This window comes from Leuresthes tenuis, unplaced genomic scaffold (genome assembly GCF_036924035.1).
Source record: "Leuresthes tenuis unplaced genomic scaffold, fLeuTen1.0.hap1 SCAF_8, whole genome shotgun sequence".
NCBI lineage: Eukaryota > Metazoa > Chordata > Actinopteri > Atheriniformes > Atherinopsidae > Leuresthes > Leuresthes tenuis.
The window spans coordinates 5755834-5827091 of NW_027325362.1; the positions used below are offsets into that span (position 1 = coordinate 5755834).

The 71258-nt window shown below is 39.6% G+C and overlaps 3 protein-coding genes and 1 long non-coding RNA gene across 6 annotated transcripts; 3 read left to right on the forward strand and 1 right to left on the reverse strand.

Moving 5' to 3' along the window:
• Window positions 1–17496: 17496 nt before the first annotated feature.
• chrna1 (cholinergic receptor, nicotinic, alpha 1 (muscle)) lies at window positions 17497–27531 on the forward strand. The gene is made up of 10 exons (XM_072390583.1): window positions 17497–17772; window positions 22902–23044; window positions 24152–24196; window positions 24607–24716; window positions 24846–25041; window positions 25116–25353; window positions 25765–25988; window positions 26085–26199; window positions 26385–26509; window positions 27301–27531. Exons 1-10 carry the CDS (start codon window positions 17718–17720, stop codon window positions 27427–27429), a joined length of 1380 nt encoding a protein of 459 aa, XP_072246684.1. The 5' UTR covers window positions 17497–17717; the 3' UTR covers window positions 27430–27531.
• A 160-nt stretch (window positions 27532–27691) lies between these two features.
• On the reverse strand, window positions 27692–39866 carry lnpk (lunapark, ER junction formation factor). 3 transcript variants are annotated; one of them, XM_072390585.1, is made up of 16 exons: window positions 39751–39866; window positions 38601–38670; window positions 37834–37875; window positions 37424–37474; window positions 37206–37342; window positions 36905–36963; window positions 36511–36551; window positions 36130–36213; window positions 35984–36035; window positions 35778–35894; window positions 35447–35539; window positions 35133–35238; window positions 33965–34035; window positions 33660–33830; window positions 32975–33046; window positions 27692–31078 (listed from the first exon to the last, which is right to left on the reverse strand). In XM_072390585.1, the coding sequence occupies exons 2-16, from the start codon at window positions 38625–38627 to the stop codon at window positions 30894–30896; spliced, it is 1308 nt and encodes a 435-aa protein (XP_072246686.1). In that variant the 5' UTR covers window positions 38628–38670; window positions 39751–39866; the 3' UTR covers window positions 27692–30893. The 3 variants fall into 3 exon arrangements, with proteins under 3 accessions (XP_072246686.1, XP_072246685.1, XP_072246687.1); XM_072390584.1 differs by having other exon boundaries at window positions 35447–35557; XM_072390586.1 differs by lacking the exon at window positions 32975–33046 and having other exon boundaries at window positions 35447–35557.
• Window positions 39867–53786: 13920 nt separating this feature from the next.
• Window positions 53787–56503, forward strand: LOC140312542 (homeobox protein Hox-D9b-like). Its single transcript, XM_072390326.1, has 2 exons — window positions 53787–54471; window positions 56259–56503. The coding sequence occupies exons 1-2, from the start codon at window positions 53787–53789 to the stop codon at window positions 56501–56503; spliced, it is 930 nt and encodes a 309-aa protein (XP_072246427.1).
• Window positions 56504–65423: 8920 nt separating this feature from the next.
• On the forward strand, window positions 65424–67049 carry LOC140313524 (uncharacterized). The gene is made up of 3 exons (XR_011917046.1): window positions 65424–65473; window positions 65773–65806; window positions 67034–67049. It is a non-coding gene; the product is annotated as an uncharacterized lncRNA (long non-coding RNA).
• Window positions 67050–71258: the final 4209 nt, after the last annotated feature.

Genomic DNA, 71258 nt, shown 5'->3' on the forward strand with positions numbered 1-71258 from the left:
TAGTGTTGTGCATGTGTGCAACTGCTGGAGTATGATGTAATCCAAAGCTGATGATAAAAGAATGGATTCCAACTGACTGGGCATGCCAGGTGGATATGGCTGGGTGAAAATGACCTCTACCCCTGCTTTGAGTCAGACATGTTCTATTTTTATCCATTTGTTGTCTCAATTCAATGCCTTCAACATAAAAAAGGGAAAGCCTCCTCCTTTGTGCCTTATAATTTTTCATGAGCTATTTCAATGATGAGACAGATGGAGAGGCAAAAAGAAAACAAGGAAATTTAATGAAAGGATAAAGTTCAAAGATAAAGTTTAAACACCCCTTAACAAATAAATCGGTTGATGTAATATTTATGGGGAGGTTGGGCGGTCTCTTTCATATAACCTATTCCATGTGGTTGTGTCATCTCTCACTTGCTTTTCTCAAGTCTGTGACAATGTTAGCCTTCTAGTCTCTCTTTTTTTCCTCATTCACACTTCTGTTTCTATACACTAATATATATAGCAATACGACAGCTGGAAAAGGCTCCAGCCATGCATGGATGAATATATAAATATATAGAAACCCACCTTACCACAGACACTCTCACTATCTTTCTCCTTATCCAAGGTTAGGATCAAAAGGCCATTTTCAACCTGTCCTTTTTCTCTCAAGCCTCTTTCATGTGGAATAGCCAAAAAAGACAACATACACTCACTGTTACACACACATATTCATGCACACACAGGGCAGTCTGATCAAAGGTCTGATGTCCAGCCTGTTCTCTTTGTCTGATCCATCTTCAAACAGTCACATGTTGATGGAGCAAGACTGGGTTAGAATGTTAATCAGATATTAAAAGGACGCTAACACTAGAAATTAAGGTAGAGAACTCCTTTTTTAAGTCCGGTTTTCGATCTGATCTGCAAGCTAATTGTTATTTGTGTAAATCTGTTCTGGTGAAACTGTATCGATGACTTTCATCATACAAACTTTAGATTTTCAGAATTATCTAAAATATAATTACACTAAAAAAAGATTAATACTGGTCCTAGACAACTTCACATTGTTTTCTTTTAGTTTCAAAAGAAAACAGCAGAAACTGACTGTGATGCTAACTTAAGCATCCTCATATCAAGATGAGTGAGGTGTCGGCGAGGAGTAAGTGAAAGTGCAACAGACAGAGTGAGAGGATGCAACAGGGGGAAACTCAGATGAGGAACACAAAAAAGGTTAAAGTGTATAAGATACGCTCTGTGTGGAGTCAAGAAACTGGGCACAGTTTAGTTGAACTCAGCAAGAACACCCATGGTTCTTTTATATTTATAATGAGTGCCAAGTTATTACATAATCAAGAGAAGGTATGGAGAGAAACTATTAGTTTTCCTCAACAACCTGGGGAGGAAAGCAGATTGGCTCACCATGAGCTACTTGTACCTGATTATAACGTCAATGGCAAGAGAGAAACCTGTGTGCATGACAGCTGTGACTACTTGATGAGGATCAGTCTGACGAGCCGGGTATCAGGTGTAATGAACGATCTTGTAGTGTATGACCTCCTGTCCCAGATCAGTTGTGTATTATGATCAAACTGGGGCTTCAAAACATTTCCAAGTCACAAGTCAAGTGTGAGAAATACAACAATCCAACGATACCAAATATCAGTTTGTCAGCTTTAAAGCAGTTTGCAGGTGGACAATGGGAATTTGTTGGCCCTGCCAAGCCGTAGTCACATCCGACTTTCTCTTGTGTTTGGATGTAAATTATGGAAAGCCACAAAAATCTATTACTGTATTACTACTATGGCAAGATTACCATAACAAGATATCATGTATAACATGATGCAAAAGAAGAAGATAAACTTGTTTCTACAGGTGACATAAAAGACAAACTATCTCACCTCAGAGCAGTCTCACATCTGGAAAAGCAAGCAATCAACACGTAGCTGTAAGAGAATAGCTTTATAATCTGAGTTTCATTCCATTTCATACACACAATCTGTCCCAAAAAGGGTTTTGATTGTTTTACGAAGATAAACTAAGACATAGAAATTAGTTTTCAACTTTTTGAGAAGAATAATCTTTGCAAAAGTAAGAATCTATCTGAAAAAGGTGGCATATCCACAGGCCCAACAGCCAGCATGACTAAAAGTAAACTGTCCTGTCAAAGGTTACCTTCTGTTTTCCTTTCGATAAGTAATGGCATGCTATGTAAAAGATATACGATTAATGTAAGTCAAAAGCTCGCAATCATGTCAAATTCTCATGCTCATGGAAAAGCCCTACCTTATGGGCCCCTATGTGTGAGTTTTTGGATGGGTTCCCAGTTGTCAGGATGGCTGTGTCAACCCTATCCTGGTGTCCCCTGACTCCCAACTAATTGTCAGGGACAGCCTGGTAATTTGGCAGGTAATAGCAGAGCAGCCCTTTGCTAATGGATTCCTGCCCAGAAAATGAGAATTTGGAAACATGATGACAAGATGACTGACAGCTAGATTAGAGCACAGACTGAGGGAGGACAGGAGACAGACATAGATGGGTATGCAAACAGATTATGTAAAAAGAAATACAGCAACAGTGGAGGAGCGATAAAGGGGATGACATTAGATAGGAAATGTACAAAGGAGGAACAAAAAGGAGATAATAGGAAGTGATGCAGACCTGGAGCAAAAGAGGAAGTGTTCAGAAAACTTTTCTCCCAGAAAAATTAAACAAGTTGGTTTTCATCAGATTTATAATCCTTAACCATTTTCCATATAAGTCCAAATAAAACTATCTCCCTAATATGTTATTTGGTTACACTTGGGTGAAGAGAAAATGGAAGATAGGACAACGCTTGTCACACTGATAGAGATTACTGACAGGAGGTGTGCAGCAGAAAAACATGGAAGGGTTTAACATCTGTGATAAGAAATATCACGTATATAAGTAATAAGAATAAGAAGTAAGATAAGAAATATGAAATGATGGCAAGTTTTACTCAGGTGAGTTTTACTGCAGCTCGCATTCTTTCTGCCCAAATGAGCCACTTGTTCAGGACACCGTTTATAGGATCATAGTTTAATTCCACCATGACAGGTGAAGACTATTAACCGTCTATTATAATCTGATAAAATCAAATTGTCTGGATGGAAAAGTGACTGTTGGGAAATTTTGTCTTCAAGTGGTCAACTTCTGCTTCCTCACTCAGTTCAGACTTTAGACTAGTCCTACACCACGAGATGAAATGAAAACATTACATCCTTGTATGAGGAGCGAGAGCCAATATGGGTGAGCCAAAACGAACTCTTTCTTTCCAAGTTGTCATGCTACTGACTGTGACTTACAGTGAAGCATGGCAATGATTCTGTCATTTATTTGGACCTTGAGGTGGACTGACTTTGATGTCAGTTCTCATAATAGGGCAATGGTGTCCCTTATAGCTACGATACTTTGAGGTATTTTCCAAACACTCTATAACAAAAGGAGGCTTTTCCAGGGATTGCTTTTGTGAGCCTCAGAGGGTGAACACCATTACTGCTGGGCCATCATTTAGACAGCAACAGATGGAACATGTATTACAGCAAGTCTCACTACAAGGGTTGACTGGTGTAGGTGTGTTGTAACCATGATTGGGGCTTGATTGCTTTCTTTCCTGCAACAGAGGAAATGACAGCTAGAGGCAGCTGTACATCTTATAAAGAAATCAAACATGGTTGCTCTCAGAAGAAATCCTCCTTGCACAAAAGGTTATTTTCACATTTGGGGGCAAACATAATAATACTCAGACTGACAATCATCCTCTGGGTAAACTGGATTCGCTTTGTAGCCTTCAGTGTAGCAACAAAAGAGAGGACAACCCCTTCCTTACATGGAGCATGTATTTGAATGCTCAAAATCTTCCCTCTGACAGCGATTGTTGTTTTTAAGGACCCATTTAGGTGTTCTTTTGGCACAAACGGACAGCGTCCAGGTTGACTTAGCAAGTTTAGACAGCAAAAATTCACATGAAATGAGATTTCTGGAAACCACATTTGGAGTCTGAAATGCAAACTCAGATCAAATTTCTACAAACCCATCTCTGTCCTCACAACTAGATTAAGCACCTCCATGCAGATCCATTCACACATAAATCCAGTGTGACAACTTGCAATAAACTGCATGGACAGTCAATCCTAAAAATCTGATTTGAGAAACAAATGTGATTTGCGTGTAGTTTGAACAGAAACTTTCAACAGTCTCTCTCTTGTTGTCAACAGGGCCTTCATACTTTTGTCTTACTCTCTTTTTTTCTCCCTGTCTTTTAGTGAGTTTTTCTATCAACGTTCCTTGGTTAATCTCTGAATTCTCCCTTGTGCCTTCCTTTCTCTGTGTAAAGATGAAAAGATCACTCATGTCTGCCAATTTTTTTCCCTCCCTGATATGAGCTTTTCCTCTGATTCTTTGCCACATGCTGTTAGTCTGACGGTTTGGGTCAGACGCACTGACCCACCACGCATTGCTAATATGCTCCACGGGATTCAGTTAAATTATGCTCACTGCGGGGGTGGAGATATACATAACACTGGTAAATTCCTCAAGGTTACTCAGTTTTTAAGCCTACAGCATCCAGCTGTTGACAAAGGATGTTTGGTCAAACTGACAGTCTCACGGAAAACACAGACAAACCATGGGACATGTGAATGAGGTCAAGCATTATGGTTGTTGGCCTACACTGGCCACAGTGCTCTCAGGAAAGATTTAAGATGACAGATTGTTGGCCAGCACCCAGCACTCCACACCTCACCGCCTCAGACATTAAGAGGTTTTATTCTGAAGATTGAGCCACAGTCCAACAAACATACCAAACACGATCTCTATTATGGAGCTACACAGCCTTCTTTTAGAGCATGTTGCAATCTGCACATGTCAATAATGACTTTTCTTTTAGTATGTACCCCAGAATAGGCAAACGTTTATGATAAAAAATAAGTTGATGTGCTGAAAGAGCCCAATGATCTATTTTTGCAGTGTTTTAAAAGAAAATGGTAATTTCGTGACGACATTAATCAGTGATAATGAATCGTTTATTATCCCGGCCACATGCTGACTTCTCACTGATGTCTGAGTCTCACCTTCCAGACACAAAAACACACAAGCAAGCACACAGGCAGCTGAACAAAAATAGATCAACAGGCCGACAGAGAGGAGTAGACATGTGAAGTCCCGGGGAGATGTGTGTCGGTGAGGTTTTACAACGAGGAACATCACAACACATCCATATCAAACATCAAGAAGACTTCTGCAACTCTCCTAAGTGATTTCTCTCAGTTTCTATTTTTCTCTACTACTCTTCAGCATATCTTTTTGCAGCCCATCCCAATCTGCCACCTTTTGCTTCTTTATCACATTTGTCCCCTGTTATCAAAGCAAAGCAGGAAAATGTTTTTCTATGTATTCTGAAGTGCAAGAGCTGTTTTCCTGAAACTTTATAAACCTCATTCATATAGAGGACTGAACACTGTGTAAGCTGTACAATCTAAATGAAACAGAATTAAAAAAAATTTATGAATCATTTAAACCTGATTTCTAATTGGGAGAAAGAGCAAATGTTGCCATGTGGCTGATGTTTACTAATTAATTAGCCATGTTATTTGCCTTGGTACTAAAGCGTAAAGAAGGCTGGTTATTTCACCAATGCTTTAAACGATGATGCTTATTTTAATTTCAATTCATTTCAGCACAGTCCATCTGTTTTCTATATCCTTCCAGCCATTTTCCATTCCTACTTATTTGTATTCAGGGTTGGAGCCTATCCAAGCTGCCTATTTTTCAAATAAAAAAAAGTCAACCTTTTCCACTTACTAAGAGTTTTACTTACTTTTTCCCATGCATTCAGCATGGAGAAAGAACCTAATCCATCCCTTCCTGTGCAACTGCGTAGAGCAATTAATTCCCAAACACACCGGTGCTGAACAACGATCTATTATCTTCCATAATAACCCACAACAGAGGCAGTGACTGGCTGCACAACAGCGTTCTATGTCTTCTCCTCAACACTGTCCTATTCTCAAGTGTTGCCACTACAGGGGGAAAGAAAAACAAAAAAAGCATGCTTTTCATTTCTACGTGTGCCATTCAGAATCATTCCATCTTTCTTCCATCGTGCTTTAGCAGTTTTTTTTTTTATGTTTTTTCTCTCACTTTTGAAACAGTGATGTAATATATTAAATGTATTTGTAAAATAGGAGAGGAGAGATTTATCATTTATGTCAAGCGATAACCTGAGCAACACATCCCAAAATCTTGTCATAAACCCCATCAGGTTTATTGCACTTGAGGTAAGTCACCAGGTTTAAGTGGTGTGTATGCACATAGAATTATACTTTAATGTCTAAATGTGACCAAAAGAGTTTTTGTTTTTTTTTCTTGATAAACCGTTTATTGTATAATACAGATAGTTTTGGTAATGTAAAAGTAATTGTGCTTCATTGTTGTAGTTCGTCTTAAATCCCACTAAATGATACAGCTATGCCACACTAATAATGACATAAGTGTGCTAGTAGGCTACCTGCAATGTCTGTTGACTATACGTATAGAATAGTAATATAGTAATATTAGGCTCTTTGTAGTCAGAAAAAAACAACAAATATAAGCTCCTACTGTTAATAACACTAACTGAAACATACATTTTTCAAGTTATCAATAAAAAACTGAATTAAATTGAATGATACATGCTCTCTGTAGAATGACGGCATCACAACGCCTCCTATTAGTGCTGTCTATAATCATATCTTAATGACTACAGATGGGTAGAAATGTAACCACTTGTGGTGTACTTTACTGGGACAACAGGGAAGTCCAAATGAAATATCTGGAATAGTACCAATATCATTGAATAGTTTCCCTTTTTGATAAATAAGGTAGTTTTTTCATTTTCATCTCATAAAAAAAAGATAGCTTTAAGAGTCAGTCTGACATTTTAATAACAGAAATAACTGCCACAGATACCTTACAGAGTTGTTAATGGTGTTGTTTTTTTAATTTAACAGAACCAAGGTGGTGTTAAAAAGATGGTTGAGTTCTCTCAGAAACTGAAGAAAATGAAAAACTGATTATACCAAAGAACACTTGCCCCCATGTGTCTGTCACCACAGAATGAAACTCAGTCGTTACAGTCCAACATGTCATTTTATGGGAACAAGAACAGGTTCTTTTAAATGTCAAAGCCATATCTAAATATCATTAAGTGTGACTCTTGAGATCCTAAGCACTACAATGATAATGATAATGCTTCAGGCAGGTGGTCCCAGTACTCTCCATAACTCTATAGAAGACATTTTTAGATCAATTTAAGTAAAGAGAAAATGAAGACATTGTTGTGTGCAATAAATATCAACTTAAGTTCAGAATCTGAGGGAGTCATTGACTGCCCTGTTCTTTAAATAATCAGCATCAGCTTTTTAAAAAACACATCAGTCTGCCAGAGTGGCTGCATGTGGCTGAGGTGCACATGTAACCTAAACTTCTCTGTCATTCAATATGTAAAACAGCCAAAACCATCAAGCGACGTAGTTCAGTTGTTACCACAACTTTAAAGTGTAAACTAACATCTAAAAATAAGGGACTTCGTGGTATGTTTGAGGTACACCTTGCAAATTTGGAAATCTACAGAGCCAGTGAGACTTTGCATTCAAGTAAAAGTCATAAATCTAAAAATCTACATATTAAACGGCCATGACAGTTCATTAAAACTGTCTTTAATGACCATTTTTCTTCATTAAAATATATCTGTAATGTCATATTTATTCCTTCTCTCCTGCAGGCGTCACATATCGAAGCTGTGTTGAAATTCTTTTTTACCATTAAGATTACATTTTTGTTGCTACATATAGAGAAAGTCCTATTCCATAGTAAATACAAGTAGCTATATATATATATATATATATATATATATATATATATATATGTATGTTAAAGTCTGAATTAGATCATTTGCTTTCAACTCATCAACAAATTGAAGCATATTCTTGGTGATCTAGTACAACCTCTCTTCATTCTTATAACTTTTACAGCAAGTAAGAGTTCTGGTCATTTTTCATTTAGCTTTGTTAAGATATATGGAGACCAATGTGAAAAGAAACTAAAGCTCAGGTCAGGAGAGGAGAGGAAAAAAAGGGAACAGATAATGTACACTCCGGGTTGTAAATGAACTTCAAAGAGCATTTCTTTCTGATCTGAGTAACACATTTCCCTATCATTCCCCTAAGTGCATATTCTCAGGTATCTCACTTAGCATATCCACTGTGCATTATAAAAAGGCTTGTACTTTGATGTATTTTAGAAATATTTGCTGATGGTTTATGATACGTAAGAAAAAATTGGCACCTTTTTTTTTTTTTGATATGGCAATAATGAAAGTGCTTGCTTTCATAATGTCAAAACAGCACATTGGCAAAGGATGTAAACCCACCCAGTTCCACAACACGACACAAGAACTAGGAAACTGCCTTGTTTTTGTCACAATTTACGTTCTGTTTCATGTCTTGTCTCGTCATTTCCTGTTTTATTTTGAAAAATCACAAATTTTCCCCTCTCGTTTCAGGTATCTTGCCCTTCCTCCCGTGTCAGGCGTCTCTTTGTCTTCCCTGATTCCCAAAGTGTTTCCACCTGTTCCCCTTGGTCCCTCATGTGTTCAAATAGTCTGCGTTTCCCTTGTTTTGTGTCAGTATGTTCTCTCCTCTCATGAGCATCATTACCAGCCTTGCCTTGAGCCATAGTTTGTCACAGTCATAGTTCAGCGAGCCTGCAGTGAGCGATCCTCCTGCAGAGCTATCTTGATTTGTAATTTATTCATAGTTTATTTATTAATAACGGTAAGGCCTTGTTGACTACAAAGAGCCTAATATTACTATATTACTATTCTATACGTATTGTCAACGGACATTGCAGGTAGCCTACTAGCACACTTATGTCATTATTAGTGTGGCATAGCTGTACCATTTAGTGGGATAGCCTTGTTTTATTCCTCCGTTTTTGTTCTTGAGATCCTGTTCACCGCCGTTAAAGGTGTGTTTAAGTCTACAATTAAAGTTTCATAGAGCCTCTGTTTTTTAAGAGCATCTTTTGTTCAAATCCGCCTCATTAGGAGAGCGTGAGAGTTTGTTACTGTTCATAGCTTTTCTGTTTTCCTCCTGCCGTGGAGAGTTTATATGTTTGATAACTTTCATAGCTGCACTCGACCTCACCCATAGTTACTGAGGAGAGTGCTTAGGACTTTCACAGCCTTTCTTTTGCTCTGCTTGGAGATCCTATCCTTATGTTTATTTAAATAAACCCTTTTCAGTCTGAAAAGGCCCTGCGTCTGTGTCCTGAAACCCTGACAGTTTTCTTTTTTGACAAATGCAACCAAAAAAAAAATCATGTCGTCATACTGTCCAGGCCAGTGGTGAAGAAGCAACTACTGCAGATGCTAAACTTTTTTTTTTAGGGATTGACAAAAAAAAAAGAAATAGCAGATGATTTTGGAAAGATTCCAAGAGCATTGCAATACCTGTGGCTTGGCTGTGACTCGCCATGCTGGGTCATATGCTGAGACAGATAATTAGACCAGTTTTTAGAACTGTGTCCTAAGAACCTGTTAACTACATCAGTCCCAGATTTAGAAGGAATTCCTGTACTTCTTTGTATCAGGATGAGGCAAATATCAGTGGAAAGTTTGCCAGAAAGGAGGCGGCGCTTAACGTGTACTTTGCCTATGGTTGTTGGGTCCAAATCCAACTGTTACTCTGCGCATCCGTGATCCTCAGAGGCGTGACAGGATCATGGTGGGAGGGGGGACTATCTGAACAAGTTAAAGATTTGCACAAGCTGCTTCCAGTAGTATCAATAGTTGGTAGCCTGCTCAGAGCTTTGAGCAGAGTGCTGACATGGCTGAAATGAACTACGTCACCAGTGTGTCAAAACCAGGACAGGACAAGTCTGCCAAGTATAAAAGATACAAAATGAACAAACTGCATTTTGAGACAGTCTGAGTCTCTGTGAGCGGCAGTGATGCATTTTTGGGTCAAACACAAGAACCTGTGGGTGCGTGTGAATATGGAAGGAATTTAAAACTGTTCAGTGTTGTTGAAGAAAATTTCATCTATTCTGTAAGTATGAAAATTTCTTTGAACAGTCACACATTTAGGGGTTAAAATGTTAGCATGTTGAAAGGTTAAATATCGGTCAGGTGGACGGACAAAGCAGTGCAAGCGCAGTTCAAAACAGAACTATGTACTGTGTGTAGAACTGGTTTGATTGTGGGTAAATAAAAATGGATGCTATAAAATATATATATATATAATATCATATTATCAAAGTACGCAGAAGTATTTTCACTGCAGAGAAACACATGAGCTTCGTCATTTATTAACTTTACACAGAAGATACCAGTGGGGCATGGCCTACTGACTTTCTAATTAGATCACTTGTACCTTTAAACAAACCAAATGTGGTTTTCAACAATCCCTGTCAAACCCATACTCTAGGGAACAAAACTTAATAAATGTAGGTAAATTAAAAACACAATTGTGCTCTCATCATACAAGAGCAACATGCACGTAAATATAGTATCTCAAACAAGAATCCAGGCTAATTAAAATGTACCAGGACTCATAATTTAGGGAGAAAGTGATTGGATTTTACCTGGGTCCTATTCAGGCAACAATTGAATTTGAACTTCCCTCTCAGACTTTTTTTGAAACATAGAGAAGAAGAGAAAATAATAATGACCCCAGAATTGAAAAAGCAGGACAGGACAGGGAAATGCCCACAAAGTAAAACCAAATCAAACCTTGACCCCTGCTTCTTTCCATTGGATTTTTTTCAACTTTCATGCAATTGTGTGGGCGGTAAGAAGAAAAAAGGTACAAAATTCAAATTGTACTTCAGTGGACACATAGTTCTGCAACAAGCTTTCAATGGGGTTGTTCTGGCTGACACGACACTCATTTACATGAGTAAAAAGACAGCTAAAGAGGCTAACTGGACAACAGAGTTACTCACACAAGCAACCAGAGTTTGCATTTACCCATCCATCATGTTGCTCACTGTATTCTAAATCTGATTCTGGCTCGAACATATACAGCTGGATTTTAAGCTTTCTGTTATCTAAGAGTTGCGGCATCTTCCTGACCTGCAACTGGGGGAGTGCACGTTAACAAGTCACTATGATCCTCTCCTTCACCCCCTCGGCAATCAGAAGACACCTTTAGCCAAATCCTCTCATTTGGAGCTGTGACGTGTGCAGAGCTAATCTAGAGGTCACAAAAATTAAGAATTAAATGACTGGAAATGATCATGCCAGGTCCACTTTAAGACCAACAGGAGGTTGAACTAGAACAGAACTTGTGAATGGGCCTCTCCTCAACAGCACCACTAAGGTGTGAAAAAAAATTATAACAAAATCTAGGAGCTCTGACAAGCATATTTGTCTAACTAGCTTTTAAATTGGCAAAAATTGATAGGTTGGTGGTTCGATTCTCACTCTTGTCACTCAAAAAAAGACTGGAGAAACTGACAGCTGGAGGAGTGGCAGTCCACCTCCTTGTCACGGCCGAGGTGCTCTTGAACAAGTCACCACACCACCCCCCCTCCAATGTATGGCATCTGTCTCCATGAGTGTGTGATCCTGTGCATGTGTGTGTCATCAGGTGCCAAGCTGGATGGGTTAAAAATGGAGGACAAATTTTGAGTGTATGCATGTATGCATGACAATAAAATCTGATCTTAATAATCTTAATTAATAAGAATATCAAATATACATAAAATATTTTTTCTTTTTAGTGCTTTTTAAGTTCAATGATGTGATTTTATATTTAGGGGTTGGGAAGGAAGGACTTTATTTTCAAATGCATGTTTACAGTTACATTTCTAATTTCATTACTCATCATTGTGTAAGAAGCAGTAGAATCCCTTCATGTTTCAGCCTAACTCACTTTCATGACTTTTTAAGCTAACGCTAATGCTAACAAATGCTGCTCCTTGTTCTCCGCCATTCACTGCAGTCCAGTTCATTAAAACATCTACCTGGTAAAATTAGCTGCGGTAATGTTACTGTAAGTAATTTTGTTTTTTATTTTCATTTAGTTTTATTTGGCATTAGTTAATGCAAAGGGTACTGCACAGCAACACCACATGACGTAATCGCTTCCTCGCAAAGGTCAGGAACAAATAAGTCAAAAAGAGGACAAGAAAACAGGAGAAGAATATCACAAACCCTTGTTATTGAGGAGAGACTATAAAAGGAGACATTCCTTTAACTATCACAGTTCTTCATTTTCATCAATAAAAATAAAAACAAAGAGCATGGACGGCCAGGTCGTGTAAAACTGAACCAAACTGTAAAATGCAAGTCCACAAAATTCCAATCGGTTTATGCAATCAACCAGAAACCATGAACTGACCATAAGCAACAGACACCTGAGACAGCAAGTCCTAAAAACTCAAGGTCAGCAGTGTGAGAGCAGTTCTTAGCTTTATTCTTCAAGATATTTGTCTTCGTCATCTTCTTTGTTTGGTTCTGAGGAGCTCAAGTGAAAGAGTTCTTTTTTTCATGTCTAATATTAAGATTAGCTCTGGTTGTGAAGCAGAACTGAAGCACATTACCTGCAGACATTTGCAGCAGTTGTTCCTGCCTCACAGGGATCTCTGGAAACAGAGACCTTGCCATTACTGGAAAGATAACAATTAAATATCTTGATACTTTTCTTCCAATAAAATGAGTGGAGTTGTGTTACTAAGAGTATTAATAAGCAGTTCATTTCTAACGATACTCATCCCTGGTGGTATACAATCTGTGTTCCTATGGTGTTTATAGGTCTATGCTATTGTAAGACCGGGTTTTGATGTTTTAAGTATTATCTTACATAAACTATCGGAGGGCTGTGGGTAAAGCAAGAGCAAGGGGAAAATTTCGGCCATGTAACTCGATCCACTTTAATGTCCGACCAAAACCGTAGGACAACTGAACACTGACAACAAAAGTGAACTCTCACATCTTACATACCACTCCGCCAATCTTAATCATAACTCTCATTACCTGCACGTAAAGTGTGCCATAATATATAGTTCCGGATGACACTTAAGCAGCAGAATAACAAATCTATAAATGTAGTAACAATTAGTTAAATTACGTGGACTCAAAAGAATGAACAATGCAAAATAAGGCAATCTGCTGAATATGTCCTCACAAAATTAAATCTCATTTTACACTATTCTTTCTAAGGGCGAATGTGGTACCGTCAGGCTTGGAAAGAGTAAACCTGGCTCGTGGAAGTTGATATTTCTTTTTTTGTTTTGTCTGATTTTCCCCAGGAATCTGATATCTTCAAACAGAGGCACTTAGTTTGAGTGTAGGCCTTAATAAATCTCCAGTTCAAGAACAAAGATTCCCCTTATCTACCAAACAGAGGTTATGAGAATTTGTCAAGTCTCAAGTCGAAAAATATTGTTTTGAATAAAGCCATTTCAGTTTGATGAAAGAAACTACTACTAAATCACTTGCCAGGTGCAAGCAAGGTGGAGAGGCTGTGGGAGGATGGCTTTTATATTTTAGGAATCCTTTGGGCTTGCATTAAAGACCTCACCACCACATTTTACTGATACCTCTGATGCTCGGTAGATGGGATATCATGATGGTCTGAGCAGTTGTAACAACATGCTGTAAAATATTCCTGTCTTGGACTGAGACTGTGCCAGATTGTGATGATTCCAGTTAGATAGTTTCCTACAAAGTACAGCTGTTTCCCGGTTTTCTTAATCAGAGCGGACATGTGTTTTGACAATGACACACACTCTGTAATATAGCTTGACAATAGCTCAGTCCCACTGGAAAGAGGTGTCTTTCTTTCCCTGTTTTCTTAATAACAAGAGCTTCTTGGTTATGTTGATATTGAGCAGCAGCTTGTTCTCTGTGCACTGTACTGCAAGATTGTTCATTTCCTCCTGATATCAAGTCTCATTATTGTTTGTAAGTCGACCATTGACGGTACTGACAGCAAACTTCCTAAAATAGTCTCCTTTCCGTCTGCTGTAATGGGTATAAAGTGAACAGGAAGGGTCTGAGCACACAACCCTGGGGGATTACACTGTTGAACACCACAGAGGAAGACTTGTGTCTGCAAATCGGACATGACTGCGGTCTGTTTGTGAGGAAGTTCAAGATCCAGTTGCAGAGCATAGTTCTCAAGTGATAATGATAAGATAACAAGAGGCTTCTCAAGCCTTTTGTCTTCTCAGGTGTTCCCCAGGTGTTTGAAGGTATGGTCAGCTAAGAAGATACCAGTGAAATTATTGTATATTTACTTAAACATAACTAATTATAGTTATACTTAACAAAGAAATTATCTGTAAACAAGATTGCCCAAGATGTCCTTGACCATAGTTGGATTTGCTAATACATAATACGACATTTGACATTCCTCACCAGCCTGGAAACCCAATTGCTGCAAGTAAATTAATCTTAAATATATGGACATAAAGCAAATGATCTCAGTATGCAATGGACTGGACAAAAAGCAACTTTATGCCTCTGACTTTTTAACTAAATTTCTTTTAACGTCTCCTAAATTAGATAGTTAAGGATCACTTAATTAAGGCCAAAATACCTTAGCTTATAAGATATATTTACATTGAATTTGAAGAGTCCCCAACTCCTCCATCTTTGCAAAAGTGGGTTGCTGACGTAGTGTAGGTCATACACAGAAGAACTCTGATTCTTAGAGACTGGCTCTATCCCAGCATTCCTGAACATCTGGGGCCCATTCCTTGCTCACCTGGAGTACAGCACTATTGAACAATTTCTTAAAATGACAGCTATGTGTGTTTTTGTTTCTGTCAAAATAAAATTAAATAAACAAATAAATAAGAATACCAGAAAGGACAAATGTGTGTGGTCTTCATATTCTAGGGAGACAACTGGCCCACACAGCTTGGTTTAGGCAAACAGCTTGGTTTTGCAATTAAAATAACTGTAAAGTGTGACAATACTGCCACCATCTAACTGAGAGACAGACAACGATGAACAGGCCTTACCGATCAGTCAATTTCCTTTAATGTTTTCCCACCAGATGTGAGTAGGGGGAAAAGCAAAGAGTGGGGCCTCCAGCAGCCAGGCTATAAACCGGCATTATGTCCAGGCTGTGTCCACCACATTCCTGGGAAAACATGTCTGTGGCGCACGGCTCAAAAAGCCAACAAGGAAACAGGTTTTTCCTGCTCACAGAGAAAGCCGTGCACCATGTCAGACATCTCCCACAGCAGCCTCTCACAGCAACAATCAGCCCGGGAAGACCGTCGCTCTTCCCTGGGCAAACGGTTATTAAGATCCATGCAGATGTACCGGTGTGTTGCTGAAATGTCTTGCATCTAATGTAGGGCTTACTGAATCAATTCAATCCCAATTCAGAAATAATATATAATATGATAAATTATTTTTTTTGTTCATGGCAAATGGTATAAAGTAAAAAAAAGAGAGAGATGAGTTGTCATGGTATCAGAAACAACAAAAAACATTTCTGTGGTTTGAAGCCTTTGTCAGAAAGTGACAGGTGCTGGCCATTAATCATCTAAAAGGAGAAAAGAGGGGAAGAAATGGAGGTCAGTGATGATCTCCTGAAATAACACAGAAAGAAGCAGTGGCTTATGACACCACTGACATGGCAGAACGAATGAAAGACAGAGAGACAAACAAAGAGAAACAAAGTAAAATAGAAACCAATTGGTGCGTAATGTGTTAAATGGCAGAGGAGCATATCTTTGAGCGCTCAGCAGCAGCAAAAAGAGGCAAACCAATTGAGACAAACACACACAAACACTTACTGCTATAGTGAGCCTTGTGCTGCAGTTTCTTAATATTGTACTGCCATCTAGTGTATACTTAAAAAGTACCAACTGTTAACCAGCAACTGAATTAACTTTATCCAAAAAAGATCAATTCTAATAATCAAGTCAATTCAATCCACAAAAGTACATTTCCATCACCAAACCAGAAAAAAATCATCATCATTCATGTAAAGCTTTGAATAGAAATGAAAAAAGTACTCAACATGTGCTAAAATTTGACAGTATTTGAGTCATTCATGTTTGTGTATATTCACCAAATGCATTTTCATATGTTATATGTTAAATAAACAGCATCTAAAATGTCAGTCTGTGACACTTCTGTGCTCAAGCTCAACTCTAATAATGAAAAATGAGAGCTTACATTACTTATCTGTGTGTGGGGAAAGTAAATAAACCCTCTTAATGTGGAGTGACGCCCTGTGCAGCAATAACTGTTACAAATGTTCAGCCTTGCACATCCTGCTTTGTAAATGTTTTACATAAACTGCTTACCTCAAATTTCTGGATAAATGAGGGTTTGCATCATCAATGATGACAGGCTGTCCTGACAAAGAACACAGCAAAACAGACAAAAGAAAAACATTGGCCTTTAGAGAGAGGCCTTTAGATTGTCATTGTGTCACAGACTTTCAAAAGAAAAAATAGCCAAAAAGCCCAGTTTACTTACAAAATAGTAGAATAGAGGGCACACGTTACTACTCCCTTTTAAAAGCTTTGGCTACTCCAAATGAGCAGCTTCCATCTTTGAGTTTTAATGAAAGTTGGATTCAGTTAGTTTTTGACTTGATGCTACAAGCTACTGCTCCTCACCGAGCATGCTCAGTTGTGTCCTGCCATCTAGTGGATGAAAAACATAACAAACATAACATGGTGCAGCTGCCAAGATGTCAGTCAGTTATATTCTCTGTAGTCAAACAAAAAATAAACATTTAGTTATCCACTGACTTTGAATTAAACTAATTTTACTTAGTTTACTCGTGTCATCTAAAATTGTCAAGAGGATCAACCAAAAGTTCCCATTAATTTCTAGACTTTCACTTAGATGAACTTATCCCACTGATAAAAGTAACAGCTCGGAGTAACTTAAAAGAGAGAGACAACAGTGCAAAGAAAATGACTGAACAAACTGATCTCATCAGTCACTTTTAGCTGAAAGAAAAAGCCATCTTCGGATGCAGTGAAACTTTACACCTCTGTTGTCTTTGTAAGATTTATCACTGGTCAGTTGTTCAGTCTGACACTCACCCTGGTGAGTTTCCTGTCACGCCATGCCATGCAAGCTGGCAGGGTGGTGGGGATAGTGCATGTGTGTGTGTGTGCGTGTGTGTGTGCATGCTTCTGTGTGTATGTTATAAGGTAGCGGCATGTGTGGACATGCCTCCCATTTCATCAGTGATAGCTTTCAGCTGTCCTTCTGTCTGCCCCTCTGCCTCTGTCTTCTCCTGCCCCTAAAGTGTCTTAAAGCCTCAGTGTGTCTTTCCTCCTCTTTCCTACAGACTGCTGTCCACTACTGTGCCTCACTAAAAACAAGATGTCATTCTGAAAATAATGATGTTGCTGATTTGTCTATGTTCAACACACGTACTCGACACACGTGCACACACGCACATACTCCCAGCTGTCTCACTGCCTTGGAGTGTGCTGAGGGGTTGGGATGCTGTTGGGTGGGGGAGGTGGAATGACGTTTGCCATGAGAAACAGGAGCTCAGAGTTCACATACTGGCTGACCCACCTTCCCACTACGAACCCTAACTCCGAAGTGACTGCTACAGCTCCAGTGCTTCAGCCTGGTTCTGGTTGCGTTCGGGTAATAGGTAATGTTGCCACCAGCTAACTGGTAGAGAGCACCTTACTGAACGGATGCTTTGAATTTCAGTGCTGTTCCTGAGAGAGATATGAACCTCCCAAGAGTCCAGATCTTGTTGGCATGGATTCTCTGTGCATTTTCCGGTAAGTCCACCTTTGATTTCATAAGAGTCTTGATATATCAACATCATTCATTTAACTTGTAGCAGCCTAGGTCTTGAACACTTGATAGATAAGATACTGAATTATTGTTTCTTTGCTTGTACAGAAAAGCATCTATTTAGAAAATGACCCGCCAGCCATATTTTTCATAAAAAGCCTCATTGTCAAGCAAAGTCATGTTTACAACAAGGATTGTGCTTGTGATCTAAGTAAAGTACTTTATGAGTTGTTAATTATACGGTGTGTCTCATTCCCAATGTGAATTATGTACTGACCTCTTAAGAGACTGAACAGTTGTGTCCAGCAGCCATCGTCAGAAACAGGAGACAGCTTCCTCACACATGTCCTGAGAACCAATTTAAACAAAAAAAAAAATCAGTACACACTGCAGGAAATAATGTATTCTATTTCTGAATGTTGACATATACTAAAAAAGTACTTTTTCCCCCACTAAATACCTTTTGAAACAATTTATGGATAAAACAACCCCAGAGGAATATGGTTTTGTCTAATTTGGTGAGTTGAATTGAATCCAAATCAAAAATTATCATGAACACGAAAATAGGTTAAAAGAAGATGTACATAGAAACTGTTTATCCTAATTTCATACAATTGAAAGTCTCTCTGAAGGGATTCAACATGCTTTTTTCTGTGTAAAGTACTGTATATTTCTCTGGATTCATACTGATGAAATTTAGTGCAGCTGTGCCCTCTTAAAGAGTGATTTATATATCATGAAACAAATACGGAATTAGTTATTTTGTCCTAGGACACCTCGACAGGACACATGCTTGTTGATGCACACTGTGTCTCTTTGGGGGGGTTAAAATGTGACCTTTTAAGTACTGAACAGTCTAACCACCAAACTACCCAACTACCAAACCCTAGAGCACCCTATCTGATACACTGTTGTGATGCGTTATACTTTTGGTACTACTTCAAAGATTACATGCAATTTTTCAGATTAGATGTAAATAAAAATAAACATATATGTATATGTATATATATAATGTATATATATACACACACTGCAGTGTAAAAATGATCAATTAAACCTACTTAATCAACTGCATATGTACAATTCTCATCCATACAGTCCAAACTGAACCCATCATGATAAATAGATATACAATTTTTTTTTGTTCATTTGTTTAGGTCATTTTAATTTTTCATTCACATGCACTAAGTCAAATGTTTTCCTCTGCGTTCTCTCTTCTAAAGCATTCAGTGTCTGCACCACAGAGATTGCTTGTCTATTAATGTGAGTAGGACTTAGATTTATTTCCCTTTTCAGTTCAGTGACCTGAGTACTGGCTGATTTACGATACACACTGATGACAAATTGATGTGATGGCCAGAAAGAGGTAGCATGTCAGGATGAATAGATGCAGCCTGTAAGGCACCAGTTGGGCATTATCTGCATCACTGCAGATGTGTAATAAAAATTAAGCTCAGAAAATCATTTGGAGAGCTTTATTATCACATGCTGCATGTTCACTTTGAGTAATATCTGACAGACCTTATTGGTGAGAGGCAACTGGCAACACCAATTATACTTAAAGTGGAAAGTCTATGCATTTTTCTGGTGTTTTTTTTAATTTATAGAAATATGTGAATTACCCTAAACCTGTTTCCTGTAGCCTGGCTCATAGCTGGTAAAGAGAAATACTATCATAACTTTGCATCAACTAGGCTTTTATTTCCACTTATGGGTCATTAAACAAGGTATACAACAGTGAGGGATGTCTTGGAACCTGGGCCTATCTAAACATTTCTCTGCTCTTTATGTTATATTATCACCTCTGGTGTCATGCAATTCACAGCTGCGGCTTGGCTGTTTTAATGTCACACAGACAAGAGACAGAGCTCATGACTTGTCACAGTTATGTAACATCCAAGTGCCTCACAAAGTCAAATGAAAGCAGATATCTGCACGTTCAGATTTAGTAGATAATTGACAACATTTCTGGTATCAGAAGCTTTCTGGTTTCTGTTTGTACCATTTCTTCTTGGTCATATGCAGATAAACATTCATGTGGTGAATAAAAATAACACAATGCATAAACACAAACCATTGCTAATGTCTGAAAATGATGTGGTTTTCTATTAGATGTGTCAAAATTTACATGGAAAAGAACATCTCAGCTCCAATATCAAGCTACACCAGAGTCCCTGTAACATTAGTCTTTGCTCCCAGCCATAGCTTCACCATTCGTACACAAGGTCATCATCCAGGGAAAGCTTCAACCAGCAGCAGTGCAGCAGAAAAAGTAGTATCTCTTGCATTTTTTTTAGTGTGCCTAGGTACAATAAAATATTAATTTCATTTGTTTAAATCCAAAGATGAATGTAAACTCTAAATGTGATAAAGTCAATGCAAAATCTGTCAAACAGATGGGTGTCTGTTTAACATCAGAAAGCAGCCGTCCTCCCAGCAAGACCTAGCTGAGCCAAATGCAAATCCAAGGCAGAGATTAACTAGAGTTTAACAGTACACTGCAATAATAACAACAAAAAAAATCAATGGACACCTCTGCAAAGAACAGGAGATGATTATGGATCCAGTCCGTTAAGAGAGTGCATTGCCTAATGACAACATGATAAAACTGTGTAGGCCCATATCAGAACTTTAGCCTTCAGACTAAACAGTTTCAACACAACAACCTTTACAACAGTGTTTTGGTCCCTTTGAGAAAAGCAAAACACTTGAAACTAGCAGAAAAGTCTACAGGCCGTGCTGTGGCAGCAGAGCATGCGCCAGCCTATCAGGTTCGAGCCGATATGAGTGCTGGCCAGTTGGACATATCTCAAATCTTGTTGCTTTAGCAACTTAGGTCTCAGACTTAGACACAGACAGGTAACAACTTAAAGAAAACATTAGGGAAACAGAAAGAGAAAATGGACGGCAGCTACGCTGTAGATGGAACTCTAAAGTGCGACTGCTCTTCTAAGGATCATGGATTCTCTCTTGGGTTTTTTTCCACAATCTCTATCTATCATGCAAATTTAAACAAAAAAAAGGTTTAAACTCTACATTAACATTCGATTATCATATCAACAATGATTTACAAACAGTGAAATGTACATGCTGTCTAATGTTTGGCTACTAGGGAAAAGCAGCCTCTGTGGCTTACTTTTCTTTCTCAAAGAGTGGCAGACAATGGAAAGAGCTGGTTTAATTTTGCAGGGGCAGTTCAACATCAAGCGGAAGCAGCAATTAAGAGTGAGCAATGATTGACAGCTCCAAGTGTCTCATGTCCCGCTTGCCCTCTATTTTGGTATATGGCTAGATCAAAGCGTGCTAGCAAGAAAAACAGACGGGGTTCAATCAGGCTGCAGCAAGCATAGAAAGTAACATCAAAACTGAACACAAAAACAGATTTGTCCAATTATTCTTTGAGAAAAATCCACATGGATGCTCTAACAGGAAAGTAAAACTGCCTGTGTCTGTGATTTGTGTGACAGCGTATGGTGGATGTGTGTCTTTTGCTCTTGCTGGAGAAATGAAACAAGATCCTCGGCTGCTCGGTTGAGGCTGAGAGAGGCTCACCGACAGATTCCCGAAATAACATGCAAAGGATGTGACTTGGCTGACAGAACTGTCTGTTGGCCCATGTACAAAACTTCATGGCATGTTTTCTGTGATTATAAAGATACTGAAATGGTCTCCTTATTGTAAACAAGATAAAGGCACAAAGTGAAATGAATTCATGCTTAAGAACTGTGACTCCATGAACTAGTCCAGCCGCTTCACTGGTGTATTGTTAACTGACTAATACAAGATGTGTGTAACTGTAATTTTATGAATATATAAATCCATTTTGCTTTTCTTACTGCACAACTCAACAGAAAACTATGGGGGTGATAAAAGCATGGATTAACACAACTGCCAGCTTTTTTTGCTCAAAACACATTTTATATGAGGAGGTGTCAAATGTAGGTTAACCATACTGAACTCCAGCTGATCCAGACTTCATGTCAAATGGATTGGCCAGGGCTGACTTTCCCAAACACCCGCTTAGCACTGCGATTACATTCCCGTGGGAGTTACAGGGAAGGATTTGACTGCAGTGCTTAGACAGCTCATGGTACATTCAGTGCGGAGGCTTTTCACCAACACGGAATACCAGTCACTTGACTGCTGTTGCTGTTGATCCATTTGTATCCATCTGTCCCTGCCTCTCTGTCATCAGATGATTCTCCCCCGCTCTTGTCCTTCTTTTTTCACGTGCACTGGGTCTCTCGGTCTCTTCGGTGCATCGGAGGGTTTCAGGTTACTGGTTGTAAGGCAGGGAAATGTTTGGAGTGTGAATCACTGTAAACATAATCTTTTCACTTCAGCTCTGATTTCAGTTCCGGTGTGAAAACATCTGTGAGGACACGGGCGTCAGATTGATGGCAACATCTTGACGTCATAATGTACTTTTGTCAAACTGAAAGTCATAATGAATGTGTGCTCAAGTTTGTTTAGAGCAAGTTGAATGAATCTGCACCAAAACCTCTATAAAGTGCATTTTTTTTCATCTTTTCAATCATCCAGTCTGACTAAACTCTATTAGTGCAATCATTTACACGGTTACCTTCGGTATTTGATGTCCATTGTAGGTAGTACCATGTAACTGATACTATGCAGTACTTTTTTTGGTACTACCTCAGCCAAGGTTACAAGCAAGCTGAGCTGTTGCTGATTGGTCAGACGATCATCACCTGTGTCTGTGATCAAAGTGCACAGACACACCGACACACTTCTTTGCTTCATTAAGTTCATGAAAGTCTGGCTGACGATTAACAACATAAATCCCAAATATCTCCTTTCTGCACAGAGATTGCATCTTGTGTTCATAATTAATGAATACATGAACAAGTTTATCAACCACAAGGATGGATCTAAAGATCAATCTTTGTTTCTCCACTGACAGGAGTTGAGCTCAATCGCAATCAGTTGTTAACAATGAAAGTACTCTATACTCCACTGTAGTGCTAACTTGTACGTCGCTTTGGATAAAATCATCTGATGTGTCCCTATCGCAAATCTAAATGTCTGAAATATGAGACTCAACAAATAAAGACTATACAGGAAAATAAGTGTGTGTTATGTGTGTTTGCTCCAGGGCCAGTATTCTGCTCAGAAGATGAGACAAAGCTGGTAAAAACCCTGTTCACCGGTTACAACAAAGTGGTTCGTCCTGTTAACCACTTCAGTGAAGCTGTGGTAGTCACCGTGGGCCTGCAGCTAATACAGCTAATCAGCGTGGTAAGGGTGTATGTGTGGTGTATGTCATGCAAGGTAGCAAACAAACAAATATCTATTCCCATACAGATCCATTTCTATCTACATATGTATATCTAGATAGATAGGGAGCTTAAGAGAGAGAGAGATAGTCATCAAAGTCCCAATTTTTATATTCTAAGGTTTGCTGATTGACTCATGATGTCAACAACAAAGCAACATTTTAAAAAATTCCACCTTTAAAATTTAGTTTACACATTAACCACTATTAAAAAGGAAAAGACCAAAAAATATCATACAACCTTTTTGAGCAGCTGAACAAGTAAATCTCTATAACAACATATATATGTATGTATAACATATTTAAACTGAGTAGCAATAATATCTTATTTTGCACAAACTTACTTCGCCCCCTTTTCCTACAGGGAAATATGTATTATGAACTGATGAAAGCAGCCAGCCTTTCCCCAGTGTAATATTTTTTTAAGTTAAAATTGCTCAATTCTATATTTGAAATATATGTAGGTCAACTGTTGCAGTGTGAAGTTAGTTTAAAAACATATTTCATGTATTCCTGATAACAGATCATCTAAAAACATTATTACAACTTCTAGTACTGCAAGTAGACCATTGACCATAAATGACTATATGCATAAATATACACTCACCGGCCACTTTATTAGGTACACTTTGCTCGTAAAAGCTTTTGTCTTAATTCTTCGTGGCATACTTTCAACAAGGCATTGGATGTTTCCTACCTCAGAGATTTTGATCCATGTTGACATGAGAGCGTCACACAGTTGCCAGAATATTCCACGTCTTTACCCTTAAAATGTTCTGGGTTGCTTTCGCACAACATTTTAGGTCTTTGTCCCTCTGTGTAACAGGCAGCTTCTTTATGTTGTGGGATCTTTATACTAAACAGTCTTTACTTGGAAATCATTCCTTTGCTTTTGATGTGAATGACTTCAATTTAAAGCTGAGAGTATGCACTTTCCTTTATGAACCATTTAACTGGAACTTGAATATGTTATGGTAAACAGTTTGAAATAACAAGAAATGCAAATATCCAAGGATTTCCAGGCCTAAAACTGTTTGTGTCTGACTTTTCTCTGACTTTTTTCTTCTCAGGATGAAGTTAACCAGATTGTGACGAGTAATGTCCGTCTCAAGCAGGTAAATGTGAAAAATAGAATCAGAAATTCCAATAACCATGATAAAAGTGCCTATACTTGTTTTTGTTGATGCAAACCTAAAAGATTCACATAGATTTCAATAACTGGTCTGCAGCTAGTTATACCAACTAGTCTTATACACATATATATCACATATGAAGTATTGAAATTCTTTGACTTTGCCAGTTAAAAATATAATAAATGTATGATTATTGTTATTTTAACTTCAAACATTGTTTTTCAAAAAGCAGAAGGTGATGAAATCAGATTTAGAAAAATGAATGAGGCATAGTTTGTGACTTGGTGGTTGTTGGAGGTTTGCTCTGATTCATGTTTAGACTTTGATAAAACGACTCAATGAAACCTCTTTGGTATATTAACGATCTAATCCTCTCTGATTCTGCTTCTCAGCAATGGACAGATGTGAATCTGAAGTGGAACCCAGACGACTACGGAGGCATCAAAAAGATCAGAGTCCCTTCGACTGACATATGGAAACCAGACTTGGTGTTATACAACAAGTAAACACGCTTCCCCTGTTTATTTGGTTTCTCCTCTAACATACTTGCACACCGAGCTTTCTTTAAATGTCTTGCTTCTCCACTAGCACACCTGCTATCTTCTACTGCCATTGTCCTTCTCCCCCACAGTGCTGACGGAGACTTTGCCATCATCCACGAAACCAAAGTTCTGCTGGAGTACACCGGCATGATAATATGGACCCCTCCAGCCATCTTTAAGAGTTACTGTGAGATTATTGTCCTTCACTTCCCGTTCGACCTGCAAAACTGCAGCATGAAGCTGGGGACGTGGACATATGATGGCCTGCTGGTCGTCATCAACCCCGTAAGTGAAATTTCTTTCACAAAAAAAACATAAGGATGGCAAAACATTTCAGGGTGATGACTTCTTTGCTTCAGGACAATGATCGACCTGACATCAGTAACTTCATGGAGTCGGGTGAATGGGTGTTAAAGGACTACAGAAGCTGGAAACACTGGGTTTACTACACCTGCTGTCCTGACACTCCATACCTGGACATCACCTACCACTTCCTGATGCTGCGGCTGCCGCTTTATTTCATCGTCAACGTCATCATTCCCTGCATGCTGTTCTCCTTTCTTACCGGACTGGTGTTTTACCTCCCTACTGATTCTGGTACGTTGGTCCTGATGGGTTTTAATAAAGTACAGTTTAAATAGTAGCTCCTGTTATGAAACCGCACAATACAGAAAATGCAAACAGAACGTATTCATATCTTCATTATTTTGAGATATGAGGAATCCAAATTAGTCTCTTTGTTCAGACAAACAACAGTAGTCCTGAGGTGCAAAACTAAATAAAAGAAGATTTCAGCAGAAGACTTTTGAGAAAATTCATGGAAAAAGTTTTATTTTCTGAAATATTGTTGTGTTCTTGGCCATGTTTAAGTAAATGTTGTTAAGGTTTGGTTTTGAGAGGAGACCATGTTTTCCATTTTCCTTTCCTTGTTGTATTTTCCTTGATCTTTTCTGAAATGTTGCTTTTTCTGACATTATGTGGCTTGTGGCTCTTAACTTGCACCTTCAGGAGAAAAGATGACTCTCTCCATCTCCGTCCTGCTGTCCCTGACTGTGTTCCTGCTGGTTATCGTGGAGCTGATCCCCTCCACTTCGAGCGCCGTTCCTCTTATAGGGAAATACATGCTCTTCACAATGGTGTTTGTCATCGCTTCCATCATCATCACCGTCATCGTCATCAACACACATCACCGTTCACCCAGCACACACACCATGCCTGCATGGATACGCAAGGTTCATATTCTAATTTTAGTGAAAGAAAAAATAAATAGACTTACACAGTTACCTTTAAAGGATTTCAATCAGCTCCTTTGTCTGTTTGCCTCTCAGGTCTTCATTGAAACCATTCCCAACATGATGTTCTTCTCAACAATGAAGCGCCCCGGCCAGGAAATCCGGCAGAAGAGACTGTTCCCTACTGACATGGACATCTCTGACATCTCAGGCAAGACACGTCCCACTCAACACTCGAGACAACAGGAGCATGTTTTTAGGGAAAAAAGTCATTTGTTTTAAAAGTGCAGACATATGTATGTCACATGCAGGTGTTATTATCAGCTGAATGCACTGAGCCCAGCGGTGAAACTAAAACTGCACTCACAGTGACATCAATGCTTCCGTCTCCTACAGGTAACCCCACCCCCACCAGTGTCACTTACCAGTCTCCCATCATTAAAAACCCAGATGTCCGCAGTGCAATTGAAGGGGTGAAGTACATCGCAGAAACCATGAAATCAGACGAGGAATCTAACAATGTAAGCAAAAATCTGAATGCATAACGAATATTGTATATCAATTCTTAAATGTTTTGTTTTTTCATGTAACACCAGATTTCAGCGGTTTCAGTGACATGTCAAAGTTTGGGCAGATTTCCTGTTGCTGTTAGTGAGGAAAGGTACCATAAGGCACCACGTTACAGATAGAAAACCCAGCACGCTCTTAACTTACAGTTCTTACACCTCTTTTGGTAAGGCAACAAGTTTCTATACCCAGCTGCGAGTCTTTCACTTCTTTATATGAGAATTTTGACCCTTTATTTCCTCTGAAATGGTAACTACAATTATCTAAAAATGGGAAGCATATGTAACATTACAGATCTGTGACACTTGGTGGTTGGACTGGAATTTTCTTTCTGAACTGAAATGAGTCTGGGTTCTTATGGGTTAAGTGATTATTTATTTCTGAATCTTCCTGAAAGCTGCAGATTCAAAGGTTTTGATCCATCTTTCAGTCCTTTATTCAAGCAGTTTCCTCCAAAAGCTTTCTTGTTTTTTCAGATCTAAAGTTCAACTCCACTCTGCCTGTTAACTGTGAATTTCTTTAGGTTACGAACTGAGGAAACTGCTACCTGGAAATGCTTTCTTTGTGAATAATTCAGATGGCAGAAGTGGCTATCTCGTCAACATTAATACTTTATTTTTTTGTAGCGCTTACACTTAGGACAGTTTATATTAATTTGAGAAGCCTCTCTCCTTCCAGTATCTCTAACAAGTCAATAGATAATTAAGTCAAAATAAAGTCAAAGATCTCCCTCATCTCATTCCAGGCGGCAGAGGAGTGGAAGTTCGTTGCCATGGTTTTGGACCACATCCTGCTGTGTGTGTTCATGGCCGTGTGTATCATCGGGACGCTTGCGGTCTTTGCTGGGAGACTCATTGAGCTCAACATGCTGTAAAGGCCCTGACCCAAAGGAGAATGTGTGATCAGATTAGCCATCTGACCCAGAGAAGCATCGGCAGAGTGTGTATCTGCAGACTGGTTCGGCTCGTCTTTGTCCTGCTGTCACTTTTAACTGTGTGAGTTTGTGTATTTACTAAAATTGAGGAGACTTTGTTCACAGTAACTCTAGACTGACGAGTCTCTTGCTCTAAATGGGTCATACTTGAAGATACTCTTGTCACGAACACGTTTTTTTAAATTGTTTTTTCTACAGTTTGATTGCTGCCGCCACTGTTGTGGGTTCTCTGAGCGTATATTACTCTAATGTAAAGGCCAGAACAAGAATTGTGCTTTTCCTTTTTTAGCAGCTTGATGAATGGTTTGGTCTGATTTTTGTACGTGCAGGCAAGATATTTCCCCTCATGGAAGCTTTATTGATTGGTCTTGCCTGACACTTATTTGACAGTGAAGTTTAAGTTAGTTAAGGTAATTTCGACTTCAGTATTCATGGAAGCATTATGAGGTTTGCTACGTTTGAAAGGAAGACCGTGTCTTTAACTTTTATCTTTTAATGCCAAAACAAAACAACCGATATCTAGTTTGTCAGAAAACCTCTGACAAACCCTTACTATGTGATATGTTGTGCAAGGATTTATCACCAGTAACCACGGTTACTGAGTGGAACAGTAATCTGAATAAAAGTGCATAACAAACAAAGCACACAGGAAGATTGTTTGGCTGACATGGACAGGAACAACTCCATTAAATTTGGGATTGAAGCATCATAGCCGCTGTGTCGCTGCTTGTGTTTCAACAAGCTAAAAGCGACTTGATTTATTTTGTGGCTGTGATTCATTTACATGACTACACGTTTAGTTCGGAGTAATTCTGCATCGATCACTTTTTTATTTGAAGTTGCATAGATAAATAAAAGTAATTTAAACATACTTTTGTGTTGAGTAGATTTTATCTTTCAGTCATTTTCTTTTTCCTGAACCTCTGACCACCAAATGGAAATAATTCTTTCAGAACCAGTTTGATCTAAGAGGCATTAAAGAATCCCAGCAGAACTATTACCCGACCGTGTTGCTGAAAAACTTTATTTGGCGTGCCGTGCACACAGTTACTGACAAACAACACTGGCAGAGACGTACCTGGTAAATCTAGCAAAGCAGAATAAAACTGGAAAGTAAACAGGTGTCATTACACCGTTTATGAGACAACGTACAGAGAATAGCTTCTCATTTTGAATGTGTTTATACGAACAGCATTCAGGGAACCAGCAGGTGTGGGCAGCATGCTGGAACATTCAGGGAAACTAAATTCTGCAGAAGGGAAACGAGACAAAAAGGTGTGGAAACAGGAGGCCTTCAATTCATGCTGTGGTCTCTTTCTATGTTTGACAGATTTGTCTGGGAAAGATTTGTGCCAAAACCTTCGCAACAAACTTTTGATTTGGTTTATGTAACAGCGGTAAGCAACCAATATTACATACAGACTGCATGTGAAAATTCAAAAACTATACAAACTAAGGGAAATTAAAGTCATCCCGTCTACCACAACAGCCCGTGTATGTTTCCTGAACCAGACAAAAGAGTACCAAGTATTTACATTTGCATAGACACTCACTATTGTGCTGGCTAGATGAGCCATGAATCACCTTTCCTAAAGAAGCTAAACAAAGGCTTCACTGTAAACGGACGGATATACCAGCAGTAAACAAGGCACACATTATGATGGCACTACGTTCTTACAATGAGCAGTTAAAAAGAGAAGAAAAGAAAAGAAAATGTCAACAAATGCTAGTCGTTTCCATAGTAATCAGCACAATCGCCAAATGTTTAAAATCAGTGCAGCAGCAGCCAGAGGAGACATTAAAGCAAAATACGGCCAAATAAATAAATAAATAACACTCAGCGCAAATGAAATGCACGAGAAAAAAAGGAAAATGACTGACAATAACCGGACGAAGCTGAACTGGCAGTTTAAGCTACATTTAGTTGTTTTCTTCAGGCTGCCAAACGTGTCGAGGTTCAGCAACATCCACGTCGTTTCACCTCATCAACACTAATAATCTAACTTCATTTTACAAACCTCATCTTATAGATTTTAATAAACCAACTTAATCTAAATTTCATCTTCACTTTTCCAGAAATGTGACAAAAGCTGCTGAGCAAAAATAAAAAAAGATTTTCCAGAGGTTCTGTTTCCAGAAAAAGGCCACGAATTCAGACAACTCTGCCCAGATTACATTACAGAGTTCCTGCATCTGCCGTTGAAAGATTCAGAGGGAAACTTTATCTGCTCGTGTCTCAGTCAGGCCCACAGAGCAAAGGGCACCGTTTCAACACATTTTTAGCTGTGTAAACAAATATTTCTGTTTTTACGCTTCGTGGCTCTGATTCACTCACAAACGCAGATTTAAGTCACTGAAAAAGAAAACTTTGAAAGCTCAGTCCAGAGTGAAGATATACAGAAAGTCTGTGAAGACCGGTGGCTTCTAACGCCATTATGCCCTGTACAAAGAACAGGGACAAGTACAGAGGAAAAACCCTCCGTTGACAGGCTCTGACAGCACTAATTGTGAGGAGAACAAAACACTCTGGAGAATAGTAGTATTAAGTTTAACATGAATGAAAGTCCATCCAATTATGTCTTTCTTTCTATGAACAGACTTTCTGCAGGTGGACTCCCGTTTTTCCTTCTCTGGGTATAATGAGCCACTCTGAATGCACAAAGCCTTATAACTGCGGTTTTCTGGATAGCTGCTTATATTTCATGTAGCAAGTCTGGGATGAGCTGCTCAAACATAAAGAATATTAAACTAAATTCAGCAGGATAAAATGTGCACATGCATGAGTGTAAAATATATAAGAAAGATATCCCAGAAGCTACATGTTTCAATATTAGGCTAACATCTCGCCTCAGGGGTTATGAAAAGGCAAGATGTAAGAGCAGCAGCTGAAACCTAAATACTGAATACTTTCAACACAACTGGTGACGTTCTGCTTCTGAACAGGTTTACCTTAAAATTCACTGTGTAATGTGCATGTCAGGTGGGTGACGCTGTCCAACAGTGCTCCCCCCATCCAACATTTAGATTTGCAGATGTTTTTGCAGTCGAGGCCAAACCACTTGTGAACCAGCTGTTCTATCTAAAACTAAAACATTTCATTAACAAATCATGTAGCGTCTAAATACCCTGAACCTAAAAGGACCTTACTGTTTAAATCATAGAATCTAGTCAACAGCATCAAAACGCAGCCTTTAGATTAAACCTACAATCGTCTATCTGACACCCTCACATACAAACAATCCAGCTGTTAACACCAGGATAAGCTGGCATCATTTTAGGCAATACTGTTGGACAACAACCATCAACATTGCTTTTACATGAACATCCATCCATCGTGGCCGATAAAACGCATTTTGCTTGGACATAACTGTCATGCATCTGCGGTGCTTCTCTGGACTTTAAAACTACGAGGGCTGAGATTCTGTCTCACAGGGGTCGTCAGGACTCTGCTCCAATTCTTCTTCTGCCACCTCTTCCTGAACCAGCTGCTCATCCTCCTCTTCCTCCTTTTGGTGCTGCTGCTCCTCTGATTGATTCTCGCTTTCTACTTCTTTGGTGTGTCCTTCATCATCTCCCATCTCCTTCTCATCTGAGGGGGAACAAAAGGTGTAAGTGAGACTTGTTTCTAACACAAAGCAAAGACAAACGGTAGGAATGAGTGAGAGTTAACATGCAAGAAGTGTTGCATTACAACAGATGACTGATTACTGGGAGGTAAAAATCTGTGATAATGAGAAAATTAGCAGCATTCGCTTTGTTCAAGCTGACATAAAGTAAAGAGCATGCAACGTAAAAGGCTTTGCAGACATACTCTAAACCAGGGGTCGGGAACCTATGGCTCGCGAGCCAGGTGTGGCTCTTTTGATGATTGCATCTGGCTCGCAGATAAAACTAAATATTCTCACTTGTTTTAATCCATCCATCGATTTTTCATGTCCTGTTCAGGGCTGCAGGAGCAATTGTCCATTATTTTAATTGGATGATACTGGACTACGTTGGCCGTTGCAGCGTAAAACAGGTAAACGCCCCCTTTTGACTCAGTCTGCTCGGTCATCAGCTCAAAGCTAACCATTCGACGAAGAAGATGGCGAAAAGAAAAAAAGATGACGAGTATCGTACATTTCAGGCCGAATGGACTGAAGAATTCGCCTTTGTGGAGAGAGCAAATTCTGCGGTGTGTCTAATTTGCAATGACAAAATTACATCGATGAAACGGTCGAATGTAAAGCGGCACTTCGACACGCGCCATGCTACCTTTGCATCAAAATACCCGGCAGGAGACAGCAGAAAGAAAGCGTGCCAAGAGCTACTGAGCTACTAAAATATATTATATGGCTCTCATTGAAATAAATTTCCAATTTTTTTGCTTTCATGGCTCTCTTAGTGAAAAAGGTTCCCGACCCCTGCTCTAAACTTTCCCTTCTCACCAAATTTAAGGAAGATAATTACAAGTTACCAAAAGTATGCTTTTTGTGTAACTAAAGCAAACATTTCATGATCAAACACCAAAGGTTCTCGTAAACAGATTAACACAATAAGAGTATAATTACACGGATTTCAAGGATCAAGTATTAAAATGATTAATATGATCGGTTTGAGCCCCATTACAGTCACAATTTAGATCAACTCCAGCACATAGAAAATGTTTGCAGCCAAATTAAAGGAAGGTTTTGATCCTCATTTCGATTGATATTTCAGAGGCAGGTGGGTGTTAATCACAGCCCCCTCATCTGCTGAATATTTCCTCTTTACAGTCCAAGGTGGCTGCACAGATTCATTTTGAATCATGCAATGAACAACATAGGGTAACGGGTGGGTAAAATCTGCTCAAATCAATTATCAGCACTCTGATCAAAAATCAACCAAGCTCCCCCAAATCAAAATCCCATCCAAACAGGTGACATGGCAAGATCGTCAAATTTAAAGCTTTTGCACATGAAGTCATCAGACCAGGCATTTGGGCTTGATTTAGGAGAACGGAAAGGTTTAGTTTAGGAAAATATTATGTTTCTGAGAAAGCTGACATATATTAACTGGAAGACGGTATAAATACTGTGCCTGTGAACACAGCGAAGACCGAATCGGAGTCAAAGTGGTGTAATTCCAATTCGAATGTTCTGCAGCTTTTTTCAATTTAAATCTGACAATTTCAGATCATCTGTCAATAACTTTCCCCAAAAGCCTCAGTTACAGTCTCCACTTTATAGGCTGAATTAAAAGAAGTGTTTGTTTTCACCATTTGACCCAGGTCTGGTCTCGTGATGTTCAGTATTTGCCAACATCATGGGTTGATTCAGCGTGATTAGATGTAGTAGTTTCAATAGGCTGGATTCTACAATGTTATCAGCTCTAAAGTGGTACAAAGGTGGAACTCTAAAGTTGGAAGAAATTGAATTAATCACAATCAAATGAAGTTGTGCTAGATTGGACAGAGCAGGAGAAAAGGGGGCAGGGGGGGAACCTGGACTGCAGGGTCAGCTCTCACGATTCTTTGGACTCTGCTTGATCCTGAAACTGGAGAGACTGTGGACCAAATTCCTCGGAGCTGGAGCTTCGGCTAGAGGCAAGATCACACTGTTAAAGCCACTGGTCACTGACACTCCACTGGAAATGTGCAGTGGAACTTGCACTAATGCCCACAGCTGTGGAGGCAGGCTATTTTGGGAACTAAAAAACATGCGGAATTGTTCTCTCGTCCACTTCACTCTGGGGATACTGAAGTCAAGCCACCCTGCAACAGTTCAAAGGAGAGCAAGCTAAAAATGTGTTAGCATCTTTTCTATAATGAATTCGACTGTTGTTTGGAACTAACATGACAAGAAGACGGAAAGTTCAGTGCATCGAGGCAGACTCTTATCTGCTCCACGAAACAACTGCTACATTTGGTGTGAAAGAGGATGCCGAGTAAATAAACTGGCACAGCTAAAGCTGAGAGAAGAATCAAAAACAATGTACAAAGGCGCACCGAGTGCAGGTAGTTAGGACATGGAGTAAGTAACAAACATGAGGAGAAGAGGGAGTTGTGTGCCCATAACAAAGGAAGTTTTTGTCTCCAACTCAGACTTAACTGTTAATCTCAGGTGTTTTTTCTCAGAAAAACGTCTTTCAGCGTCACATTTATGCATGAGAAGATGTTTGGATTGTGTCTATGCGTCTGTGTTTTCCAGTACCTCCAGAGGGCGGTGCACTCTCGTCTGTGTCTGTTCCAGAACGCGGTGACGGTCCAGGAGAATGCGATTCTGCTCTGAGCCTCCGCTCATAGCTGAACTCTGGAAGCCTGGGTGCCTGAGGCCGTGTCTTCCTGGCCGGGTTCAGAAAGTAGCAATACGCACAACGAAATGCTGAAGGGAGACGGATAGAGAGGCGGGACCGGAAGAAAAAACATCAAGTGGGAATTAAAGAGCGGATGACACAAGCATAGTAAATACATCTATGTGCAAGTGTAGCGAGTACAACAGTGTGTCACTGATCTTACCGACATACTCAAACTCTTCTTTCAAAGCCATGCCGTTATGAGAAAAACACTGCTGGCAGATCAGTGCGTATCTAGTTGAAACAAAGAGGGACAAATGCATGAGGAGACAGAGAGATCGTTTGATGCAATAATACTGCGCTGCTCAGTGCATTCAAGGCTTTATTCCTCATCTATTCTAGTTCCTGTTTTACCGGATCTGTTTCCCAGATGACATCTGATAAATCCACCCGACGTAACAAAGTCATAAACAAAGCAAAGGCCTGCTTGTGATTAGCCATTTATTCACAAGAGGTCATATGGGCAAAGCCATTTTTCCTATAATTAATGAATAAATCTAGATTGAGACCAGATCTCACCAAAACAAACTCACATATGAAAGGATTTTAGCATCAAACCCAGTAGAACTTCAGCTAAAACAATACAGACTGTTTGAAAACTGTATATTTTGATCATGGTAGGCTACCATATACAGTTGTTTTCTAACTGCACATAGAGCCTAAACTTACTACAATATTTGGTATTAGCTCCAATGCAGTTAGCAGTGAACATCAGCGGGCTGCAACTTAACTTAAAGCCTGAGAAATGAGAAACTTTTACCATTCCAAAAAGAATTCTCATACAATAAAATGTGCACCATAGAACTCATAAACATCCACAACTCAAACTTGATTCCTCACCTGAAAAAACAATCTCCTGAACAGTGAATTACTGGTAACTACTTAACCCTAACACCAGAGAAGAGCCGAGAGCAGAACTGTAGTTTTTTTTTTTGGGGGGGGGGTGTTGACCAAATCACATTCAGGCAAATGAATTACTCAGACTGGGACCATTAAAGAACAAGAGTCCACTTATAATGAGCTGCTGATACCAGACTAGCTTGGCTGGGTAATCTTTGCCATTTCATTTCATTTGTTTTGAATGTTCATGTGTATTTAAAGCAGTTAAGTATACATTAGATGGGTCTTATTACTGCACAAAATATTCACATACAACTGTGGAACTTTGAGAGAAATGGTCCATTTCATTTGCAACCAGTTAATGTGTTCATCAGTATATTCTTGCAGCAGTAGTGGCCTTTACTGGTTTGGCAAAAAGGCTGCAGAGCACAGCGCTGTGGGAGACAGCTAAATGAGAGAGTGTTGGTTTTAATCACGAAACAACTCTTCACCTGTTCTGTGGTCCATCTCCGACCAGGTACTCGATGACTCTGTCCATAGCTCCCCTGTCTTTGGGCAGAATAGGTCTTGCTAATGGAGGACCTGGGGGATGCATACCTGCAAAAAAGTCCACACAGAAAACTTTAATACTCTTTCAAGATTTAGACACAATATTGTGTGTTTTACATGCACCTCAAAGGGTTTTGCTTTAGTCTGCCATCCTCAAAACAATAGAAACCTACATTAGTGTAACTACCCTTAAGGATAAATAGCAAAAATACAAGCATTTCTGCAAATAGAAGCCCTTAAAGGCATTAAAACCTACCTACGCCTGATATAGGGGAGTAGGGGGTCCTTGGTACAGCTCCCTGGAGGAACGAGGCAGAAGAGGTAGATTTCTCTGGTGGTCCTCCTGGAGCTGAGAGAGGAACATGTTCTGTCGGAAGAGTAACATCAGGTAAAAACACAACCTACTGTCTAAAAGGAAAAAAAAAAACTAAGCCAAGTAACAGAGCTTGCTGTTCATTCCAGTTGCTTTTGACTTAGTACTTTGTCCATCACCTGGAGATTCACCAACAAAGATGGAGATTTTAAAAGCGAGAGAAACTGGACTCGAGACTATACGTAATCATCAGTATCTCTGTTTGTCGCCTTACCCACAGGTGTACCCCCTGGTCCCAGCAGGGGCCGTGCTCCCGGTGGAGGAGTCATTACCATTGGACCTGGGGTGCCCATCGGTATGGGTCTCATTGCTACCCCCCTCTGGCGAATCTCTGGAAAGGAAAGAGGAATTCATTACATACTTTCTACTGTTCTTTTTCACAGTTATCCTCAGCTTTAGCTTTAGGCTAACGCTCAGTACCTTGACCTGGCCTGGGAGTGATCTGAGAGCGCACTGGTGTCGACTCCAGCTCCTACGAAGCAACAGACGACACATAAAAACAAAGATTACATAAAAGATCAAACTGAACAAATGGACAAAATAAAAGTCAAGACAACAACACTCACAGCTTTCCTCTTAGATTCAGGATCAAAGCGTTCCAGGATGAGTTTGGCATTTTTGTACGTCTCCGTTTCCATCACCTCCTCCAGCTGGAAACAAAAAGCAGGAAACGCTTCAATTATAACATGCAGAGTCGACAGTGGTTCCCTGGCAAAAACATGAGGTAACGAGGAGAATAAACAAGGCCAGACTAATTCTTCTTTGCCAATCACAGCTGTGAATCTGTGAGAAAATAAATGTCACAGGCAAAAGAATGGAGTTATAATGTAGACCAACAAAGTTTCTGAAAGGTACCATAATAGAAAGAAACATAATATCATCTAATCTACACGAATCCCAGAAAACTCCCTGCTTATAAGAATTACTGTGAAAGACTGCAGACTTACAATCTTTTTCTTGGTAGCTTTTAAATCTTCAAGTTTATCGCCTAAAAAAAGAAAGACAAACATCTTCAGTCAACAAATAATCTTCATTCTGTTTCATTTACTTCCACGTGTGCTCTGAAAATCCACCATGTTGGCCATTTTTTAACAATGCTGCAGATGAAACATCATGAAGATAAAGAGTCTGTTCTAAGATCATTAAATTACATTCATGTTTATAGTTGAGCAGGTTTATGATAAAATACTGCATTTTCATAGGTTAAAATTCCAAGTTTCAGGTAGCATGTTTTCCAAGAACTGTACTTTTCCTTAATTCATGTCACCAACATAATGCTAAACATGATATGTCAGGGTTCAGCTTAATGGGCAGATGGAGGAAGACTGACTGAAAACTTACTGTTTCGCTCAGTGCGTTTGGAAAAGAGGAAAATCAGCAGCTTCCTGATGAACCACACACTGAATAAAAGGCAGAAAGACAGACAGATGTAAGTGGTCTTCATCATTAACTCCAGGTTCAAACTTGTCATCTTAAAAAAGCACTCGTCTTTGGTCAACGTAAACCTTATTAAATTAAAAAAGTTAATCAAATAAATACCCAACAAGGAGGAATTCTGGCATGGAAATTATGTTTAACAATGTCAAAAAGTGACATTTATATTTAGCAAAAACTTTGAATGACCATGAAAAACAACACTCACAGCACAGGGTATATAAAGAAAGGCAGGGCCATGGCTAGTCTCTGCAGCCATTCCTCAGGTAGGTAGAGACAGTAGACGATCAGAGAGGTCAACAGGTAAAGGATGGATGAGTAGAGAAGCAACCGGCCAACCCACAGCTGCAGACGGATACAAACAGGACGATGAGGATATGGAACGGAAAGCACAGCAAAGGGATGCTGCACATTTCCTGACTTTACCTTCTGCAGACGCTGGTTTTTGGCTCTGAACTCCTCCAACTCTTTAATCTCCTACGAGGGAAAAATGCAGATTAAAAGGTAAAAATAGGTCAAACAGCAAACAAAACAGATTAAAAGATAAATTCACCATTTCTGAATTCCTTGGACAGACATTCAGCAGGGTATGAGTTATATTTTATATGTGAATAAACTAGTGACCTTTCCCATGACACAGGATTTATTAAATTAGATGGATAATTATGCTGAGTGGAACTGGGAATTTCTACCTCGTGTTCAGTTCTGGTCAATCTCTAATTCAATAATCCTGTTCTGAAAGCAGGACCCTGCTGACTGCATTCACTGATGTGAAAAGCCAATATGGACCGATAGGCAAACATTTTGTTTTGTCAGATCATAAAATAAGTCAGTACCTTATCCAGGTTCTCCAGCTGCTCAACTGTAGTTGGTTTTGTCTGCAGTGAGGATAAAAATGAGAAAATCATCACCATCTTAATCAGCATTACCACCGCTAGGCTTCTCTGTACAACTCCCAGCCAACAGATTTACAACTGACTGAAATGATTGATTTGACCGATTGATTGACTTATCAATAGGTCAGTTCCAGCCTCACTGGATATCTATGTAGTAAACATGATATTTAACTTCACAATTCTGAAAATGGGAAACTAAAGTTGAAGTGTTGCTCAATGTCATGCGCTGCCCCTCTGACATATATGAGGTATGTCTAAAAATAACACCTGAATTTCATCGAGCTTGAGCGTGCAGGTCAGTGTGTTCGTAGCTATCATACCCCGACTGTCTCACAGAAAAGGAACAAGACAAAACTGCACCGACTTGTGAGGTGAAATAATCAAGTTGGCAAAAACAATAAGATGATGATAATAATAATAATGCATAGAAATACAGTCACTGCAGGAAAATATGCCCCCTTATATATACATATGAACATACTAAAAAGAGAAAACACTCAAAGATGACAAAAATCTGACAGGCCGAGCAGACAATCAACCTTATTGATCCTTGTCTACCGGAACTGGGTTGTACGTGTGTCCTGCAGAAGATTTGCTTGACAATGAATGATTTGGTTCTAGATATAAACATTGAATCCCTGAGATTTCCCGTTTTAGAAACTTATATCTAACCATCTATTTCGTCCCATCTTCTATAACTCACTCACCTTCCATCTGGAAAACAACGCCCCCATATCTGTATGCTACAGTATCCTCCTCTTTGATTTCTTGGGTTCACTATGAAACAGAAAGGCTTGTGAACAACAGGTTTTAGCCACACATTTACTCTTAACTAATGCATGCAGCTGATGGTAAACAGCACAGTTAACCCTGTCAATGCTTTTCACTCACTCACGTCATCACAGGATTTATAAGGCAGCCTACAGAATCACACACAATGGTTACGGTTGTTGATGTGGATTAACTTAAGCAACCTTCTCCTATAGCTTCTTACATACTAAATACAGCTCAAATGAGGCTCCACGGTGTTGATAAATATGCTAGGACTTTTGCTCTGATTATTTCTGATGTTGTTCGTATTAAATAAGAAATGTTTGCTGGATATCAAGACTTCATTCTATGCGTTCTTGCAGCGCAACAGCTCTCTGGATATATGTTGCAGTGGCATGAAGGACCTAAGTTCACAAGTGATATCACTGCTGTCATTCCACCACTAACCCAGACAGAAAGGTCCAGTATATTTTATTACGAGTCTGTTCATAACCCCAACGGTATAAAAAAAAAAAAATGAAAAAAGACAGCAGAACACACCGTGGGCAGCTTTAACGCACAGTGAGATCTTTAGAAAACTTACAGCCAGTAAGACTTTCTGTTTCTATTCGCCTGAATCATTTGAGGTCTGTGCTCTTTGCAACAACATTTTCTTTGTATGCCAAGATGACAAAAGTCACGGTAGTCCCTGAGTACAAACGCTTCATTTATATCGAAGAGATGCTTCTCGACAAGTGGGATATGATCGTTTGTAATGGTGTTATTCCAACAGCAGTGACACAATTCAACGCAACCAGCTAACGTAATGGAGTTCGGGCTAACGTTAACTGTTTCATCAATACAAGGACAATTTAACACCGCTGCTAGTAAACTACAGTGCCTTTAGATAGCTATTAGACAGACGGGAACAAATTTGTTGTTTTACACCTTTAGTGGGAACAAGATTAAATCATAACAAGAAAATATGTTATCTGATTTACCAAGCTAGCTAATGTAACAGCCTCGTGCAATCTAACTAGCAGGCGCGCTACATTACAGTAAATCATCTTAATGAATATTTTCAGATTCTTGTCTAATAATACGTACATTAAGCGATGTTTCTGTTCTTCGTTCTTTCAGTCAAAGGGGCGCAGAAACAAGGCAGAAAGCACGCTTGAACTCGCACAACTGAACTGATGTCTTAACGGCCAACCAGACTAGAGTTTGGCGCGGCGTAAGGAAACGTATGTTCGTGACGTGGTCCAAAGCCAAAGGGCATGCTGTTTCCCACAGGCCTTTGCGGTGTAGTTTTTTTTTCTGTTCCTCGTTGTTAGTTTTTATAGTTAAACGTTTCTTACCCTTAATTTTCGTCATTTCGCACCAGTTTGTGAAACTAATTGATAAATATGGAAACAGTTATGATTTTAATTGATCTGATGCAACCAAAGTGTATCATGTACACCGTAAGAATGAATAAGAACACTGTGAATCATTGAAGTCATCCCATCCTAGTCTCAAGAGCTGTGTATGATGACGTGTACATAGCCTTTATCAGAGAGAGAGACATAAAATCACAATTTATTCATTGAAATTTTGAGGAAATGTAATCAAAATTTCAATAACAGCAATCTGGATTGCACAAAGGAGCAACATCAGTATGATGTAGCCTACAAATAAATAGAGGATATAAATGATGGACTCTTGTTGGAAAGAAAACCCTAAAACGTGAGTGGAATAAAACCTACTTGATTTGGGAAATCCTCAAGAGGAGATTTAAAGTCTAGTAAATGTAACATTTTTGCCTCAACAACCTTACTTCAGGACTTAGACTTCTGTTGTTAGATAGGATATGGATAGTTTGAAGAGAGCCAAAGTGATAGTGATGAAACTTTTTAGTCTGGATCTAGATGATGAGAGACTAATGAGCAGAAAATGGGAAGCTGTGCACAGTTCCGTGCCATAAAAAAGTCAAAATAAATACATAAAAAGAAAAATATCTTGCATACAAAAAGACATGTTTTGTCTCAAATAAATTCACGTAATATATTAAACAATTAAATATTGTCTTCTTTATTTGTTCTGTGCCCCAATGAAAAACACTGTCACCCCCCACCCCGATAAATTTCGTCTGGATGCGCCACTGATTCCAGAATGACGCAAAGTGGGGTTCAAGGTTCAAGGTGTCTCAATATCCCCGTGGGGTAATTTGGTTTGCAGCAAGCAATCATTCAGTCTTGCAATCATGCAAAAACAACAAAGACAGAGCAAAATGATGAATAAAAACGAATTAAGCTACTTATTTAGCAGAGCAATGGCAGCAGGGATGAGAGAATGTTTGAATCTATTTGTCCTGCATTTTGGCAGGAAGTAAATCCCCTACAGTTATAGTCCAGTCAAGTCTAATTTATTTGTATAGCACATTTCATGTACAAAACAATTCAAAGTGCTTTATAAAATAAAAGCATTGCAGCTGGGAGTGGAAGAAGCATTCAAAATACATAGAATAATATAAAATTAGAAAAATAATAATCAAAATGAAATTATTAAAAACAAACGTTAAGATAAATTAAAAAGACAATGAACATATATAATGAACAGTTATATGAATACTTTAGATTCATAGTAAAAGTCAACAGTGGGTTTCTAGCCTCGGTTCTGTTTTTTTTCTGATATCACGTCTTCCATCATTTTCTATACCCGCTTAATCCGTCGGTCGGGTCGCGGGGGGTTGGAGCCAATCCCAGCGGCCATCAGGCGAGAGGCGGGGATATAACGTCTTTTGTTGGGAAAATGTCTGTAATTTTAAATTGAGATTCCAGTTTTTGCCACTAGATGTCACAATTGTATAGTTTGATGGAGGCCTTTGTTTTCAGTGTCCAACGCAGCGTTCAGTGTGAGCTGACCATGGACTGGAGCTGACCAGCAGCACATAGCATCTGTTGTTGTGTTGGCTGTGGTTACTCTTTTTAAAAATCAAACCATTACACCATTTTGAACTGAAGAATTACGGGTGTATTTGCACCCATCGTTTATCACTGGTCACCATAATAAGCTTCTTCATACACACACAGACACCACTTAAATGAGCTATTAGATTCTCCGTTTTACCTGAAATCCAGTAAAAGTAATCTGCGCTGGAAATTAGAGGCCAGCTCAGCTCCCCAAACACACACCTGCAACAAGTCTTCTCCCCTCTGCATTGAAATACTTTCGTTATCTCACTGCTATTCAGAGACTTTTTCTCAGCTGAGCTTCCTGTCATTTGGCTGCAGCATACAGAGTTGGCCTTCAACTTTAGTGCTTAGAGTTTCCTCTGGAGTCTGAAGAGTTATGGGCCCAATAAAATTCCCTCTCGTCCCCTTACACGCACACGCACTCCAGATAGGCCTATATGCTGTTGACATATATTACAACTGATGAGTAATCCTGATGCTAATGTTATTTCCGTTTCATTAACCCGTAATAAATTCAATATTGAATGAAAAAGAACGGTAGGGACTTTTCACTACACCACTTACACAAAGTACACACAAGTACATTAAGTCTGTGAGGGACGCTGCAGCGGAGTGTGGTGTGTCCGAGGAAAATCAAAAGAAACTTTCACAGAACTTATACACCAGAGCAGAAGAACTTCGGTGTTTCAAAATGTGGTTATACTGAAAACACGGCGAAAAGGGTCAAGTTTTCGACTATTGTCTTGAAAATTATTCTTGCAAACTTTCATTTGACGATTTATATTTGACTGAACAAAGAAGAGGAAACAAACTACTGCGTTTTGTTTCGCAGTGTGCAAAAACTTTGCGTTATTCATACAGCAGCATCAGTCGACCTGCAGTCGTTCATGTCATACTTAGATGTCTTGTTCTTGCATCTTCTTGGTTAAACCTTTCGCATCCAAAGTCATGGTTAATGTGGTACTATATTCTCATTTTGTGGCCTTGCGTGTAGGCCTTCATCAGAACTGAAGAGTGCGCCAGTGAGGATGACAGGCCTCCTTAATGCCAACATTCCCTCTCTTTTTCTGGGTGGAGAGTTCGTGGTTCACCAGCACTTGAGTTTGTTGGAACAGACCTTTTTGTTGGACTTTGACAGTTAGAGTATCTGTCTGCTTTTGGACTGATGTCCTGACTGATGATTTCATGGATTTGGCTCTATAGGCCTTTCATTCATTCATAGCCTTCCATTATTTTGTTTGGTCACAAAACGTCCGAATATACATTTAGAAAGTATCGAATATGCAATTATTCAATTAACTTCGTTGTCTGGTTTATGTTTGACCCCCTTACAGGACCACGAAGTTTCTCTCCCCAAACCACGTGGATATCATTTTAAGCGTAACAATTAATTAACAAAACAGTGAACTAGATTCTAAACTTGTAGCAAATTGACTGGAAATGAAAACAAAATGGCATCATTACACTTCGGTAGAGAAATGACGTAATGGACGTACAAATGTCTAGTTATTTCGACATATTTATTGATGGACTGTGTGGACACAGCAGCGTACTACTTATTTCACGACCAATGACGCCGAACAGTGACTGTTGACTTTAGTGGACTTCGTGAAAAAAATCTCACCGCTGAAGCTCATAAAAACCCGATCAGTGACGTCAAAGTACCTTTCATTGTTCTTAAGATAGATTTTGTTTCATTCAGGGGAAGTACGATTATTTTTTCTTTTCTAATTGGGATGGACCTCCCTAAAACGACTCTTCGTTAAAACATGAAACCCAGCTGATTTTGAACAATCGTCGCAGTTTGGGATATGAAGATCAGAGAGTCACGGACAAAAATCAGCTGTACTCAGGCCAGGCCCTTCGCAAGTGGACTGTGAGGCCTTGTGCCAACTGGCTTGTACACGGGGGTGGCACGAATCACATAATATGGCAGATTTGCGGTTTTCTGGTGGTTCAAAAGTCTGCGTGAAGACGACGCATCAAATACTGGTGTTACACACAGAGACTCCTGATATAGCGCAATCTACAAACAGCTGGCTGATGCGTTCAAAAGCAAGCTGATGTAGGGTGCTGGATCACATATTAGGAAACACGCTCTTCATGAACAGAAAATAATACAGAACAATTTTAAATGGGGAGCCAGGATTTTTTCAACTGCAGATGTAACAGTTTGGTGGCCCCGGGCGCGCGCCTTTACGTACCTATACTCAAGACTAAACAAGGTGAGGCTGCGTTTCATTTATGCTCCTAAAATCTGGAACAGTCTTCCAGAAGATGTGAGACAGGCCTCAACTCTGACAATGTTCAAATCCAGGCTGAAAACAGCTATTTTAAGCTGTGCATATGACAGCTGAAAGTATTTATCTGCACTCTTCGCTTTTAATTTAATTAAGCAATGATTTATTTTGTGTTTTAATGATTTTATTTAGCTGTAAATTGTGTACGAATTGTGCTCTACAAATAAACTTGCCTTGCCTTGTCTACTCGGCTCCGGTTCGCGCGAGTTTTAGCAATTTGAGCATGTTTCAGAAGGAAGTCTCGTTTTACGGATGTACTGATCAAGAAAGTTTGAATTACCATTTTTGGAATAATCTCTCAGAATTGCGTTTCCTAAAATCAGCAAAGATATTTAGGTGTGTGTGTGTGTGTGTATTCGGATATAGATGTGGCCAACTGCAACGCCCCCCAGGTCCGAACCTATATTAAGGTGACCAGATTTCTGAGGTTAAAATCGGGGACATTTTCAATGTGGCGGTGAAAAATCATGAAATATCATCATTATGAAATAAAAAACAGGGACAAGTACTTTTTCATGTATTCTAACCAGCTTTCATTACACAAAAGGTTGCGATCAACCATCCATCCACTGAGGAAGACACAGATATCAATATAAGTTAGGATGGATTTTTAGGTCAGAAGTTTGAACTGATATTTATGACACAAAAGGTGTCAGTCACAAAAATGAGTGACATTACAGTTATCTCCTCATTCATCCACCTCCACCTCAGGAGCCTGGGTAGAATAAGAGCAGAGGAGAACACGAGAAAAACACGCCATCACCTGGTAATCTCGTGCTAATGTTAACGTTACAGCTTCACTAATGACGGACATGAAAACAGTGTCTTAATGTTAACGTTCACCGACTTTTATAATGCTACGTAAGGTCAGCAATTCAGATAAACAATCATACTTACTTTAATGTTACATCTCTTAACACACACTCAGAGCCAGTTCACACAAAAGAAAGAAAACACAACTGTTATGTGTGGCCAGGTAATGGCCAGGTAGTGGTTTGTGAGCTGATCTCTCCGCCCTCTCCTTCCTCTTTGTCGTCCTCCACAGGCCAGGAGGCAATTGGTAATCAGGTCGAGGATAAAGAGGGAGAGGAAGAAGGCCGGTTTTACACTCTGGAGGCAGCAGCCGAATTGATGGTTTGCTTTCTTTTGATTTAATCGTTAACCCTTGTTTTTTTCCTTATTATCCATCTGTCTTAGATGGCAGAGTTTTTTTTTTTTCTTATTTTAGGTTGTCATGTTCGTTTGAGTTGGAGACTGCCGGTAGTCCCGTCTGGTCGTTTTTGTTTTTTTCAGTAAATGGGGAAAGCGCAGGGTGCGACGACCCACTGAGTGGCTGGCCCTGTGTTTCCCCTTTTTGTTCCTTTTGGCCGGGTCTCCATCTCTTTTTGGTTCATAACTTCATGGGTTAACCATTAACTTTTTTTCCCTTTTCCTTTTCAGTGGCAACTTTTGAATAAATCTTGTCTTTTTGCAAACATTGAGTGGCGTCCTTATATGTTATGGTCTCATTGAGCCTATGTATTGTTTACATTTTATGAGGCCGTAACAACAACCTACCATTTATCGCGGCCGCTGGTCTCCTTTTCTTTCTTTCTTGCCGCCTCTAGATTGTTGTTGTTGACGCTGCTGCGTCTGTACGCCATGTGACGTCTTCTCTGGCGATCAAACACAATCGTTAACCTTTTGAGCATCTTTAGGCCTATTGATATGTTCACTATCTGATCCTGTAAAACATCTGCACAATAGAAGCTCACGTCACAGCTCTGTACAAGAGCAGGGGTATCCTGACCACCAACTGTTAAACAGAGGACACGTTATGTGTTCCTGATGTCAAACATTAAAGCAGCTATGAGTGATGTGCTACAGTCACTGACTGTATAATGTGGTAAAAAATATCAAAACAAGATGAAATTCCTCCATATTGTTACATTTAACTGTGTGCATGACCCCATAAACCACAAAAGTAATTGGCTCTACATTTACAGAAGTGTTTATCTGCCCACAGTCCATAATCACTGCTTTGGCTTATTTAAGTGTTCTTATGACAGCTTTTTGTTAATATTACAACCAAATATCAACATCCTTCTGAGGTGAAGTGTTTGCATACACTGAAGACAGCCATGAGTCAACCAGCATAACACCATGGTGAGGATTTGGACTGTGTTTCATGGCAAAAATATGTACTTTTACATAAAAAATTCACATGCAGGAACACATCCCACAGTCACTCTCACTGTAAACCTGGTCTTTGTTTCCTCACACCATAGTGTCCTCTGTTTGCTCTCACTTGAGTCCTAAACGTAATTAAACTGAGCTGAGATTTGTATGATTTATATAACTTTAGAGCAGCTTTCAGGTCTTCTTCATGGTAACTAAACTAAAATCTTAATTGTTTATAAGCTAAGAGTGTTTATCCTTATCCTGACATCACCGTAGTTAATGGTATCACATCCAGTGTTTTTTTAACCATTTTGTTGTTTGTATTTGACTTTTGTTTGAAATTTAAAAGCAGCAGCGATGCTTTTTTGTGTACTGTATAACTGTTGCAGTCGTGCTGGCTGTAAAGAGGTTTGATTGAAGACGTGCAAGCATGAAACCAAGCATAAAAACATGGCCTTCATCGGCCTTAATGGGACATTATTATCTCTGTCACGGCCATCTCAGTTCACCGCTCAGCATGCTTTTATGTAATCAGTGCCTCTATGGCGATTAAAGGGGGTTCAAAAATCAAACACATTATATGGTCTGTAACTAATAAGAACATCAGAAGGATCAGTCTGGGCCGCATGTGAGTTTGACCTTTCCATTAGGATAGCTCATTGAGATGTCTTCATAACGAGCTGACGTCAAATATTGATTAGACATATTTCTGTTAGGCGATAACTGTAAATTCTTGTTTGGCCGCAAGGTTTTCCTTTTGAGAGCCCTTACAGTAGTTTATGAAAACAATCAAGATGTAATCTGAGTACCCTCAACACCTCTATTTACTAAAACTAACCAAATGCAGGTTTAGTTCAAGTACTGACTATGCTTTAACTATAATGCTTTAACAATAGTGACTTCTCCTATTAAAGATGGCCGAGTCATCAGCCAGCAGCAGCATTGTGAGAGGAAACTGCAAACAGCTGACGCTACCACAGATTGTTACAGTAATATTTGATAAGTTTAACAGGATACTACATCCATGTAAATTAGTTATGCCCACTTATGCTTTTAGCCATAGCTGACAATGACATAATATGTAAACTTGACTTTAAACTCCATTGGGCTAAAATACAAAAATAATATTTCAAACATTGTGAATACTGATGACTCTGAAGACAAGATAGATATAAAATATCTACAAATGCATATGCAGAGTTGATCAATTTCTTTGAAAATGACTGATTGAAATGAAGACACATTGTCAGGTCACATTGAAAAATCGCTCACACTGCAAACTTTAAGTTGAGAAGGCAAATATACTCTTCTAAATGCAGAAACCCTAAAATGATTAGTGTCATCTACCTGATATCTGGGTCAGTAAGTGGCCTGCAGAAAATCCTTTTAATAAACTGTCCCTTCACGCACATCATAGAGACGTGGGCACGGCTGCAACACGTCAGTTTTCTGCAATCAGAAACGAGCTTAAGTGATGAAACTCACGCTGCACGTGCTTTGTTAGACTCACCTAAATCTGTTTTGTATGATAATGATGTCATTTTTCAGACCTTTTGCATGAATTAATTACAACTTAATTAGATCGAGTCACTGTTTTGTTGCATAATTACCATATGCCAAGCTTGCAGACAAAGTTCTGCCGTGGTCGTTAGCCAAATTGCAACATCTGACCTCTTCCATTCTGGTGATTATTGTTAATGTGATCTACTCTGTGTAATCATCTCTAAATGGTACGGACACATAGCAGGCAAATGTGAGCTTCATAGAAAAAAGCTTGGTTATTCAGTCAAAATAGTCTATGACAAACTGAGAAGAACTGAGGGAAAGAAAGATGAAGAACAGACAGCTTTCATGCAATCTCAATTAAACCGAATATACGTTTTCTTTTAATTTGACAGCTTGGGCACATAGGACAATATGGAAGATAACTGCGGCGAAACCACTTTTACATTTAAACAGTTTGTGCCAAAAAAGGTCTTCTAAATCCACTCCCTGACAAGACTTGATTGAGACTCTTCCTTTCCCATGAAAGAAGTTTGCGTTGCGTGTCAGGTGTTGTTTTAAAGGTTAAAAAAAATCTAACAAGTCCTATGATATGCATTTGCTTAGAAAAGCAAGCAGGCATTCAAAGGTGACGTTTTCCATGTGGTTATTATTCTTTTTTCATAGCTTCTGGCAGTCTGATTATATTTCATAGTCCAGGCATTTAAGTTTGGTGAAGTGATGCAGCTGTGCACGTGTTTGGGGTTGGCCGGGCTTGAATTAGACATGGCCCGACCATAAAAACATGCAGCTTTAGGGTTCAGGTTACTCAGAAGACCCAATGGGCTCAAGGCCAAACATCAGTCTATATTTTCTTCACTGTGCAAGAGTCACTTAAAGGTGGTTTCAGTGAGGTCTTAAAGGAAAGAAGCTATTTAAGGAAAGGCCTTTTATATCATATTAATGTCACTTAACTTCCAGGTCTTAAAATCAAGATGCAGAGCTGAGATTATATTCTAATGATCACCAACAAAGCTGAGCCAAGTATCCTCGCAGCCTTTTACCTTGCAGACATCACCTCTCTGTCCCCGATCTCCCGGGAAAAGCTAGTTGTCACGGGTACCGTCGTGTCATCGCCGTATTAAGAATAGGTGTACGGGTTTCTGTTTTTGTCTTACTGTAAGGAAAACGTGAATTTGAGAGGTGGAAATACAGCTGCGCATCAACGGAAGAAATGTGGGAGAAACAGTCCGAGAGTGAGATGTCACAGTGCGCAGAGCAGCGAGATGAGGGGCCTGGTCAGCGTCAACCAGGCCGGGATGGAGGGAGAGGAGGTTGCGCAGTTGTCCAGCTGCAGTGAAGGAAACTGTGTCCATGTCCACAGTGAGTGGACGTGACAAAACACTCTCATCTTTATGAGAGAAAGCCAATAAGCTCAGTTTTAAATGAGATCGCAGTTAATCTCCTCCCAGCTTCATGAAGTAAGATTTTCTTAATTAAGCTGCATCTACTGAAGGAAACTATTATTATTACTATTATTATTTTTATTGTTATTATTATTATTGTTATTATTAGTTCTAATCGTCTCTATCTCACATGCAGTGCAGTTGTGTGGGTATATATAGATCAGCTCTGGCGTTATCTCGTTCACGTATTCAAGTCACGCAACCTCCAGCCTGCATTGCTTGCAGGAAAACCCATTGCATTTTAATTTGAAAGGTTGGTCTTAATAATCCTATCGTCAGTTGAATATTCAATGAAATAACAACAAACTTCCAAAACTAAAGATTAGAATTGATTTTAATGAATTGGAAACCAAACGTCAATAATCCGCAGCCTTTTCAACAACTCTGCTAAACTACGGGGATTCAATAAGTCTATTACCATGGAATAATACGCACCCAGTTTTAAAACTTAAAACACTAAAAAGTGTCAGACAGCAACAGCAACAAACACTGCACGAATATCATTTTGACACTGGGCCTGTTTGCATATGTTTGCATCCAGAGGTTTTTAAATAAATTCCATCTCATCTAGAGCTGACAACATTTTACTGGTTCTGAAAATATCCACCTATCCATGGAGTTCATTTCATTCATAACTGATGAGCAGGGGCGATTAGTAATCACTGTATTTTGCTAAATCCAACCCTGACTGAAAATGAACTAAAAGTGTGCTGAACCTTCTTTGGTGTCCTTTGATGGGCTGTGAGGTACCTGAAGATTTGTTTACAGCTATTAAAAATGAAATCATATAAAAACATACTGCAGTCGTCATATCACATGCTGCATCAGCCCTCAAAACATAACACTATTTGTACTCTTGGGTCTCTTGGCTACTTGTGTTTTTGGGCTTATGTCTCTATTTATAAATGTTCCAAACTTGCGTGGACAAAAATATACATTAATGTTACATTTAAAAGTTTTCTGTGACAGTAAAATAACAAATAACTGCTTCATTACTGAATCCCAAACAAGTTTGGATACTTTTTTTGCTAAAATAAGAAAATATTCACTGAACCAACACAAATATCTGTTTTCTAAAAGAAAGTTTTCTGTTCTGCTGCCTGAGATCTCCAACAAGGTATTACCTTGGTGTTTTTTATAGAGTATCAAAGTGGAGTTAGTGTCATGCACAATTACTTTTGCAACAAATTAAGCATACCCGGAGGCACAGTTAAATAGGCTGTAAACTAAAAAGCATGTCGTCAAGGAGTTTTTTATGACCTCAGCGTTAACATTCCATAGCAAAGAGAAAAGTGATGTATGAAGGGAAATATGGAAAGGTGGAGAGGAGCTTCTCGGTCTTGTTTTCTGTCTTGTCCTGACTTTGAACAACAGGGGTCCAGACGGCAGAAATGCACAATGAGTCCAAGGCTGCTAATAAACCTTGAACCGCAAACAAATCACAACACACCCCACCGTCATAACCACCATTTCCACCATTGATTACTTTTATTGGGGCAATCCAGAAAGTCTGCTGCCTCTCTCTTTGTCTCACAAATTCTCTCAGTCTGTGTGAGGGTGAGAATGTGGTTGAGTGTGTATTTATGTGTGACGTCAAGCAAGTCACAGAGATGAAAGGGGAGATTGTGTGTCTGGTTGGAACTAAAGGAATTCAATCTCATGACCGACAATAAACTCTTACAAGACTTTCTTCTCCCTTTTTTAAACCAATGCTGACACTTTTACTGCAGATTTTTGTCAATATTTTTCATTATTGTCAATGCTTGTGGTGTTGAAATCTACTCACTTATGAAGAAATAGACTGGATATATCTATTTGAAAATGGGAGGATTCTGTGGGGTAAGCAGTAGTTGTAGGATCTGTAAATAATAGCTGGAGTAGGAATGGTTGCAGTGGTGGTATTGACTAATAGAGATAGTTGGACATGAAATGTTGTATGTTACCTGCAGAATTTCAAACATTTAAATGGTTAATAACACAAGAATGCCACTGCAGGGCAAACTAGAGTATGTCGTAAAAGCATAGACTGTATAGAGTCAGTAGCAAAGAAATATTAAAAAAACAAGACAGAGGTGTTGGCCTAACAATATGAAATACAGCTCAAGCACAATAACAGCCTAATGTGTCAAGTTAATTGTCTTTATACTCATCTCCAAAACTTGTTGGCGTCACTTCAAGGCAATGCTTGTGGGCAGCTTCGCCCTCATCTTCCCTTCTCTCTCGGTGTGTCATATAAATTTATACGGCGGCCCTGAGTGACTTTTACACGGCAAACACTTCGCTTTCTTTTACAGCAGCTTCAGCTTGACCCTCATCTCCATCACCAGGACATCCATCATGACACTGCCACCTACAGGCACTTTTCATTCAGCCGTTGAAGGCGACGTGTCTCTGGCCTGAATCCGTCAGGGTGCAGCCAAATTAAATGACGAGCGCTGATTCCTGTTTCTTCATATCATCTCTAAAAGCAGTTGTCATTTATAGTACTTACGCGCTAAGTAAAAACGCAGTGAAGAGCCCTGAATGATGATATATAGCAGAGGCCTTCAGAGTTGGCAACATAGATATTAAGTGATTTATGCTGAAAAGCTGAACCTGGAGACTCACAGAACCGAGCAGCTTCATGCACTTTAGAACAATATTTAAGACATTATTAAGTGGATGTCTGCACAGTGACATGATTTTAACATGTTTTGTTGAATGAACTCTTTTAATCCAGCTAGAAGTAGCTGGTGAGATGTCTGGAGTTGCATTCAATAACTATATGATGAAGCAAATGATGATCCAGCGATCGTATCAAGCGCTGGACCTGCTCTGATGGAGATCCATTGGAGCCATCTTGAATGTTTACATTTGGAAATTCGCTCTCGTGAGCTATTTCGTCTCATCCAGCCGGCAGATGGCGGTAAGGATGCACAAGAGACAGAGATCAAGGTCTACATTAGAGGCCTGCTGACCATCTTCTCCGCCTCCCGAAGGAATTTTACTTTCACAAACAAAGACGGACAGTATACTGAATTAAAAAGCTTCAAATAAATGTGAAGTTGGCTAAATATGACGCAGCTTTATCGATCTCACCGCTTCAAAATAATCTTCCGCCGTCTGGGGTTGTTATGGTCAATCTGACCTGAAGAGATATTTGCTCATCGTTTTGTTATTTGAATCCGAATAAATCAGCTCTGGCTGCCTTTATTTACCCCAAAAGTTCGTGATGCAGCCCATTTTAAACGGACAAAGTTGTACTATCACTGAGGGAGACCAAACGCGGCTGCTTGGCACACTGCAAATGTCTGAGCATTTGAAGGTAACCCATAAAAATGCACCCTAAAAATATTTAGTGGGGGTAACATTCTGGTTATATTGTATAAAAAGTACAAAGTGGTGTGGGGAAAGACTGAGATAATCAGAAACATTATAAATGAGTTGTTCTAGCTTGGAATCAGCTGCAATTTAAGTCGTAAAACACGAACTTTGTATTGCGGTGGTTTATGCCCCTGAACTTTCTTCAATTTTTTTAAGAAAATTGTTGTGCTATCGTTTAACACGCATTTGTTGCGTATTTTGGTGGGATAAAATAAGTCAAAGTACCACAATTCACATAGCATTGTGATTAGGTAGGCTAGATTTAATTTCCACAAAAATCCCCCGTCCAGTTTGGCAGATTGAAAATTAAATTGAATCACACTTTATGATTTTAAATCATATTTTCTAATAAGACAAATTAAATTTCAGTTTCATTTTCAAACAGTCACAGATGACGAGTGTTTGTTTCATATTTTTTTCCCACACATGCGCACAGTGGCCTATAACGTGTAAAGATCGTGCCAACCGACCCCGTGATAGCTCAACATGACTTTATCCCGAATCACCTCATTTTGCACAGCATTTGTGAAAATTGGAACATATTTCTAATGGCTGAGACTATAACCTTTCCTTTGCTCCTGGTATGAAATACTATAACATAAATCATGCCAAAGAAATATGTGTGCAAACCAACTCCGACCTGCCCTCGTTATGAACCGGATCAGTTACGCCAGTTATTTTTCTGTCTGAGATGTAAAAGCCATAAGGCTTTGCGCCAGCTTTTATAATTATGTTACTCAATAGATAAGGCTAAGCCAACGAGAGAGTAAATTATAGAAATGAAAGAAACGCACGAAGAAAGAAATTTATGCAACAGCTGGATTTAAAGAGTGCGTGTCCTCTGATACAAATCCAGGTGATGACGACAAACTGGATTCCTGAATTTCAGTTACAACAGTTAACGCAACAGAAAGCGTTGGGTTGTCAAAAATGAATTTCCAGAGAGAATATATCTTCACTGTCAGCTGGATAGATGTAGGAAATCACTTGGACACGCAAGCAAAAGCCAAAGTGTAACTTTCGTCTTTCATTTTGACACACGAAGGTGTTTTAGGCCGCTATACACACTTTAAAACATAAGCGGTTTCATGCTACTTTTCATCCAGCTTTTGAAATAGCAAAAAAAAAAAAAAAAAAAAATTGCATGTATATATTATATATATTATACTCTACATTCAGGTTCATCTGCTGCAGGCCACACATTTTTTAACACAAAAGCATGATTTGATTTATTTCCCATACTGGCTGAATACAGTCTAATCATGTGATCCACAGTGTAACCAATTGGCAGCCGAGAAGAAGGTAAGGGCAGGAAAAAATTACTACCATTTTAGGGGAGGATGTAAGCCACTATACCAGCCCATCTAACGTTTTACAGTCGCACTTAAGTGTCTTTTTATTGAAATAATAAAATAAACATGTCGCTAACGAATTATTATTCCATGATGGGTCTCCAGGCCGAGGAGCCGTACGGTGCACATTTCATCCCGGGAGGCTTGCAGGGTTCGACAGTCTCTTGCGCAAAGCCAGCCCGGGGAGCGGAGGAAGAGGAGGGGAACCCCGGCACCCACATCCCGGATTTTTCACATTTTTCCAACAAAGCAACCCTAAATGGCTTTTCTCCTTGGACAAACACGTCTACTTCTTCTTCGTCGTCTTCTCCGCAGCTGCACTCCGCCCCCGGTGCCTCCATCCCCGGCCTTTTTCATCCACATCACCTCCTGAACCACCACCACCACTCTTACTACGGCCCGCAGGCTCCGACCCACGCCGAACACCTCGCATCCGCGGCCGCGTCAGAGAGCAGGTTCGTCCGCTGTTGGGAGGGAGCGACCCCATCTTCAGAAACCGCATTGTCTCAAGTTTCGGCCACTTTCCCCGCGTGTCTCCCTTCTCAGGCCGACCTGTCCAATCCAAGCCCGACGTATGAGACAATTAAGCCCGAGAGTTCTCCGCCGTCACACGACAGCCCCGAAAATACCAGCTTCGCCAGTCCGGCTGAGGTGGTCCTGGAGCGGCTTGGGACCGCAGAGGAGCTGGGAAGGAAGCCTGAGCCAAAGAAGGAGGACGAGGAGAGAAAAACACATCAGCAGCTTGACCCGGGTAAAGACAGATACACTAAACTCGGGAATGTTTATTAGCTTTAAGAAGTGCCAACACACAGGTGTGTGTGTGTGTGTGAGTGTGTGTTTGAGAGGGGGATTGTATTTAAGTGAGTGTGTGGAACTTTTATAGCCCTATAAATGTCTTGTAAATGGTAAAATATAAAACTTTATTGTCCATTAAAATAATTAAGGTGCTATTGTTATTTAGCAATTTGTCACTAAAGTGGAAAAGCAGGTTGGCTTGCTGTGTTTTCTTTCTTTCTGATCAAAACTGTGCAACAAATAGACTTGTGAGTGACGCTTTTTCTTAAGTTTTTGACAAAAATATATTGGTCTGTGAGGATCTGATGATTCCAAAAGCCTTAATAATACGTAGTCCTTACACAGCGATAACCAAGTCATGCAGCATGCCTCATACATATTAGGGATATTGCTATTATTGGAAGTAGTAGGCCAGTTCTAACTTAATAGATGCAATTTCATTATTCAGTGTAATCCAATTATTTTATTGGCATGATTTGAATCCATTATTTTTTTCAAGAGAGCCTTGAGATCAAGAAACAGCACCAAAAAGAGAAACAACACAATACAATGAAAGCTCAATAAAAGAGTTTTTAAAAAAGGGAGAATGTTGGTGTCTGTGGGCATTTTGGGATTAATTCAATTTGCAAGTTGCATATTTGGCTTTAAAACCAGGTCTGCCAATTTCTGTGTGTAGATATAGGATCAGTTTAGTTTATTGAGGGTTTTAAGTGTCTGTATCACGTAATTTCGACTGCGCCTTGTATTGTGTTTGATGTAAAACTCTTATATGTTTAAAAATGGGATATACAAAAAAGCTAATTGTTGTTACATAAGGAATCTTTAAAGTAAAGCAATTACTGGGTTTTATGCTGCAGTTGATATGAATAAAGAGAGGATGGGGTCGTCTAAAACCTCAACAGCAGACCTTTTAGGTGAATAACGTGACATGACATTTGTTTTGATTTCTTTGCAACTGACAAAAATGACTCAGGTGAACATTTAAGAAAAAGTTTTAAAAAGATGCAATAGCTTTGGTTATAGCAGCACAAATAGTAAGTTATTAGAGTAGCAAAGATGCTGCAAAAATCCACTAGTTTTGAGGAGTGTCTGACACTCAGATGACAGAAAAAGTTTGAAACACTTTTAGCAGCTGCGATTATGTAAGAGTTCTAAGGTTTAACTCAAAGGTTTAAGCAAAGCAACTAAATGTTTTCCACCAGAGCAAACCTAAAACATTCTACTTGTTGCTCTCTTCTTGGCTGGCTGTCCAGCTTCTTTCTTCAGTGGCCAGAAGCAATGTCAAATCAGTCGAAGGGTTCAAATACTGCAGTTTATTAATAAGATGAAGAAAGAGGCTCACTGTGGCTATTTTTATTGGTTTATTCTCTGCTGTATTTATAGCTACTTGGTGTCCTTCCAAAGGTAGTCTGAAAAGGTCTATAGCTTGATGATGAATTATTTCAGGATCACATCATATGAAATTTATTGAAATCACCATGTTATTGTTTCAGCCTTTGTCAAACAAGCACTCTGCAGAGGAGTTAGAGAGAAGCGAGCGCTGTTTTCATTCATAAAGTTCTGTTTGGAGCATGTGGCGTCGCTTCTTTTTTTTTTAATGAGCCAAACATCAGAAAGTTTGTTTCTGAGTATGTTTTCTTCAGTCTTTGAACTCTTCACAGACACACACCAGCTCGAGCAAAGTAAATATACAGGTGTGTGGTGTAACTAAAACTCTATGCCTCCATGTTTCCTCTGCCACAGAAAATCCATCAGCTAGTTGGATCCACGCCAAATCGACCCGGAAAAAGAGGTGTCCGTACACCAAACACCAGACCCTGGAGCTGGAGAAGGAGTTCCTCTACAACATGTACCTGACGAGGGATCGGCGCCTGGAGGTGGCAGGACTCCTAAATCTGACAGAGAGACAGGTGAAAATCTGGTTCCAGAACAGGAGGATGAAGATGAAGAAGCTGATGATCCGGGAGAGGAGGAGTTTGAATGAATGATGGATCCAGAGGCTGGGCGTGTTTTTTCCAGGGATGGGCGAGGAGGTGGTGAGGTTATAGCTGACACAGCAAATGTTGTGCTCCAGGATGCCCAACATCAGCTGCCATGGTCAGCTGTTACCAAGCAATGGACTGTGGAGTTAACATGGCCGCCGTGGAGAAACTCGACGGGGGAGACTGGGATGAGTCGTAACACCTTTTAAAAATTCCTATTATTGCCTGTAGGGCTTTTCATGTTAGACACTGTGCTGGAGAATCCTTCCATCTGCATGTTTTAAAATGAAGACGGTCTTCAACTTGGGGTTGTTGTAAATAATAAAATGTTAACATTTACAGGGAGATTCAGGAACTGAATCAGAAAAACTTCATATCAAAGACTCGCTCATTTTAAAACTCATCTGTTTCTGAGGCTGCGTATCTGTTGTGTCTAAAAACGGAAGCACTTGACACGTACTTGACTTCACATAAAGTGTCGGTGCTTTCAGCCAAAATGTGAATCATGTTTAGAGTTCGACGCTGAACCTATCATCCCCGTGAAAATCGCTGTAAGTGAGCCATACAGTTTAGTACAGTTTACTGCAAGGCAGATATCATAGATACATCCCATGAGTGATTGCAGAGTGGAGCACCGGTCCACTTTGGCCCAGAAAAAAGTGTTTATTTGAAATGAAAGTGAAATACTTTTGGATAAGACTGCAAAAGAAAAAAGGAAGATGTTAGACTGATGATAAACTAAAGGACGAAAAACACATTTGCAAACGTGAACATTAGACAGTGATGTAATCGATGAAAATGGATTAAATGTGTAAATATTCCAGGTTTAGCCGACTTAAAAACGTGTATTTGAAATGATTTGCATGTTCGAGTGCTCAAACAACACTTGATGTTGTTACTCTTACGAAACAAACATGCTTTTAGTGTCAGTCGCATGACGCAGCCTCACATGTGAAGCCTCTGGAGGCAGCACGTGGCTCACGGTGACACGGTCGTGCGAATGTGGCAAACTTGTGAAATGTGTTTCAAATGCGATACAGTCACATTTGTCACTGTTTGCCCTAATAAGAGTGAAGTTCTCGCCAATAATACACACATGAATAATAAGAGGCGTTATCAGTGTGTCTGGATGCTTTAGCATATTTGAAAAAAGTTAAATACAGACAGCTAAACATCCAAGTTTGAAACTCTGATTTCTTTTAGTTTTTTGCTTTTTAATTCTGCTCATTTGGAATTTGACCCCCGCAAACCTTTTTAAAAACCTGGGACAGAGGCAACAGAAGAGGGGAAAGGTTGGGTACGGCTAAGAAATAAAAATAAGATGGATGGGTGTAAAGGCACATCCCAAAGAGGCTGAGTCTCTCAGAGGCAGAGATAGAGTTCCCTACGCTCTCTGTCAAAGACTCTGTGGACAAATATTTATATTATTTGATAGTCTAAGGTTTTTGATACCATTCAAATATTGAAAGAATCGGAGTCGTCTCTAAAACAAGCCTTAAATCAATACTGAACAACCTGATATTTGAATTCTCTGCTGTTGAACACAGTTCACTGCTTTCATCTATGCAAGTTAAAAATCGATCACTGATAGAAATAAACAGGATCCAGAAACAAGTTAATTTAAGGTGTAAATTCTTGTTGGAAGTCATGAGTGCTACGTCCTCAGAGACAGAGAGGAGAGTGAGAATGGAGCTTGTTTTCAGCCTTTACGGGTCTCCAGAGAAAATGTGTAAGAGGTACATTTTTACACAGGTTCAAACCAAAGTGGTGACACAGTAAAGGTGGGAAAATTGTGAGATGGTATCAGATTTTTTTTCCTGTTGTTTCCTTTATTTAATTGAATTTAATTAAGTTCAGTTCAGCTTCATTTATAAAGCACCAAGTTACCTCAAGGCACTTCAAATATACAATTCAATTCACTGCAATGCAGTTGCCATCCAATCAAATCCAGTTAATTAAATTCCAGATTAGTCTAATTAATACAGAGCCAATTAAATAAAAAGTAGCCAAGCTAAGGAAACCAACAGATTGCACCGAACCTTCCCTTTGATCTAATCTCCCATCCTGAGCGTGCATGAGGCGACCGTGTGAATGTATCAGTGTATTTTGTATTTCCCCGAACTCCAACCATGCGTTTTTCTGATACTTATAACCAACTGCTAGTCTACAGTCCTTCCAACCCCGCCAGCCTCCCTTATAACCATTTTCAAATATGTTACAGTTGTCCTAGAACACGTATATGACACTTTCACATAATGTAATACATAGGCTCTGATTTTATGGGTGTTTAGCTATTTTGGACCCCAGAAAGTGTAGTGCTTTTGGGATTTTTCAGCCTTTACTGGTAGACTGCGATGTTTTGTGCACTGGCCCACTGTATGTTATACACATCCTGCCGTGAGATCGGTTTGTTACCAGCATCTGTGATGGTACGAGGGAGCGTGCACATGGGTAACTTGCACATCTATGAAGGCCTCATTAGCCCTGAATGACAACAAACAGATTTTGGAGTGACATGCTGTCATCCAGCTGTCATCTTTTCCAGGAAAAGCCTCGCTCAGTTCATCAATACATTTGAATTAAAGTGGCAGTTCAGCCCAGTCACCTACTGAAAACATTTGGTGCATTACGAAATGAGCGGTACGGCAAAAGAAGCCCTGAACTGTTAAGCAGCTGAAATCATAAAACATCCCCATGTTACAACGACATCAGCTAGTTTCCTCAGACTGCCATTAAAGAAAAAGTGATGCAATAAAGTGGTAAAAAAACTAATCAAATGAAAAAACATTTCTCAGTTTCAACAGCTCGTATGTTGTCTCTTCTGTGAATTTGAATTTGAAGTTTAAATCATTTCCTACTCATAGAATTCCGCCGTTAGCTTTAACGCAGCATTTTGTTGATTTTGTCGGCTGAGCTGAACAACACTATGTTTAAAGAGCTGCTTTGACCTTGTGTTTCAGTTTCAAAGAGGGAATTTTCTTGGCTCGGGAACAAAAAAAAGGTCAACATCCTGATGTATGCCTATTCACAACCTCATAGAATATTACATATCTTGCATTTGTAACCTCAGAGTGGTGGATTAGGCAATCACCAGTCAAAGTATGTCGCTGTCCGATTTGTGGGATTTTGTATGTAAATACGGATAAAAGAAGGAAACCTGCAGGCTGTAAAGAAATTGAATAAAAGGTGCCACATGCTTCCTAATGTATTTCAGGTGTGTGTGTGCGTCATGCTCTCAGAGAGGCATGTGTGTCATGTGTATTTCAGTTTGCCTCCAATAGAAGAAATTGTCTGTGTTACAGCCAACCCTGGTCTCCCCTAAAGTATGAAGCAGAGAGGACTTTAAAAAGAAAAGGTTAAGCGTCCTTGTTTTGGTTTTCTAAACTTTGCATGTAGCCTTATGGGCGTATCTGTTGTTATCGTTGTTGTTGCTGGTGTTATCATTGTTGCTATGTATATCTGTCGTTGCTGTGGCTCTGATATGCAGATATAGTCATGCCTATATCCCACCACACACACACACACACACACACACCAGTCATGGCTAAGCTATGGCGTGACAGCAGTCTGTTGGTTATTTTTCTGTTTACCTCCTGTAAGAATAAACATCTACAGTTCCTGTAAAGCGCTTTACAAGGAACACATGTAGAATCAACGCACAACTATTCAACTTTAGAATGTATTACGTTATTAACTATTATATTAGGATTATTAAAAGGTATCTTTATGTGTTTGTTTTTTGGTTCTTTTTAAGATGATGAGATGGACTAAAAGCAACACATTCTCTCCAGGAGAAAAAGAGGGACAGCAGGCTATGTTAGCCTACAGCTGTGGGCCTGTGTTGTGATTTAAATGGAGTCGAGGTGTGATCAATAAGGCCTTCATCCAATCATTTAGACTAAATATGCTGCTCATGATGATTTCTTTTTTATTAAAATAAAAGACTGATTACAACAACATTGTTCATCTGTGTTATTTTCTTCTCTTGTAATTATATTTAAGGGATCTTAGACAACAAATGAGTCTGCTTACGTTCGTTTTTAAGCTTTTTATTTAACATCATCATCTAAAACGAGCAGTACTTTTTGTACAGGCTTGCGGTTAATATCAGGCCATAACAACTAAAAAAATGCTACGCATATAGCTAAACGTTTTTAAGAAATAACAATAGCCACATTGGCTTTTTCTCCACGTCTTCATCCTATTTTGGTAATCTTACAAGACAAAAAATAAAAACAGTGGGTCACATTTCACATTTACCTGGATTCTAGGCCAGTAATCCGATTTATTGTGTTTTTCATTGTGATTATATTCCATTGTCAAGGTGTCTCACTGCTCTCAGGTGTGCAGTCTGGGTTTGAGTCCACAGAGACACATTTCTGCCTCCTTGTTTTGTCAAAGTCAGAGCAGCGCCTCGTAGTTTCCCTCATTTATTGCGCCCATATAATCTCAGCGCTCATCCTACTGCAGGGTCATAAACCAACAGCATGCATTTGGAGAATAAACGTGACTTTCCGCCCTGCTCAAGACAGAGAGAGACACACACGGAGGTGCCATAAAGTCATTTAGCCCAGACAGTCATCGTGACTATATGGTTTTATTGGGCCCCCTTTCCTGCATTAGAGCCTTAACTGTCCTGCTAAATGTTAAAGTCATTGTCCGAAGATGAGACCAGACAGCCTCAGTCACATAATACAGACAGCAAGGCCACAAAACAAAGGAAATTTAATTACACAGAAAACTATGCCGACAGAGCACGTGAGTCTTGATTTGGTGGCATCAATTATTCATCAGAATGACCGCACTCTGTTGCAAAGGTGTAGCCCAAGTGGACGAAATCAGAACCTGAATCACGAGCTTAACGCCAGTATTTTACTTAACAACTAACATGTTTTGCTTTTTCCCTAAATTTCTGTTTTACAGCATTTTTCACTGGCTACATGAACGTTACGGAGAGTTTCTGAGATTGCTTATTTTGCCAAAATACGTCCGATTTTAAGCAACGCACGCAACCAGCAGCGCGTGGTGAGTTAAACACAGGCTTCACCGACCTACGCCCATAGCTGCTTATTAACAATAAACTGTGTGGGCTGAAAGACTCAGAGAGCAAACACGAGGGGCCGATTTTATGTTTTAATTTAATGTATTTATGCCGAAATATCTTTCAATGTTATTTTGATGAGGACCTTTCCTGAATTATATCAGTTTTTTAAAAGTGTACAGCCAAATTATGGGGTTGGTGTGTTCATTTTCGGGATGTTTTATCTGTCTTTGCAAATTGTCCTCTCTTATAATTAATATTGCTTTTTAATAATTTAAATAGCAGATTAAACAGCAAACGCTTCCCTCTGCGCGTCCTCATAAATGCAGCAAACTGTTTTAGAACTTAAGATGCAAGTGAGAAATTTGCTTTTCTAAACCTAAAGTTAAACCCCAACAATAAAGAGAAAGACCTGCCTTTTCGTTTCCATTGAGTGTTCGGCACGTACAACAGAGTATTACTTCAACAATGAAGGGAACCGCAGAGGGGAAATTTAGGCTCCTGTAGCGCAAAAACAAAGCTGGCAGACAAAAGAACAGAACTAAGTCTTTATCAACAAACTGCCCCTGCTAAGTGACGCCACTGTATCTGAGCTGGTTTGAAACATTCAAAAACATTTAAAAACACAGCACTTGTGTCAATGTGTAGTTTCAGTGTCCACTGAAAGTGTAGTTACACGCTGCGCCCACTGGGTGGCAGTATTGTCTTTCACTGGTTGTTGCTCTGCAGCTCAGTGGTACCACACAGATGAACGCTAAGGACCACGAATCCAGCTATTTCTATCCAAACATCAGAGGAACTTAGATTCAAAAAGAGCAAACGTGACTTTTGAATTATCATCCCTCTTTAGGGAGCTCAGCCTTCTTCAGTTCTTTATCTAATATCGACTAAATGCCTTCAGAAACAACAACTGCTGCTGTGTTAAAGGTTTCTCTTTAGCAACACAGCATATTTTAGACCTGTGTGACAGTTCTTTAGATAAAAAGATTTAACAATGAACATATGACTTAGCCAATTTCAACAATTTTAGAATTTGCCATTCAGTAACTCAGTTCAGGAAAGTTCCACAGCCAGCAGGTTGATTAGTGGCAGGTGAGGGTGTCAGGATTGGGTATAAAAGGAGCTTCAACCAGATGCTTCTTCTCTTAAAGTAAGATGTGTCAGGCTCACCACTTTATGCCAAAAAAAATTGAAAAATAACATAAAATTTAATCTAAAATCACAACAAACGTTGGTCTTTCAGTATTTACTGAGTATAATATTTTTGAAATACTTTAAATAATCTGGGGAAATCTCACCGTGTAAAGGCCAAGGACAAAAATCACTGACTTTGGAGCCCTTATGCCACCAGGATCAAAACAGCCTGGAAAGCCATTTTCACCCAACAGGGTTCTAAATCCTGTCATGCAACCTGAAACTGTACCTAAAGGGGGAAGCTGTATATCATATATATCTGGACACGAGCTCAGCTCAGATGGCAGACAGACAGTGGACACGTGTTCTGAGGTCAGATGAGTCCACGCTTCAGCTGCTTTTGGGAAAAACTGATTCTACAAAGATGAGAAAGAGCATCCAGGCTGTTATCAGAGAAAGGTGCAGAGCCAGCATCTGTGATGGTTTGGGGGTGCATCGGTGTTCATGGCATGGATGACTTCATGGGTGAAGGTGCCACTGATGCAGAGGAAGATGTTGGAGTTTTGGAGGGACAGACGTTACTATCAAGGAGACATCTTTCCCAGGAGGCCAATTTCAGCAGGGTGATGCCAGACCTCATTCTGCACGGCTTCCAACAGTGTGGCTTCACACACACACAGGGTGTGTGTGCTTGACTGGTCTGCCTGTATGTATGGAGAATCAGACAACAGCAACCAGATGAAATGTTGTATTCAGCAAGCATGGACCCAGAGTCCTCTGAGAAACTGCAACAATTAGTATCCTCAGTTCCAAAATTATTAGGAAATATCTTTAGGGAGGAAGGTGATGAGGAAGGTGATAGATCACAACGGCACGCACGTTATTTCCTTAACAATTGGTGCCTGTTAAATATAGTTTCAAACGAACCTTAAAATATGACAGATTCAATTATTGTTGCACTCTAAAAAACTCAGAAACCGATCATACAGAAGCGTTGCTTTGCACTCTGACACACATAAAGTACCCTTAAAAGGGAACAGAGCAACTGCTCTCAGTGTGTTACAATTAGAAATCGTGTATCATAGTTTTACATTTGTAAACGTTTCTAACCTGATTACAAAAACAACGAGGCCTGTGACGCTACTTCCGCTTTGTGATTCCTCTTCGCAGTAAAACTCTGCATCGATATGAGGCCTTGAAGCCTCTGCACGGTCAGTTATTCATTCAAACTGAAGATAAAAACTTGCACTGGTAACGCATCCTCTGCGCTTGTTTCCATCATCTTTACATATTTATCTCAGCATTAAAATACATTAATTTCTAAAATTAGAAAAGAAACAATTGAAGTTTTCGCAAAATCAAAAATGACAAAATAAAGAACGTCCACAGAATTTGTAAGATTGAAATTCACGTTTTCTTGTTTAAAGCCATAAATGATAATTACTGTAATATTTTAGTCTTATCAGAGTGGGTAGATGAATAAAAGCAGAGTCAGTTTTGATTATAATCAATATTTCCAGTATGAAATGCGTAAACTGGCTTTCTTTCGCTACTATATTCATGAACTCTCCTAAATTAGACCAATATTTAGGCCACAGTCCAGGTAGAACCGAAGTTCGGTGTGTGCTGGTTTCCAATGCATTTCTCCAATGCGGATAAAATGATTTTAACAAGGTGGAAGCTAAAGTGACAGCAGGATAAAGAACGTGAAGATTCGTGTAAAACCAGGTGATCAGAGCAGTGTTCTGCCAACTGAAGCTGGATATATTGCAATGGAATAATAGTGCGACATTAAATGACAGAACTTTGCAGTTCGCATAAACAGAAATATTTAGATCGTGTTAGGAAAATGTTGAGTAACATCTGATAATCAAGCCAGACACGAACTGTCCAGTCGCTTCGACCCTTTTCCAACAAATCACGACAGAAAACACTGATTTATTTACTGGTTCGGTTCTTAAAAAGGTGAAAAACTTCGTTCTTTTTGTTATAAAAATGTTTTTTGTATCCCAGTATCAAGCAGAGATAATAAACAGAGTGATTCCGATCATTAGGTTAAAAACAGCAGCTTTTTTTCAGTGAATTCATGTCGATGCAGAAGTATTGTCTTGAAATGAGGACTTTGTGACATTACAGAGCATTTTATCCCGTGAATGAATACATCCAAAGCAGTGAAAATAAAGCAGCTGTGCCATGCGAATCTCACTGATGTTGATGTTTCTCACGAGACGTTTAAAAGGCTTTGCTCAATTTGTCTCCAACACCACGCGCATGTTGTGTTTTGCATAAAACAAAGAACCTGATTGGGGATTTTTGAAAATTATTACCGTTAAAATCTTTTATTTCAATAAAGATGAGAGTTTATTTAAACGTGAGGAGGAGCAGCATCACTTTGCTTCGGGCTCGGGTCACTGACATATTTTTGTTAAATATGCATTTCTGTTAAGTAATTGAAAGAAAAACACAGGATTTTATAAAAGTGGCTAAACAAATAAAGAAGGCAGTTTAAAATGTGCTTCGGCTGGATATTTAGACGCCCGTGCGTGTGTGTGTGTGTGTGTGTTTATTTGCAGCTTTCTCTGGAGTGCAGCAACCACAATTTCCACCATTTTCTGTCTGCACACCTCCTTCACACACTCACACACTCAGGCCATAAAACCCTTTTACGAGCAGCCGCTACCGGCAATTGGCCGCGAACAGTCATGTGTGCGCGTGCACTAACTACCTTCCCGGGCAGCATTACTCCGCGCGCTCGCGACACCACAGAACTGCACCTCGGCATCCGCGCGCCTCCACGGTCGGTAAACAACTTATTTCTATTTTTTTAAGTGCCATTTTTGCAACAATCTCCCTCCAGATCTTAATCTGTCCGATTTGTACGTTAAAAGTTCACCTTTAATGTTAAAACCTGGAAAACGTGGTTCATTTATTTGTACACATTTGGCGTAAAATAAGTTTATCAGTCAACCAACCAGCTGCAACAAGTAGGCTTGTTCAGCATGTTGCAGCTGAACTCTCTGAACGCATTTTCACTGATTTCTGTTTGATATTTCAGTGTTTGACTTGTCTGTTTCTTTCTACTTATCTCAGAATGCTGCAGAGGAAAATGGAGTCTAACTCAGCCCTCAGATCAGGTACCAACACTAAGCTTTGATATCTGTGGTGGAATCCAACCATTATGACAGTGTAGAATCGTTGCTGCTTGCCGGTGGTGTCATGAAGGAATTAATCCCTGTTTTACTGTTGACTGTTAATGTCATGAATCTTTTTTTTTTTTGTGGCTGCAAAACGACATCTTTGGCACATTACACTGCCTGTGCAATGTTGTTGACATCTGAATTTGTAATTGTATCTCTATAGTTGGCTCCATTGCGTGTGCATAAGCAGGCCTGGAGAGGTTAAGGAGTCCTGTTGGTTGTTGAGGCTCCAAACAGCTCAAACAGTTACAGCTAAAATGATTTCAAACAAGCCCCATAGCTTTGCTATATTTGACTGATTGTATTTGATTTAGAAAACTCTCAGTTATCTACAGGTTTATTGGCTTTGAGCAAATGCTTTAGTCTAGTGAGGTACCATCAGTTCTGAGAAACTACACTCGAGTATAAGCAGACGATGAAAAGCTGCTTCCTCAAGAACAGCCCATTCTGCAGAAAAGGCCACAACACACATTTTAACTGTGTTTTCATGATGCAAAGGCTTGTTTGGTCATTTTCACGTGTTTCTCATATAAAACACTCCTTGGTGGTGATAACCCAAAAGGCCAGCATCGGTTCACATCACCTGATGTTTTACACGTTACCATTCTGCTTGTTTTGCCGTTTTATTATGTGGGAGAAACTGAATTTCAGATTCTTCTTTTATGAAACGCACTTGGACAGATGGACAGAAGCAGGCAGAAGGAATCCTTTCTGTTTTTGTTTTCATTGACGCTCTTTTTTTTTTACGAGGGCCGTCTGAGTGTCAGAGCAACAAAGAGACAGTATTTTATCCCTTTCTTTCTTTCTTTCTTTGTTTTTATTTAATTTTGCATTTCTTTCTTTTTTCATGAGAGCAGCAGGCGGGGTGTGAGAGATCAAGAGAAACAAAGACAGTATTTCATTGGAGCTGTTCGGTGGAGCTCAGCTGGCACAGAGTATTTACAACCTACTGCAATGCGGCAAAGAATCTGTGTATGTGTGTGTGTGTGTGTGCGTTTATGTGCCAGTGTGTGTGAGAGAGAAAGAAAGAGATGGTGACTCAAAGAATGAGGCAAACATTAAATTAAAGCCCACAACAGAGATGCAGAACCTGCGAAAGAGAAGGAATGGTAGAAAGAGAGAAGGTGTGTTTTTTACCTAAAACACGGCTGTCTGTTTTTGCAGGATAGTGCAAAGACTTCAGGTGCAGCTGGAGATGAATGAAGTCCAATACAACCTGCAGGTTTGTCCTGAGAAATAACTGCGAAATGAACCAGAACTGAATCTGACGATTGATGTGTGATAAGCGTTTTCCTGCCTGTGGCTCCTCGTTGACTGCTAATTCTCACATATTTAAATTCATGTTTGATCAACTAACTCAATCTTTTGTCTATTTAAATGTATCTTTCAGAGCTCAGACAACTCAAGGCAGTCGGCTAAAGTCATCGGATGAAGGTAAAACCCTACAAACACAATAGAAAAATACATTCATACTCTCCATTCTGACACATCTGGAAATGTCTCACAGGGCGAGGAAATAGATAATTTTAAAAAGACAAAATATATATATATATATATATATATATATATAGTGTGATAGACTACCATTATGTGTGTCTGTCTCTGCCATTATGATCTCAACCTGAAAAAGTTGCTATTATTACAAAGTACCACCAGGGGGCGGTAGCACTCAATGAACGTGTGATACACTGCGTTGTCTGCACTGTCGATGCTTCTCGAAAGAACTCAACCTGCAGATCGCTGCAGGTTTTATAACAATTGTGAATCACAAGCAAATATAATATAATCAATCAGGGACATCAGCCCCCTCCAAAAAGCCCCGTTACAATCGTCACAAATAGAAAAATATTTATTTAGATGGGCCCGAAACTTGGGCAAAAATTCAACATCACTGACTTCCGAGGCTCGTGTTGGTGAATCTTATGAACACCAGATGACGCTACAGAGCCATAAAATTTACCTCCATGAACCAGAGCTCTGCGGATTTTTGTCCACCCCTTCCAAGACCCGGACAGACATCCTCCTCATCCTCACGTCGCAGCGCGGTCAGCGTGGGGAATTCATGAGGAATTCGTTCTCCCATTTACCTTGAATGCACCTCAACTGAGCCACGGTTCTGTGGCTTCTGCCCTGGGATCCCCTTTGTTTGCTCTGGATGCGATTTTCTGTCACAGCGGCTTGGAGGCGTCATTTTGGCATTTAGCCAGGCCGACGCCACATAAATCGGGGAGTCAAGTGGCTTAAAAACTGCGGTGATGCTTTGTTAATGGAAAGATGAGAACGAAAAAAAAAATAGATACGGCTTCATTAGAAATAATCTCACCAGCTGCGGGGCGGTCATTTTGCACCATGTCCAGACAGACAAATACAGGAAAAATTTAAATCTGGTAGCAAATACACAAACAAGCAGAAGACGAATGAACGTGTGATTTTCTGTTTGCAGAGTGATGAAATGAGGTGCTTCGAGTAAACGAATAGATCTGCATTGTTTTGCCTGTTTTTGTTGCTGTGATATTCTCATTAACCAAATGACATAAAACGTTTTTTTTTTTTTTTTAATGTCCAACTTTTGTTGTACCGTCTCGTTTTGACACCTAAATGTCCTCCGCAGCCTCGGAGCTGCCAAGGCAAGCAAAGCGGGGTCCAGTTTGACACAGTCACGCACAGAGACCCGCGCTCTGTTTTCACAGAGCCACTTTATGGCTTTATGGCTCCCCATTTACGGAAATCAAAGCAGGAAACAAATGCTCCAAAACAGCATTCCAGACACATCCGGAAAAATGCAAACAGTAGGCTCAGCTTGTTTTGGGTGGGGGGTGCGCGCATGCAGGGTGTCCGTTTTACGAATTATTTATTTTAGTTGTTTGTTTTTCACACAGCTTTTTTTGTTCCACTCATACAAAACACGCGTTGATCCCTGTTTTATTTGACCAAATAAAAAAAGAACAAATTTAGACCGAAGATACCAAATCATGGAAGTTTTAAGTAAAACCAACAAAAGGATAAAGTCACTGAGGCCAAAGGGAGCCCAAAACTGTTCATTCTCCAACAGCACAACCCCCTCAGAGATTAAAGTTGTTCTTTTTTTTTCCTCTTTGGCGCCATTATCGAATAAAGTGGCCCTCGGTGCAAGGCCTAATAATTTATGAACCCTTGTGGGAGTAGCAGAAAAAAAAAAAAAAAGAAGCTGAGCACGTGACGGTAATAAAGTGTGTTTTATTGCTGGCGTTTGACAAGCCCCAAAATATAACTCAGAGAGAATAGCCGACAGGCGGGCAGATGGGATTGGTAGCCGATATTTGTCCGAAATCAACAGAATGCGCATTGTATGCGGAGGGAACCAACAGAGACGGATCCGTTCGGCTGCCTCGATCCGCTCCAACGGGACTTTACAGGAACCAACGATCGTGTTTTAACGCGAGATCAAGAGTGAGCAAGTAAGCGTGTCTTGTTTTCATATTTGGCGAAGATATGAAGTTATGACTGTAAGGGGCAGGAGGGGGGGCAGGAGGGACTGGGGTGGGGGTGGGAATATTTCAAGAGCTAAAGCGGTGGTCGGGGGACCCCCAAAGGGCCCGTGCTGGAGTGAGTGGGTTCAGAAATCCACCTGTAGTCCAGAATGTTCTAATCCAATTAACCAAGTCTGCAAATTCAGCTTTTGCTTGAAAAGGAACTTTGAGTTGGTTTCAAGGCTTAATTCAAGGCCAGTTCAGGGTAAATTTCTCATGAAGGGACGTGGCTTCTGTTTTTTTCCCCTGAAAATAATGATTTGCAGTTTAGACCAGATCTTGTCAGAGAAGGTGAACGCGGACGACTTTTAGTACCTTCCATGTCTTCTTGGACATCCTTGCAATATACTCTCACGTTAATTTATTCGTTTTTGCAACTTTCAAGGTACTGCGTGTTAAAAACGACTATTTATAAGAGCTGCGTTTATCTTCATATTGCTGACTTAATTAATTCACAATGATGCGACTCATTAAAAGAAAAAAGGACATTATTCTTTGTTTTTTATCTCTATTTTTCAAGGTAACGCTTTGATGTCTTTTGCAAATCTGTGACATAAAACACTAAATCTTTAGGCGCGTGTGTGTGACTTCATGATTTCCATGTGGCGTTAAGTCGACAGCACGGTACAGTGTGTCTTATTCCAGATGTTGAGGATTATCAGGGTCATGTAGGTTTTGACATCATAATCTCTTGTTGAGAGCAGATGCATAGGAGTCATTTCTTTTGCACATTAGACGAAGCTCTTGATAAAACTGTGAACCTTTTAAATGAGCTTCACCTCACTCCAACTTTAGCAGGACGACCTGTGCACATAGTTTGTCGCATTTTTCAAACCATTTCAGATTCTGGGTGCAGTGGTGGCTCTTTGTGTGCACACAAACACACTTTGCGCAATGAGTTATATAGCTTCACACCAGCTGCTATCGAATGCTGGTAAAAGTCACAGCTGGGTGCCCTCCTATATGGAAAGGAAGACGAGGAAAAACAGTAAATTAATCAGTCGACGGAACACCCTGCAGCATACTGCAGTGCGGGCTCTTTTTTTCCAATCATTGCTTTTATTGGAGTCTAGAAAATACCTGAATATTCCGTGAACTAACAGTGGCCAATACAGGATATATATATATATTTTCAGATCTATTCTTTTTCTTACTGCCATAAGGTTCTGGCTTTTATTTCTAAAGCACAGAAATTAATCCTTGATCTGCAGGTTCTCGGTATTTAAAGGTTTCCCCCGCACTAATGATAACAGCTGCTCTTTCTCATACGGATTTGTATGAGTTATCAGCTTCTATGAATTCCTAATTATTAGTTTGAAACAACTGTACAAATCTCTGGGAACAATGGAAGGTGAATAAATAGAAGACAAGCGAGCATTTGCTCATAGCAATAACTGATTTAGTCATCGTTTCAGGGCTGGAAACGTATAATTGGTCTCAGTAAAACTTAATTTCTGCCAATTCAGTACAATCAAATTCAGTTTCACAGACGTTGAAGGGAACTGACTGAATTCCGATCTTAGTCTGCTCGTGCCTGCACAGCCCATCGTGGATTTCTCTGTTTTATCATTTATAAATGAAAAGCAGAAATGTTTGCATTCAATGTCTCACACATGATGCAGAAAGCTTTGTACTGTGTTTGATTGAATTGTTTCAATTTGTGTAATTTACAGTCGTATTTACGGCTTTTGTACGCGCTCGCGCTGCTCGGTCCGAGACGGTGCATGGGTTCCCAGGGCTGGAGGTCGCAGTTAATGTCTAAACCGGGTTAAAGCAGCACCCAGCTCGGCTTTGACCCGGCAGAAGGCCGGGGGTGGAGAGGTGAGCCGGCGGTCAGCCTGTCTAAGATGAAAAAGTGAAACGACCCCAGAAAGAAAAGC

Coding starts and splice junctions, on each gene's coding strand:
- chrna1 (XM_072390583.1), top strand. CDS start 17,718: ATGAACCTCCCAAGAGTCCAGATCTTGTTGGCATGGATTCTCTGTGCA. Junction 17,773..22,901: donor GATTCTCTGTGCATTTTCCG/GTAAGTCCACCT, acceptor TGTTTGCTCCAG/GGCCAGTATTCTGCTCAGAA. Junction 25,989..26,084: donor TGCCTGCATGGATACGCAAG/GTTCATATTCTA, acceptor TTTGCCTCTCAG/GTCTTCATTGAAACCATTCC.
- lnpk (XM_072390584.1), bottom strand. CDS start 38,627: ATGGGGGCGTTGTTTTCCAGATGGAAG. Junction 36,214..36,510: donor AAGCTACCAAGAAAAAGATT/GTAAGTCTGCAG, acceptor TTTTGTTTCCAG/CTGGAGGAGGTGATGGAAAC. Junction 33,047..33,659: donor GAGTGCACCGCCCTCTGGAG/GTACTGGAAAAC, acceptor TCTTGCCTCTAG/CCGAAGCTCCAGCTCCGAGG.
- LOC140312542 (XM_072390326.1), top strand. CDS start 53,787: ATGTCGCTAACGAATTATTATTCCATGATGGGTCTCCAGGCCGAGGAG. Junction 54,472..56,258: donor ACATCAGCAGCTTGACCCGG/GTAAAGACAGAT, acceptor CCTCTGCCACAG/AAAATCCATCAGCTAGTTGG.